The sequence below is a fragment of the Cornus florida genome, unplaced genomic scaffold (genome assembly GCF_030987335.1).
Source record: "Cornus florida cultivar Cherokee Brave unplaced genomic scaffold, ASM3098733v1 CherokeeBrave_3.0.0_Hap2_Chr09, whole genome shotgun sequence".
NCBI classification, from domain to species: Eukaryota; Viridiplantae; Streptophyta; class Magnoliopsida; order Cornales; family Cornaceae; genus Cornus; species Cornus florida.
Window position 1 is genome coordinate 70,299,132 of NW_026775579.1, and position 72,089 is coordinate 70,371,220.

The 72,089-nt window shown below is 36.6% G+C and overlaps 1 protein-coding gene and 2 pseudogenes across 1 annotated transcript; all 3 read left to right on the forward strand.

Annotated features, from left to right (window-relative positions):
* The first annotated feature begins 4,560 nt into the window (after positions 1-4,560).
* On the forward strand, positions 4,561-39,418 carry LOC132273338 (tryptophan aminotransferase-related protein 3-like; annotated as a pseudogene).
* Positions 39,419-42,371: 2,953 nt separating this feature from the next.
* LOC132274291 (tryptophan aminotransferase-related protein 4-like) lies at positions 42,372-48,581 on the forward strand. The gene is made up of 5 exons (XM_059775542.1): positions 42,372-42,717; positions 45,478-45,772; positions 45,856-46,148; positions 46,379-46,659; positions 47,954-48,581. Exons 1-5 carry the CDS (start codon positions 42,425-42,427, stop codon positions 48,166-48,168), a joined length of 1,377 nt encoding a protein of 458 aa, XP_059631525.1. The 5' UTR covers positions 42,372-42,424; the 3' UTR covers positions 48,169-48,581.
* Positions 48,582-51,777: 3,196 nt separating this feature from the next.
* LOC132273339 (tryptophan aminotransferase-related protein 3-like) lies at positions 51,778-55,174 on the forward strand (annotated as a pseudogene).
* The last annotated feature ends 16,915 nt before the right edge of the window (positions 55,175-72,089 follow it).

Here is a 72,089-nt window from a genome sequence, read left to right on the forward strand (position 1 = left end):
TGATTTCCCAGATAGGGAAATGAGACACTTAACCACCTCGTGTGAGTCTAAGTGATCACCGTCTATTCTGGTTGAGGTCATATTATACATGGTGTAGTTTTATTAGGGTGTATACATGTATAGTATACTTCCGAATATTAATGATTAATTTATTTGATTATCTAATTTGGGTCCTAGTAAAGAGGACTTGCTCGTGGGGTTAACCCATCATTGTTGATATTTCAGGACACGGTCAGTACCCGTTTCAAGGTTGAGGCTTAGTAGTGTGGGACCACCATCCGAACTCATCTACTCTTACGGTCTTGTTCAGGGTAGAAGTTTTATGTACTATTTTGATTTCAGTTTTATTTACTTCAGATGTTGAACTTTCGGGTTTGTATTGAGGAATTCTTGATATAGGATTTCCAAATATGTATAAAGGAGTATTGTATTAAATAAATGATGGATGGACGTTTTATTATTTAATTTTCCTTTCCTGTCCAAAATTTTCTATTATTATCATTTTGTATTATATGCTTGTATATTACCAATTGTTTTTGATATCTCTCATTTTTCGTGTGTAAGTCTGATCAACTTATGCGTGGAAAATGCGGGGGTATCACACATACCATCAATTTTAGTTTTTGTGCACCCTTTAGATTTCAAAATTCCAGACCCTTTTCAAGGGTTTTGTGCAATCTTGAGGTAGGGGCTTCCTAATTCACATTTTTCTTGCACCCTTGTGAGTTTTCTACTTTATATGTGATATAACATGCTTAATTGTGTTAGTTGTTGTTTTGAATGCCATGATTAGTACCAATGTGAATATGTGGAAGCTTGTTTTAATGTTGTTATATGATAAACATGTTGTACCATGAGTTTATGCATATTGTATTGTTCTTATGTTATAAATGATGTCGGAAAGCATGCTTTAGTGTGTTTTATGATAATCCCTCATTGATTTAACATTAAAGGCATGAGCTATACATGTGAATCGTGGGGTTGCATGATGGAAAGATGTTTTGAAATGGAAACGGGGAATTTTGGGGATGTGTTTTTGATGAAATGGTTTTATGCAAACCCGGTCGCTGCGGGGTTACCAACGGCCAGGAGGTTAATATAGCTTAGAGGGGACTAGGGAGTTACCCTAGTGTGGTTGGGCTAGCTGGGCCCCATAATGATGCCGTGAGGTTACCAAGGGTCAGGGACACTAGCCAATCCTCCTCTCGTGTCACTGCGGGGTCACCAAAGGGCGGGTTGTATTAACAGTTTGAAAGTAATGATCTTGAATTTGAAAATGGGGAGCGACATCGGCATGCATTTGCATCTCCATTGCATCTTGTCATTTGTGTTGAGATTGGTAACTATGTTGTATCCTTCCCCTACGTTGTATGATCCCTATCCCCATTGGTCTATTCTTTGTTTGGATTCACGGGGCTTCAAGAGGTGCGTCTTAGGCGTCACCTACTGAGCATATTTGCTCACCCTACTATTTATATTATTTTTTTCAGGTCTTGGAAATGAACCGGTGGACGACAATCCACCTCAAGCTTGAAGTTGTTAGAAGGTTGTTTGCTATTTTGTATTTTGACCATTCTATGTATACTCATAGTTGTGGAAATGTAACTAAGTTAGTATTCATGGCCTTGTAACTTAAGAACGAATTTATCTTTTGTTTGATGTAAATGAAACTAATGGAATTGTGGTATATATTTCCATGCAATTGTATCATGTAACGTTGTAAGACAGGGACTTTAGATCTTCACCATGTATTTTGGGACTGTAATTATGATAAGTTAGATTAATTGGTGTGTGGAAGTTCCACCATGAGAGGAACTATGTTGAGGTATAATGAACGGATGAATTGGTGATAAGCGCCGAATATTGTATATTCAAGCGCCCTAAATTGCATTAGTAAAGTCCGTTGTATGTTAATTTATGTAGATTATCTTCATTTCTATGTTTTTATGCATTTTCAGGTTCCTTGGCCCAAAAGGAGCAAAAATAAGGTGTTGTGGATTTTTGATCAACAATGTGCTCAAAAGCTGAATTTCAGGCAGCAGTGGAACTCAATTTTGATTTCCACTTTTGACCCAGAAAGCTCGAGATCTGGACTTCCATTATAAAATGGAATATTTAGAGCTCTGAATTAGCTTTCTAAATCTTCAAACGGTTTGTCATTCGGAGCTCGGAACAGAGAGTTATGGCCTTGTTACCAGAGGTGCGCAGAACTGCCTGGCAGCAATGAAATTCTGCCTTGATCTTCATTTTCGACCAACCAAACTTGAGAATTGGATCTCTACCAAAAATAAAGTTTTTAGAGCTCTGAATTAGATTTCAAAATCTTCAAACGTTTCATCATTCGGAGTTTGGATCGCAAAGTTATGGCCGTTTTACCAAAGTAAGTCCGGGCAGAGCAAACCAAGCATAGGGCATTCTGCCCAATTTTCGAGTGCTCGAGGCCTTATTTCGAGTGCTTGAAAATAGGGCAGATTGCTTCACAAGATCAGCCACTTGTGCTCAGATTTTACCTACTTTGGAAGCTTTCCTTTATGAGTTGGTTGGGGATGTTTTTTTTGGAGGAGAGAGAGAGCTTTTTGGGTGGATTTCTTATCTAGATAAAGAGGGGAGAGCCACACATTTTCATTATTCTTCATTTTCTACAAGATTAGAGGAGAGAGAAGAGAGCAAGAAAGGTGTTCTTGAAGCTCCAAGGAGGTTGCATGAAAATGGCCATGAAGATGGAGCTTCTTCCTTCTTCTAGCTTGGCAATGGGTAACTAACTCCCTATCTAGGGAGGTGATGAAGCCCTACTTTGTAAGCATGTCTTAGTTTTAGTTTAATCTTGGGAAATATGTATATATATGGCACTTTCATGGTCTAGAGCTTGTATTTGATGTAATGAACATAAACTCTTATAAATGATCATGTTGAATATATTATCTTCTCTTAGAGTGTATGTTCTCATGGTTGTATTGCTTTCATTTCCATAGTGACAATGGAAACAAGATTGTGAAAGTGTTTTTATTGGCATGTATTTGAGAATTTTGTTAGTCCATAGCTTAGGGTCCCCCTTTGATGGATTTATTCTTGATTCTTAGCTCCATGTGCTATCACCATAGTTATTGAGGGGTTTGATAGTCCCTAACTTAGTGAATATGTGAAGCTACAATTTCATTTAGGTAGTCAAGCATGTATAACTTTGAGGGATTATGCTTAAATCTTGATTCTATGAAATTCTTGGAGATAGTGTAGTAATTTTGTATTACTACATATCATTGCCATATATCTAATTTGTTTCCTAAGTTAACCACATACTAGCATGTTAATAGAGTAGGTAGTGGATTCATCTCCCTAGTCTTCTCTACTTGCATTTCACCTCTTTACATTCCTTGCAATCTACTAGTTTATGCATCTTTACATTTCTAGTTTAGTGACCATCAAACAAACCCTTATTACCCCCTATCATTCTAAGAACAATTCTAGACACTTAGGTTGCCATAGACTAGCGCAGTCCCAGTGGTTCGACTTACCCGACCAAAAGCCCTATTCTACAATGATTCGTGCTATTGCGAAGGTTGATGTTTAATTGACCAACCGATCAATGGGATGCTGGATTACACTATGTGTTTTGTGTATTGGGACAGGTTGTTGAAGGACCAGTTTTAGGGGAGGTTATGCTGAATTTTTTTTAAAAATTTTGGCATCAGCTAGGGTTGTGACAAATTCATTCTCAAATTTTATACAACAATTACAGAACCCATGAAAGTACAGATACATATACATATACGTATACAATATATATATATATTCCCCAACGCAGAGCTACAACTGGGTCTTTTTTTTTTTTTTTTTTAGTAATTTGTTTTTTTTCTCTTCCACAAATGGAAGAACTAGAGGAATTTGTCATTACTTCTTTGCCAATTTGTAAATTGAGCCGAAATCCATGTGATATTCACTGTGCAGATTTGTAATTACTCTTCTTCTTCATCATAATCATAATAAGGGCTTTGAACCCAAAAACATAGACCCGGGTTCCTAAAATGTTTCGTTGAAACTGAATAGAGTCAAACCCAGAAAAACACCGGCGGAAGCCAGGTTGTCAATGCACTGAATTTTCCAGCTACAACGAACGGCGAGCACGGTTGACAGCGATTTTCCAGTGGCGAAGCGCGATAAAGGAAATACTTTGACGGCGATGACAAATTTGCGATTTTGGGTTGGAGGGTAAAGAGGCAGCACCACTTATGGCGGAGGAGAGGGATGGTACATGGAGAGGACTCTGCGTGTTGGTTAGTGAGGATAAGCTAAAGCTTTAGCAAAAAAACCCGTTTGTAACGGGTTGATCCAAATACTTTCATTTTTTAATATTATACAATATTTAAACAGTTGTCAAGTTTTCATAGGGCCACATCAGATGGAGGACAAAGCTTGTTCTGATAGGGCAGAATCCAAGCATTGCTCATAAACATTTTCTGATACCTTAAGCTTTATGATATGTTTTGTTTTTATATACCTTGTGTACTTAAAAGAGAGGTTATAATTTCTAGTAATAGGGATGAAAGAGAGAGAGAGTCTAAAATGGTTAAAACCCAAAGCTCCAAAAATTGTGTGTTTCTGGTGTTTTTTGTGATTCTAAATGTGTTGTTCTTCATAAATCTATTTGTGGGTGGCAAGTGGAAGTAGCGGCTGAGTTGGAGCCAAGGAGCTGCAGCAGAAGCTGAGGCAGTGGCATCAGTGTCATGCTCAGGTCATGGAAGAGCCTACTTGGATGGCTTGGTTCTTGATGGAACGCCAGTTCGTGAGTGCAACACCTGCTATGGTGGTCCTGACTGCTCTCAATTCTCACATGGATGTCCTGCTGATGCAGACAGGTTTGCCCCTCTCTCCCTCACACACACACACACACACACACACAGACAACCCAAGACTGGGGATTCCATTTAAGAACTTTCATTTCATTTGATCCCAAAAATACGGCAAAATTGCATTGCTGAAGTGAATCCCAATTTGTGAAACTCAAGTATTGGTAATTTGCATAAAGTTTAGAGTTTTTTTTTTTTTTTTTTTTTTTTTTTTTTTTTTTTTTTTTTTTTTTTCATTTGGTAGGTAAAGATTGTGAAAGTGGGTCCAATTTAGAGGTCAGCAAGCAAGATCTGAAGGGCATTACTAGATACTTCGAATTTAGTATATATAGTTCCGAAATGCCACTAATATTTGTACTGTTGTTTGATTAAATTTTTAAAACAAACACTAAACTCGGACTTTTTTGTTCTGACTCTTAATTGACGCAAAAACACCTATATTTAAATGATATGTGTGACTTACGTGTAATTGTTATTGATAAGTATGCATAACAATAAATGTAAGCAAGCAATTTGAACCATATTGAATGGATGCATAAGTTCACACAACTGCTAAACCTAATGCACTAACTAGATCTTGAATTGTTGATTGAGTATAGGTTTTCAACTGTTAATTATTTTTGTGACATCCACTTCTATGTGTAGGACCAGCACCAACTTGCGAAATTATAATTAATTAGTCGGTCCAAAACATGGGAGATGGTGCGATTATAATTAATTAATCAGTTCAAAACCCAAGATAGGATGAAATTATAATTAATTTGTCCAGTTCAACATACGAGAGAGGGAAAAATAAAAATAAAAATAAAAATAAAAATTTGGGGTTCACTAAAAAATATTAGACCTTGAATTCCCCTAGGTGTCATTTGTACACCTGGAAAATAGTAGGTGAAGGAAACGTAAAAGCATGTTTATCTCAAGACTACTTTCCAAAACATAATTATTAGTATGGAGATCATGAATATTAAACTTTTCAAGTTTGAACCCGGGCATCATGTTTCTACCAAATCACATTGTTCGACAAATTAAAAATAAATAAATAAATAAATAAAAACAGTGATGTTTTGAACTGTTGAAGTTCAATGGTCATTTTTTGTATATATTTTTTCAACTATTAAAAATTGTCTTTGCCGAATTTTTAATGTTTTTCCGAATAACCTTGATCTCAAACAACCTAAAGTTAGACACTTGTTTTAGTCTATTTCTTTATAGTACAAGATGTCATCCCCTCTGCAAGTTTGAGTGAACAACTACTCCCTTTTGGCACTCACTTACTTTTCTCCCATTGGTATGCAACCATAATTGTATCGGGCATACAAGTGTTCTTGGAATTGGGATGAACAATTGGGACTAATCAAGAGATGAAAACAGTTTTTTCAAAGTCCGAGTAGTATGTTTAATTTAATTATCATCAGATCATTAGTAATGTCAATTTAATTAATTATCACAATTTGCTTCATTGTCACTACCAAGTGTTTTTCATATATTGTTTATCAAATGCAGCGGAGATCCATTATTCTTGGAGCCCTTCTGGATGCAACATGCAGCTAGTAGTGCACTTGTAGTTGCAGGGTGGCATCGAATGAGCTATAGATTTAGTGACAAATCTTTAATCTCACAAGAGCTCGAGAAGCATATACGCAAAGTACACGCCATAGCCAAAAATGAAGTTACTGCTGGAAGATACATTGTTTTTGGTGCTGGCTCAACCCATCTCCTTAATGCTGTAGTTCATGCCCTTTCCCCGAAAAATTCATTGTCACCAGCAAGAGTTGTTGCATCAATCCTATATTATCCAGTTAGTCCTAGTATCTAATTTTTGTTTTTTTTTTTCCTTCAAATTTATAAACAGATATAAATGTACAAGTTTGAAACTAAATTTTTCACAGGTTTACATAATGCAAACAGACTTCTTCAGATCAGTCGATTTTGAGTTTTTTTGGAGATACATCATTGTGGAAGAACACTTCACATAACCCCACAAATGTAATTGAATTCATAACTTCACCGAACAATCCTGATGGTCATTTGAAGAAGGCGGTTCTTCAAGGCACTTCTGTTAAGGCAATTCATGCTCATGCTTATTACTGGCCACATTTTACACCAATCCCGGCTCCGGCAGATGAAGATCTGATGATTTTTACAATTTCTAAGCTTACTGGTCATGCTGGCAGTAGATTCAAGTAAGAAATTTTTCATCACATGCTTATGCAATATTTGATTATCAAAACACACAATTGGTGCTATGTTTAGTTATCGATGTTCTTTGACGACGGCCGTTCCAATACGCCAAACTGAATGTAGTGAATGTGTGGTTCAAGAAAAGCCTTTTATGTCAAATTTAAATTTATAAAAACCACTACCAACACCACTACTAACGTTGGTGCGACCGAGCGTGTGCACAAAATAATGCACAACACTTTAGGTTTAGAAATAATGTCAAGTGGGCACCATATTTTAAAATTTATAAAACCACTAAACACTTATACTATGGAGTATGAAGTGAGCAGGGATCGTCCCAAGAGATCTAAACAATTATAGGTTTTCCAGAATTGAATTATACTTTAGTGCTTCTGTGATTGCCAAAAGGGTTTTGTTTGTAATTAAAACTAATTTTAAACTAAATGATTGCAATAAAGAAATAGAGTTTAAGAGATTGGAAAGAGACTTAGGGTGTAGGATTCACCACTAAGCACATTCCCTAACTCACTCACTTTCAACTAATTGGGGAAATAATACTATGTAATCTATATGTGGCTAACAAGAGTAATGAAAAGTGTAAACCATCAATTTCAAGCATGAATCAACTACCTAATGACAATTAAACTAAGTGTAGTGCAATTCACCCATTCAAAGCATGATTTATCAATCCAAGTTACAAATTTAACACACATTAATCTAGAAGATAATGCAATTGTGACAAAAAGTATGGAATTCAAACATAAGTATGGATGGTCTACTTACCTAATAATTGAATTGCAATTAAATTAATTAAACTTAAATTAAACTAATTAAACATGAATTTAAAACTAATTAAACAACAAATTAACCTAAACATGTAGTACCATCCATCAAATGTAAGCATTTTTCATCAATTTGAAACACAATTACAACTAAGCAATACCATGCATAGCCATCACAAGAATCAATTAACAAAGAATTCGTGTGTAAAATTTGTTTATCAATCAACCGCACATAAGACAATATGAGATTAATACAGATAATCAATTGGAAGAATTTAATTCATAATATTCAAGACTATACACTAATTACATAAATTAATCCCCAAAAAGTATGAAAAGAGAGAGAGAATAGGTTACATGCTTAGGGTTTATCCAACCCTAAGTAGAAGAATCAGCCACTCATGGTTGATGGAGTCGAAGATAGGACAATCCCCATCATCTGCTTCATCTTCTCTGAACTTTTCTTCCAAACCCTAGCCTGTTCTTCTTTTTCCCTTTCTTCGCGTGTTTTTCCAGAGAGAAAATACGATACTACGATACAAAAAAAAAAATAAAATAAAAATCTTTTTTTTTTTTTTTTTTTTTTTTTCTAATAATCTTTACCTAAATAAAAACTAAAACTAACCCTAATCTAATGGCTCACTGGGCCTTAAGTAACAATCTCATTAAAGCCCAACAGTTCCCAAAATGAGCCCAAAAATTAAATAAAAACTGTAATGTTGCTAAGTCCTGGGGGATCGATCCCCCACCCTGGGGATCGATCCCCCCAGAGTGGACAAATTCCTTTAAGCCTTATTCAGCTCCATTTTTGCCCTGGGCTATTTGGTTTGCTTCTCCATCTTTGGGAACATCATCAAAGGCCCGAAATTGACCGCTTTGTGCCATTGTCTGAAAATCTTTGCTTAACTCCAAAAAGGCTTAATTGGACTGTTCTTAGCTCATTTTAACTTTATTGCCCTGAAATACACATAAACATAAATTAGGACTAAAATATAAAATTAAGATAGATGCAAAGACTGAAATACCTTAGCTTAGGTGCTGAAATGTGCAACATTTAAGCACTTAACAAACGTAGCTAGAGTGAGTAGGGATCGTCCCAAGGGATTATACGTGTTGGAATTTCAACTTCGACTCTAGCGTACCAAATGATTGCAAAAGAGAGTTGGGTTGGTTGATTACTTCTAGAAAAGAATTAATTAAAATGCAATAAAAATAAAACTAAGTAGAGATAGGGATTTAAGAGATGAGAAGAGAGGACTTAGGGTGTTGGAATCACCACTAAGCTCATGTAATTAACCACTTGCTTTCCATTAATGGGGAATACATTGTTGTGAACAAAATTGGTTCGACTAGCAAAGGTGACTCAACAAGTGTATAATGTCTAAACAACATGTGAAAGGCTATAATATATCTATTGGAAGAGGAATATATTGTCTAGACAACATGTGAAGAGAACAAAATATCAAATCAAGTCATTAAACCTTTCATTAAGCTCATAGTCCAAATAATTCATAAGGATGACTTAGTTAAACATGTATTGTCTAAACATCATGTGAGAGGCCACAATTTATCTATTGGGAGAGGAATAAATTGTCTAAACACATGTGAAAGATACAACATATCATAACTAGTCATTAATCCTTCATTAAGCTCAAAATTCCATTACACCACAATATTAGAGAATAAACTATGGAACATCAAAGAACAAGCATGAATTGTCTCCCCCATCTAACACTACACTACAACTACACTACTAGCATGAAAATAAACTAAGGGAGAGGTACAATCCATCAAGGAATAAGTATGAACCATCAAGAGACATAACAAGAGCATTCCATTAAGCACTAATGTCTAGCCATCACTAGATTCTCAATTAACCACACAAAGACATGCAATTAATATAGAAAAACTAGTGTAGAGATTAATTCCCCAAATAATCACACATAAGACAACATGTAATTAAAATAGAGAATCAATGGAAGAATTAACCCATATGAATCATGTGAGACATAATTCCTAATTTAATCACACATAGACATGTAAATAAACTAGAGAATTAATAGGAAGAATTAGACCATGGAAATCATAGAAATATACCAAGATTCATGAAATTCACAAGGCTAGAACACTAATCACAACAATATATATATAAATCCCCAAAAATATAAATACAAGGGTTTAGATTACACAAGACTTAGGGCTCATCCAAGCCCTAAGTGTAGATCTAGTCAATCATGGAGGAGGTGGATGTAGTCATGGAATCAAGCTCCAAACATGGCTCCATCTTTTTCTTCCTCTTCTTCTTCTTCTTCTTTGAAGCTTTAGAGATGGAGAGATAGTGGATTTAGAAATGTGTTCTTGAGATGTGCCTCCACTTCTCTCTCTTCTTCTAACCCTAATCTCTAACTTTTCTAGAGAGAGAAATAAAAATTACAATGTAGAAAATAAAATGATAAAAAGCCTAAAGAATCCCCTCTTACAAATGGGTTACTTCCCTTTATATAGAAGGTCCTTTTCTTAGTCACTAAGTCTAGAATATATGCCCAAAAATATCTAATCCCGCAACTTTTTGGTAGGTGAACTTTTGGGCGCGCACGGAAAAAGTGACAGCTTGCTGCCAGCATGTCCAGTTCGATCGATCCAACTTATTTTCAATCGATCCAACTTTTTCTGCGATCTATCCAACTTTTCACCTTTTCAGTATCAGCTTCTTTTTGCTCCAAATCAGCCTCTTTTTGCTCCGGATCATCGCTAAAACTTAGTTTGACTCCAAAAAGGCCTTAAGAACTCATTTTTAGCCCATTTTAACATTATTGACCTGAAATAGACAAAAACACAAATAAGTACTAAAACGGGTAAATAAGATAGATAAAGGTTCTAGAATACTCAAGCTTAAGGGGTTTAAATGTGTACTTTTTAGCTCTCATCACACCCCCAAACTTAAATATTGCTAGTCCCTAGCAATGAACTACAAAATAAAGAAAAAAAATGAACAACTAAACAACTATGAACTAGAAAGCAATAAAATGATAGTGCCACTTTCGTAGGGAACACGATTGCATTTAGCATATGCAACAAGCCTTTTAAACCCCTAGGTTACCCCTAGTGGACGAGTAAAGTCTCGTGAGGGTTTCCAAAAATGGTACCCACAAACATTAAGCTCATTATTTCAAAAGAGGCACCAATATTGCAAACAAGCATTGGGAGAAAACTACCTCAAGTATGCAATTTTTCAACCGTTTCTAAGCAATCTCCCAAAATCTCAATATCAAGCAAGCAAGTATGGTCCTCCACATATCAAGAAAATGATCATGAAAATCGAAACAAGTCTAAAATCCATGTGAGAGGTTCGGCATCAAGTGTGTTGCTATCTTAGCCAACTAGAGAAGTAATCACATCCTTACCCTCAAACTAGCACACAAATCTAGTACCAATCATCAAGATAAGAGAGTGGACCTTTTATTAAAGCTTTATTGTTCTAGGTGCGCTTATTCTTTTCACTCATTTTCTTCTTCTTTTTTTTTTTTTTTTTTTTTTATTGAGAATCAAATATGGAAATATTATGCAATGTGTTGATCTCTTAAGCTTTCTAGAAGATTCATGTAGCGAGCTTTAGGTCAATGACTCCCAAACCAGATGGCTTTAGGGTATTAGGTGTTAAGACACCCCAACGGACTTACAAACTCAAATCAAATAGGCTACAAATCAAGACAACAACCATCTAATCATTTCTCACTTCTCGCCTTTTGGGAGAAGTCCTCACTTTTATTGTTTTTCCAACTTTTTTTTTTTTTTAATCAATTATTAACCTAGAGTTTGGACCCTCCACCTTTCGACGCGAGAAGTTCACTGCTTAATGAGGCAAGAATCCCGGCTACTCAATGAAAAAGGGGTTGTTATCCACCTTTATCAAGAATGAAAGCTTTCAATGCACTACTAGCCCAATTGGGATATAACCAATTCAATAATCAACAAAGCATGTACCCCATAATTGAATGCTAGCGTGCGCCGGTGCTAGTGTAGAATCCTAGAATGAATCTCAAAACAATCACAGAATCAAGATGATGTGGACCACAAATGCAAGCAAGATATCAATCTTTTGAAAAATTTACTCCTAAATAGCATCCTCAAGGCATACAAGGAGTATTGGACTCTCAAGTCAAGCAATTTTTAAATTTTAAGCAATATAGTCCTCAAAAGATCAAAATCATAGCTAACATCAATCTCAAATCTCAATCATGCATTTAAAGCTCAAATCTTAAGTAGAATGCAACAGACACCTTACCCCCAAACTTAAACCGCACATTGTCCTCAATGTGCAATAAGAACAATGAAAAAAAAAATGGAAAGAGTATACCGTGGTGGTGTAGACATGAAGCCCGGTCATGATCCAATTCGAAAGACGTCTCCCCCAAACTTGGAATTAACAACCTACTTGAATAACCACGCTAGCAAACTCACATCAAATATCAAATGGGATAAGAATAATCAAATCAAGCATTCTAAGGCAATGTAACACATGATGCAAGAGAGATATAAGATCAAGCCCTAACTAAAGCATAAAGTATGCATGACTACACATAAGGGCACAATGATGAATCTTTTTATATTTTTCATTTAATGAAAGCAAGTATATACAAAATGCAAGAAAAATAAAGAATAAAATGCATGAACAAAATATAAAAAGAAAATTAAATAAGACAAAATGTAATGAAAGAATATGTTCAATGTAAGAAATGAAAAACAAAATGTGTAATGCAAGAAATGAAAAGGAACATGTACAATGCAAAAAAAATGGAGAATATGTACAATGCAAGTATATACAAAATTTTCTTACTTTTTGTTTTTCATTCATTTTTTTTTTTAATATATATGTGAAAACATGCAAAGAAAAATAAAAAATGTAAGAAATATGCAAAATGGGTGCTAAGTTTAACGTCTCTAGCAAGATGGAATGCTTCTTTGAAAAACCGTCTTTTTTTATTATTATTTTTTTAGACAAAACAAATATGTACACAAATAAAAATAAAAATGTAAGAAAATAAGGAATGCTAAGATTTTTTTTTTTTTTTTTTTGATAAGTTAGAATAATTAAAAATTAAAGTTAAACAAAATATTTTTGGATTTTTGGAAATAAGATAAAAGGAAATAAAATAAAATAAAAGAAAAATGTTTTTGGGATTTGATTTTTTTTTATTTTTTAATTTATAATATTTGAAATAAAAATAAAAATAAAGCTTGGAAATAAAAGTAAAAATGAAAATAAAATAAAAATCTTTTTGGAATTTTTGAAAATAAAATAAAATTAACAAAAATATTTTTGTGTTTTTAACAAATTTCCAAAAACTTCGTTTTTTTTTTTAGTCAAAAGAGAGAGGTAACTAAATGAAATAAAATAAAATAAAATAAAATAAAAATAGAAATAGGAAAAAGTCAAAAAGTGAAAGGGTCAAAGGGGCAAAGTTGTGATCGATCGAAGATGAAGTTCGATCGATCGAACATAGCTGTGATCGATCCGAGATGAAATTCGATCGATCGAACATGTAAAATTTTGGAGATCCCGAGAGCATGCATTTTTGAAAAATGGATGAGGCCTGAAAATTTTTCTAAGTGTTGGGACTCATGATCGATCGAACCACATGTTGGATCGATCGAAAGGTAGTTCGATCGATCGAAATGGTTTACGATCGATCGAACTTTTAAAAATTTGGAGATCCCGAGAGCATGCATTTTGGAATTTGGATGCAGGTCCAAAATTTTTCTAAGTGTTGGGTGTAAAATGAGAGCTGGATCGATCGAGTCCATAGTTGGATCGATCGAACCAATGTTCGATCGATCGAAGGTGCTCTTGTGATCGATCGAACTGGCACCAAATGCCTAATTTTGAACTAAAAGTGCAGAAAATCCTATGCTAAGCCCCAATGATGGTAACAAGAATGAAAATTTGAAAAATAGATGGAAGAATGTACACAAGAATGAAAAATAAAAAGAAATGAGGGAGGAATAGAGTTGTGAAACTCTACGAATTCTAGTGTTTAACGTCTCTAGCAAGATGTTAGGTCAACTCACTAATCAAATGAATCAAAAACTGGATATGAAACATCCTTATTGACCCTCTTTTCACTTTTCTCATTTAATGTCCCACTTATGACAATAAAATCATCCTCCAAAAGAATGACTTGAAAAGAAATAAAAGAGATGATATTGTTCTTTTCATCCACGGTCTTGAAAACAAAATCAATCATGGTTAGGCTTGCCTCTTTGTTGTGTTCTTGAAACACATTCAAATAATCATCCACATTGATAATTGGTGAGACATTGTCTTTCAAAGACTCATTTGGATTAATAAGAAACACCCTCTCTTCATCCCTCTTCTCCTCCTCATAAATTACCATTTCCTCACCTTCTAAGTAAGCTAAGGAGTCCATTAGAGAGTTTATTTCATTTTTAGAGCTTTTAAAGTTAAAACCACAATTTTTATACATTTCCAAAAGACATTCCTCAAGAGGGTCATTAGAGATAATAGAAAGAAGGCCCTCTTCAACAAGTTCCTCCTCCTTCTCTCCTACCTCAAGTGTGGTCAACATCTCCTCACTCTTTAGAGTAGCCATGTCCGAGATAAAATCATAATCAAAACAAGGAAAGTCCTCATTAATCATGTTATGTTCTATTGGATTAGCCACTAACTCACTTGCCACTTCCTCCTCTATACAAGATAGAGTGCTAGGCATTAGCTCACTTGTTTCATTCTCCTCACTCTCATCATCCTCATCTATATACATTGAAGTTCTTGCCATTTTTTCATTTGCCTCTTCCTCCTCCTCTTGATGAGAAAGAGTACTTGCAATTTGTTCAACTTGAGCTTCTATGTTGGCTAAAGCTTGAGAATGAGAATTAATAAGTGAAGTGTGTGAAATATGCACATCAAGTAAAGCTAACACTTTTTCTTCAAATCCGGGTGAGTACTTAGAAGGTGGTGGAATTGATTCATCATAAAATGGTAGTGGAGGGCAATAGTCATAAGAAGGATTAAATGAGTGATCAAGTCCATAATAAGATGATGCATGAAATGAATTGGACTCAATCTCATAAGGATTAAAATGTGATGGAGGAGCATAAGGTGAAGGGATGTAATTCCCAACCAAACTTGGATCAAACAATTCCTCCATTCACAATTAAAACACAAATGCAAGAAAAAATTGGCCTCAACAAGGGCCTATGCTTGGACAAAAATTTAGCAATAAAATGAGCCTCAACAAGGGTTATCACAAGCATACAAAGAAGTGAAACAATTAAAATACAAGAGTGCCAAGAATTGCTCACAATGGTCCTTTAGCACTTCAACTCCAAATTTAGCTTTTAAGCTCCAATGATTGCTTTAAGTTCCAAAGTTCGCTTTCCTTGTAGTCAAGTACCGAATTGAACAAATAATAATGAGAATCAAGAGAAAAGAATATACAATGGAAAATAAAATAAAAATAGAAACAATCTAATGAACACTATTGTCTAGTTTAATTCCAACAAAACCGTTAATCCCAGGCAACGGCGCCAAAATCTTGCGACGGCCGTTCCAATACGCCAAACTGAATGTAGTGAATGTGTGGTTCAAGAAAAGCATTTTATGTCAAATTTAAATTTATAAAAACCACTACCAACACCACTACTAACGTAGCAAGAGTGAGTAGGGATCGTCCTAAGGGATTATACGTGTTGGAATTTCAACTTCGACTCTAGCGTACCAAATGATTGCAAAAGAGAGTTGGGTTGGTTGATTACTTCTAGAAAAGAATTAATTAAAATGCAATAAAAATAAAACTAAGTAGAGATAGGGATTTAAGAGATGAGAAGAGAGGACTTAGGGTGTTGGAATCACCACTAAGCTCATGTAATTAACCACTTGCTTTCCATTAATGGGGAATACATTGTTGTGAACAAAATTGGTTCAACTAGCAAAGGTGACTCAACAAGTGTATAATGTCTAAACAACATGTGAAAGGCTACAATATATCTATTGGAAGAGGAATATATTGTCTAGACAACATGTGAAGAGAACAAAATATCAAATCAAGTCATTAAACCTTTCATTAAGCTCATAGTCCAAATAATTCACAAGGATGACTTAGTTAAACATGTATTGTCTAAACATCATGTGAGAGGCCACAATTTATCTATTGGGAGAGGAATAAATTGTCTAAACACATGTGAAAGATACAACATATCATAACTAGTCATTAATCCTTCATTAAGCTCAAAATTCCATTACACCACAATATTAGAGCATATGCTTCTTGCATTCAAAAACATGGAACATCAAAGAACAAGCATGAATTGTCTCCCCCATCTAACACTACACTACAACTACACTACTAGCATGAAAATAAACTAAGGGAGAGGTACAATCCATCAAAGAATAAGTATGAACTATCAAGAGACATAACAAGAGCATTCCATTAAGCACTAATGTCTAGCCATCACTAGATTCTCAATTAACCACACAAAGACATGCAATTAATATAGAAAAACTAGTGTAGAGATTAATTCCCCAAATAATCACACATAAGACAACATGTAATTAAAATAGAGAATCAATGGAAGAATTAACCCATAGTAATCATGTGAGACATAATTCCTAATTTAATCACACATAGACATGTAAATAAACTAGAGAATTAATAGGAAGAATTAGACCATGGAAATCATAGAAATATACCAAGATTCATGAAATTCACAAGGCTAGAACACTAATCACAACAATATATATATAAATCCCCAAAAATATAAATACAAGGGTTTAGATTACACAAGACTTAGGGCTCATCCAAGCCCTAAGTGTAGATCTAGTCAATCATGGAGGAGGTGGATGTAGTCATGGAATCAAGCTCCAAACATGGCTCCATCTTTTTCTTCCTCTTCTTCTTCTTCTTCTTTGAAGCTCTAGAGATGGAGAGATAGTGGATTTAGAAATGTGTTCTTGAGATGTGCATCCACTTCTCTCTCTTCTTCTAACCCTAATCTCTAACTTTTCTAGAGAGAGAAATAAAAATTACAATGTAGAAAATAAAATGATAAAAAGCCTAAAGAATCCCCTCTTACAAATGGGTTACTTCCCTTTATATAGAAGGTCCTTTTCTTAGTCACTAAGTCTAGAATATATGCCCAAAAATATCTAATCCCGCAACTTTTTGGTAGGTGAACTTTTGGGCGCGCACGGAAAAAGTGATAGCTTGCTGCCAGCATGTCCAGTTCGATCGATCCAACTTATTTTCGATCGATCCAACTTTTTCTGCGATCCATCCAACTTTTCACCTTTTCAGTATCAGCTTCTTTTTGCTCCAAATCAGCCTCTTTTTGCTCCGGATCATCGCTAAGACTTAGTTTGACTCCAAAAAGGCCTTAAGAACTCATTTTTATCCCATTTTAACATTATTGACCTGAAATAGACAAAAACACAAATAAGTACTAAAACGGGTAAATAAGATAGATAAAGGTCCTAGAATACTCAAGCTTAAGGGGTTTAAATGTGTACTTTTCAGCTCTCATCATTCTTCAATGTGTTTAAATTTAAAATAATAATAATAATTGATGGGAACTGAAAAGTACACATTTAAACCCCTTAAGCTTGAGTATTCTAGGACCTTTATCTATCTTATTTACCCGTTTTAGTACTTATTTGTGTTTTTGTCTATTTCAGGTCAATAATGTTAAAATGGGCTAAAAATGAGTTCTTCAGGCCTTTTTGGAGTCAAACTAAGTCTTAGCGATGATCCGGAGCAAAAAGAGGCTGATTTGGAGCAAAAAGAAGCTGATACTGAAAAGCTGAAAAGTTGGATAGATCGCAGAAAAAGTTGGATCGATCGAACTTTTAGTTGGATCGATCAGAAAAGTTGGATCGATCGAAAAATAAGTTGGATCGATTGAAAAAGTTGGATCGATCGAAAATAAGTTGGATCGATCGAAAAAGTTGGATCGATCGAAAATAAGTTGGATCGATCGAAAATAAGTTGGATCGATCGAATTGGACATGCTGGCAGCAAGCTGTCACTTTTTCCGTGCGCGCCCAAAAGTTCACCTACCAAAAAGTTGCGGGATTAGATATTTTTGGGCATATATTCTAGACTTAGTGACTAATAAAAGGACCTTCTATATAAAGGGAAGCAACCCATTTGTAAAAGAGGATTCTTTAGGCTTTTTATCATTTTTATTTTCTACATTTAATTTTTATTTCTCTAGAAAAGTTAGAGATTAGGGTTAGAAGAAAAGAGAGAAGTGGAGGCACATCTCAAGAACACATCTCTAAATCCACTATCTCTCCATCTCTAGAGTTTCAAAGAAAAAGAAGAAGAAGAGGAAGAAGAAGATGGAGCCATGTTTGGAGCTTGATTCCATGACTACATCCACCTCCTCCATGATTGACTAGATCTACACTTAGGGCTTGGATGAGCCCTAAGTCTTGTGTAATCTAAACCCTTGTATTTATATTTTTGGGGATTTATATATATATTGTTGTGATTAGTGTTCTAGCCTTGTGAATTTAATGAATCTTGGTATATTTCTATGATTTCCATGGTCTAATTCTTCCTATTAATTCTCTAGTTTATTTATATGTCTATGTGTGATTAAATTAGGAATTATGTCTCACATGATTCATATGGGTTAATTCTTTCATTGATTCTCTATTTTAATTACATGTTGTCTTATGTGTGATTATTTGGGGAATTGATCTCTACACTAGTTTTTCTATATTAATTGCATGTCTATGTGTGGTTGATTGAGAATCTAGTGATGGCTAGACATTAGTGCTTAATGGAATGCTCTTGTTATGTCTTTTGATGGTTCATACTTATTCCTTGATGGATTGTACCTCTCCCTTAGTTTATTTTCATGCTAGTAGTGTAGTTGTAGTGTAGTGTTAGATGGGGGAGACAATTCATGCTTGTTCTTTGATGTTCCATGTTTTTGAATGCAAGAAGCATATGCTCTAATATTGTGGTGTAATGGAATTTTGAACTTAATGAAGGATTAATGACTTGTTATGATATATTGTATCTTTCACATGTGTTTAGACAATATATTTCTCTCCCAATAGATATATTGTGGCCTCTCACATGATGTTTAGACAATACATGTTTAACTAAGTCATCCTTGTGAATTATTTGGACTATGAGCTTAATGAAAGGTTTAATGACTTGATTTGATATTTTGTTCTCTTCACATGTTGTCTAGACAATATATTCCTCTTCCAATAGATATATTGTAGCCTTTCACATGTTGTTTAGACATTATACACTTGTTGAGTCACCTTTGCTAGTCGAACCAATTTTGTTCACAACAATGTATTCCCCATTAATGGAAAGCAAATGGTTAATTACATGAGCTTAGTGGTGATTCCAACACCCTAAGTCCTCTCTTTTCATCTCTTAAATCCCTATCTCTACTTAGTTTTATTTTTATTGCATTTTAATTAATTCTTTTCTAGAAGTAATCAACCAACCCAACTCTCTTTTGCAATCATTTGGTACGCTAGAGTCGAAGTTGAAATTCCAACACGTATAATCCCTTGGGACGATCCCTACTCACTCTTACTACGTTAGTAGTGGTGTTGGTAGTGGTTTTTATAAATTTAAATTTGACATAAAAGGCTTTTTTTGAACCACACATTCATTATATTTAGTTTGGCGTATTGGAACGGCCGTCGTCAGATTTTGGCGCCGTTGCCGGGGATTAACGGTTTTGTTGGAATTAAACTAGACAATAGTGCTCATTAGATTGCTTCTATTTTTATTTTATTTTCCATTGTATATTCTTTTCTCTTGATTCTCATTATTATTTGTTCAATTAGGTACTTGACTACAAGGAAGGCAAACTTTGGAACTTAAAGCAATCATTGGAGCTTAAAAACTAAATTTGGAGTTGAAGTGCTAGAGGACCATTGTGAGCAATTCTTGGCACTCTTGTATTTTAATTGTTTCACTTCTTTGTATGCTTGTGATAGCCCTTATTGAGGCTCATTTTATTGCTAAATTTTTGTCCAAGCATAGGCCCTTGTTGATGCCAATTTTTTTCTTGCATTTGGGTTTTAATTGTGAATGGAGGAATTGTTTGATCCAAGTTTGGGGGGGAATTACATCCCTTCACCTTATGCTCCTCCATCACATTTTAATCCTTATGAGATTGAGTCCAATTCATTTCATGCATCATCTTATTATGGACTTGATCACTCATTTAATCCTTCTTATGACTATTGCCCTCCACCACCATTTTATGATGAATCAATTCCACCACCTTCTAAGTACTCACCCAGATTTGAAGAAAAAGTGTTAGCTTTACTTGATGTGCATATTTCACACACTTCACTTATTAATTCTCATTCTCAAACTTTAGCCAACTTAGAAGCTCAAGTTGAGCAAATTGCAAGTACTCTTTTTCATCAAGAGGAGGAGGAAGAGGCAAATGAAAAAATGGCAAGAACTTCAATGTATATAGATGAGGATGATGAGAGTGAGGAGAATGAAACAAGTGAGCTAATGCCTAGCGCTCTATCTTGTATAGAGGAGGAAGTGGCAAGTGAGTTAGTGGCTAATCCAATAGAACATAACATGATTAATGAGGACTTTCCTTGTTTTGATTATGATTTTATCTCGGACATGGCCACTCTAGAGAGTGAGGAAATGTTGACCACACTTGAGGTAGGAGAGAAGGAGGAGGAACTTGTTGAAGAGGGTCTTCCTTCTAATATCTCTAATGACCCTCTTGAGGAATGTCTTTTGGAAATGTATAAAAATTGTGGTTTTGACTTTAAAAGCTCTAAAAATGAAATAAACTCTCTAATGGACTCCTTAGCTTACTTAAAAGGTGAGGAAATGGTAATTTATGAGGAGGAGAAGAGGGATGAAGAGAGGGTGTTTCTTATTAATCCAAATGAGTCTTTGAAAGACAATGCCTCACCAATTATCAATATGGATGATCATTTGAATGTGTTTCAAGAACACAATAAAGACGCAAGCTTAACCATGATTGATTTTGTTTTCGAGACCGTGGATGAAAGGAACAATATCATCTCTTTTATTTCTTTTCAAGTCGTTCTTTTGGAGGATGATTTCATTGTCATAAGTAGGACATTAAATGAGAAAAGGGAAAAGAGGGTCAATAAGGATGTTTCATATCCAGTTTTTGATTCATTTGATTAGTGAGTTGACCTAACGTCTTGCTAGAGACGTTAAACACTAGTATTCGTAGAGTTTCACAACTCTATTCCTCCCTCATTTCTTTTTATTTTCATTCTTGTGTACATTCTTCCATCTATTTTTCAAATTTTCATTCTTGTTACCATCGTTGGGGCTTAGCATAGGATTTTCTGCACTTTCAGTTCAAAATTAGGCATTTGGTGCCAGTTCGATCGATCACAAGAGCACCTTCGATCGATCGAACATTGGTTCGATCGATCCAACTATGGACTCGATCGATCCAGCTCTCATTTTGCACCCAACACTTAGAAAAATTTTGGACCTGCATCCAAATTCCAAAATGCATGCTCTCGGGATCTCCAAATTTTCAAAAGTTCGATTGATCGTAAACTATTTCGATCGATCGAACTACCTTTCGATCGATCCAACATGTGGTTCGATCGATCATGAGTCCCAACACTTAGAAAAATTTTCAGGTCTCATCAATTTTTCAAAAATGCATGCTCTCGGGATCTCCAAAATTTTACATGTTCGGTCGATCGAATTTCATCTCGGATCGATCACAGCTATGTTCGATCGATCGAACTTCGATCGATCACAACTTTGCCCCTTTGACCCTTTCACTTTTTGACTTTTTCCTATTTCTATTTCTATTTTTATTTATTTTATTTTATTTTATTTCATTTAGTTACCTCTCTCTCTTGACTAAAAAAAAAAAAAAAAAAGAAGTTTTTGGAAATTTGTTAAAAACACAAAAATATTTTTGTTAATTTTATTTTATTTTCAAAAAATCCAAAAAGATTTTTATTTTATTTTCATTTTTACTTTTATTTCCAAGCTTTATTTTTATTTTTATTTCAAATATTTAAAATTAAAAAAAAAAAATCAAATACCAAAAACATTTTTCTTTTCTTTTATTTTATTTCCTTTTATCTTATTTCCAAAAATCCAAAAATATTTTGTTTAACTTTAATTTTTAATTCTTCTAACTTATCAAAAAAAAAAAATTGCATTCTTTATTTCCTTACATTTTTACTTCTTGCATTTTTATTTTTATTTTTATTCACTTGTCATTTTATTTTTGTTTGTATACATATTTGTTTTGTCTAAAAAAAATAAAAAAATAAAAAAATGAGACGATTTTTCAAAGAAGCATTCCTTCTTGCTAGAGACGTTAAACTTAGCACCCATTTTGCATATTTTTTACATTTTTCATTTTTCTTTGCATGTTTTCACATATATATTAAAAAATATATATATATATATGAAAAACAAAAAGTAAGAAAATTTTGTATATACTTGCATTGTACATATTCTTTCCATTTGTTTTACATTGTACATATTCATTTTTCATTTCTTACATTGTACATATTCTTTCATTGCATTTTGCCTTATTTATTTTTCTTTTTGTATTTTGTTCATGTATTTTATTCTTTGTTTTTCTTACATTTTGTATATACTTGCTTTCATTAAATGAAAAATATAAAAAGATTCATCATTGTGCCCTTATGTGTAGTCATGCATACTTTATGCTTTAGTTAGGGCTTGATCTTATATCTCTCTTGCATCATGTGTTACATTGCCTTAGAATGCTTGATTTGATTATTCTTATCCCATTTGATATTTGATGTGAGTTTGCTAGCGTGGTTATTCAAGTAGGTTGTTGATTCCAAGTTTGGGGGAGACGTCTTTCGAATTGGATCATGACCGGGCTTCATGTCTACACCACCACGGTATACTCTTTCCATTTTTTTTTTCCATTGTTCTCATTGCACATTGAGGACCATGTGCGGTTTAAGTTTGGGGGTAAGGTGTCTTGTTGCATTCTACTTAAGATTTGAGCTTTAAATGCATGATTGAGATTTGAGATTGATGTTAGCTATGATTTTGATCTTTTGAGGACTATATTGCTTAAAATTTAAAAATTGCTTGACTTGAGAGTCAAATACTCCTTGTATGCCTTGAGGATGCCATTTAGGAGTAAATTTTTCAAAAGATTGATATCTTGCTTGCATTTGTGGTCCACATCATCTTGAATTTGTGATTGTTTTTAGATTCATTCTAGGATTCTACACTAGCACCGGTGCACACTAGCATTCATTTGTGGGGTACATGCTTTGTTGATTATTGAATTGATTATATCCCAATTGGGCTAGTAGTGCATTGAAAACTTTCATTCTTAATAAAGGTGGATAACAATCCCTTTTCATTGAGTAGCCGGGATTCTTGCCTCATTAAGCAGTGAACTTCTCGCGCCGAAAGGTAGAGGGCCCAAACTCTAGGTTAATAATTGAAAAAAAAAAAAAAAAAAAAGTTGCAAAAAGCAATAAAAGTGAGGACTTCTCCCAAAAGGTGAGAAGTAGGAAATGATTAGATGGTTGTTGTCTTGATTTGTAGCCTAGTTGATTTGAGTTTGTAAGTCCGTAGGGGTGTCTTAACACCTAATGCCCTAAAGCCATCTGGTTTGGGAGTCATTGACCTAAAGCTCGCTACATGAATCTTCTAGAAAGCTTAAGAGATCAACACATTGCACAATATTTCCATCTTTGATCCTCAATAAAAAATAAAAAAAAAAATAAAAAATAAAAAATAAAAAAGAAGAAGAAAAAAGAAAAAAAAATAGAGTGAAAAGAATAAGCGCACCAAGAACAATAAAGCTTTAATAAAAGGTCCACTTTTTGTCTTGATGATTGGGATTAGATTTGTGTGCTAGTTTGAGGGTAAGGATGTGATTACTTCTCTAGTTGGCTAAGATAGCAACACACTTGATGCCGGACCTCTCACATGGATTCTATACTTGTTTCGATTTTCATGATCATTTTCTTGATGTGTGGAGGACCATACTTGCTTGTTTGATGTTGAGATTTTGGGAGATTGCTTGGAAATGGTTGAAAAATTGCATACTTGAGGTAGTTTTCTCCCAATGCTTGTTTGCAATATTGGTGCCTCTTTTGAAAGAATGAGCTTAATGTTTGTGGGTACCATTTCTGGAAACCCTCACAAGACTTCACTCGTCCACTAGGGGTAACCTAGGGGTTTAAAAGGCTTGTTGCATATGCTAAATGCAATCGTGTTCCCTACGAAAGTGGCGCTATCATTTTATTGTTTTCTAGTTCATAGTTGTTTAGATGTTCATTTCTTTTCTTTACTTTATATTTCATTGCTAGGGACTAGCAATATTTAAGTTTGGGGGTGTGATGAGAGCTGAAAAGTACACATTTAAACCCCTTAAGCTTGAGTATTCTAGGACCTTTATCTATATTATTTACCCGTTTTAGTACTTATTTGTGTTTTTGTCTATTTCAGGTCAATAATGTTAAAATGGGCTAAAAATGAGTTCTTAAGGCCTTTTTGGAGTCAAACTAAGTCTTAGTGATGATCCGGAGCAAAAAGAGGCTGATTTGGAGCAAAAAGAAGCTGATACTGAAAAGCTGAAAAGTTGGATGGATCGCAGACAAAGTTGGATCGATCGAACTTTTAGTTGGATCGATCAGAAAAGTTGGATCGATCGAAAAATAAGTTGGATCGATCGAAAAAGTTGGATCGATCGAAAATAAGTTGGATCGATCGAACTGGACATGCTGGCAGCAAGCTGTCACTTTTTCCGTGCGCGCCCAAAAGTTCACCTACCAAAAAGTTACGGGATTAGATATTTTTGGGCATATATTCTAGACTTAGTGACTAATAAAAGGACCTTCTATATAAAGGGAAGTAACCCATTTGAAAAAGAGGATTCTTTAGGCTTTTTATCATTTTTATTTTCTACATTGTAATTTTTATTTCTCTAGAAAAGTTAGAGATTAGGGTTAGAAGAAAAGAGAGAAGTGGAGGCACATCTCAAGAACACATCTCTAAATCCACTATCTCTCCATCTCTAGAGTTTCAAAGAAGAAGAAGAAGAAGAGGAAGAAGAAGATGGAGCCATGTTTGGAGCTTGATTCCATGACTACATCCACCTCCTACATGATTGACTAGATCTACACTTAGGGCTTGGATGAGCCCTAAGTCTTGTGTAATCTAAACCCTTGTATTTATATTTTTGGGGATTTATATATATATATTGTTGTGATTAGTGTTCTAACCTTGTGAATTTCATGAATTTTGGTATATTTCTATGATTTCCATGGTCTAATTCTTCCTATTAATTCTCTAGTTTATTTACATGTCTATGTGTGATTAAATTAGGAATTATGTCTCACATGATTCATATGGGTTAATTCTTTCATTGATTCTCTATTTTAATTACATGTTGTCTTATGTGTAATTATTTGGGGAATTGATCTCTACACTAGTTTTTCTATATTAATTGCATGTTTATGTGTGGTTGATTGAGAATCTAGTGATGGCTAGACATTAGTGCTTAATGGAATGCTCTTGTTATGTCTTTTGATGGTTCATACTTATTCCTTGATGGATTGTACCTCTCCCTTAGTTTATTTTCATGCTAGTAGTGTAGTTGTAGTGTAGTGTTAGATGGGGGAGACAATTCATGCTTGTTCTTTGATGTTCCAAGTTTTTGAATGCAAGAAGCATATGCTCTAATATTGTGGTGTAATGGAATTTTGAGCTTAATGAAGGATTAATGACTTGTTATGATATATTGTATCTTTCACATGTGTTTAGACAATATATTCCTCTCCCAATAGATATATTGTGGCCTCTCACATGATGTTTAAACAATACATGTTTAACTAAGTCATCCTTGTGAATTATTTGGACTATGAGCTTAATGAAAGGTTTAATGACTTGATTTGATATTTTGTTCTCTTCACATGTTGTTTAGACAATATATTCCTCTTCCAATAGATATATTGTAGCCTTTCACATGTTGTTTAGACATTATACACTTGTTGAGTCACCTTTGCTAGTTGAACCAATTTTGTTCACAACAATGTATTCCCCATTAATGGAAAGCAAGTGGTTAATTACATGAGCTTAGTGGTGATTCCAACACCCTAAGTCCTCTCTTCTCATCTCTTAAATCCCTATCTCTACTTAGTTTTATTTTTATTGCATTTTAATTAATTCTTTTCTAGAAGTAATCAACCAACCCAACTCTCTTTTGCAATCATTTGGTACGCTAGAGTCGAAGTTGAAATTCCAACACGTATAATCCCTTGGGACGATCCCTACTCACTCTTGCTACGTTAGTAGTGGTGTTGGTAGTGGTTTTTATAAATTTAAATTTGACATAAAAGGCTTTTCTTGAACCACACATTCACTACATTTAGTTTGGCGTATTGGAACGGCCGTCGTCAATAATAATAATAATAATAATTCTAGTATATTTTTCAAGTAATCACATTGTTGTTCCTTCTCCAGGTGGGCATTGGTAAAGGATGAGGCTGTATACCAAAGAATGGTAACTTATATAATGATGTCGGAATTGGGCATCTCATGCGATACTCAGTTAAGAGCTTTGAAACTTTTGAAAGTAATTTTAGGAGGAGATGGACGGGAAATATTTGCTTTTGCATACAGAACAATGTGGGACAGTTGGGAAAGAATGAGCCAGACCTTATCATTGTCGAAACATTTTTCCATCCAGGATTTTGAACCTCAATACTGCAAATTTTTCCAAAAAGTCCGAAAACCTTCTCCAGGTGATTCTCATTTTATTGCTCATTCACCTCTAACTATAGTGACAAAGAAGCTATTAAAAAGTAAGATACTATTAATAGGCCAACATTTCAATGCTAACATTATTCATTTTCATTGCAGCCTATGAAAGACGGTAGCATGTTTACTGCAGAAAATCGGTATGCACGACTCAGCCTCCACAAGAGCAACGACGACTTCGACTTACTGCTACATTGGATAAACAAATTAGTCTCTGAAGAAGATGATAGAATTAAAACTTTGTGAAGGTTCTTATAATCAATCATCCATTGATTATAACTAAGATTGGCCAGTATATATGACTATGTAGTCATATTTTAGCCAGTGTAATGATTATCGACATCATAAGAAGAGTTCATGTTACATTGAACTCTCAAGAACCATATCTAATTATCCTCACCTGTAAATTTATTATACAAGCATAATGTTGCAAGTTCCTGCAAAAATCTGTCCACTTTTTATTATTATTTTTTTTTATTTTGAATTTGTGAGTCAACATTTAACTGAGTATGACAACATGTGATGCACATTTTCTTCTGATAATTGAAGCCTCTTCACGAATTCTAACGCTGCAAATGAAACGAATTGTTTATGTTTGTTTTTAATTTTCAATTCAGACTCGTTCATTAAGTAAACGAACCAAATTTAAGCTCATTTTTTAACCTCCTTTGGTAAACAAGCCAATTCCAATGTTAGGCTTGACTTGTATAAGCTCATGTCTGCGTTCATGAGCATAAGCTCAGAAACACATCCATAAACATAAGCTTGTGTAGGCTCGTATAAATTTATGAACTAGTCAAAGTCAATCTCCCTAACATCGATATGCTGATACTGATCCTCATCTCGCAGAAATTTTCGCAACATGGAAACATGGAACACGTTGTGGACGCGATCCAAATTATCCGGAAGTGCCAACCGATAAGCGACAGCTCCAACTCGATCTGTAATCATGAACGAACCGACAAACCGCGGTGACAACTTCCCTTTCTTTCTAAAGCGCATTACTCCCTTCATAGGCAACACTTTGAGTAGAACCTGATCCCCAACCTGAAACTCCAAAACACGTATGCGACGATCTGCATAACTCTTCTTCCTACTCTGGACAGTGCGCATGTGATCCCTAATAACAGTTATCTTCTCAGAAATATCCTTGATGAACTCAAGACCCAAGAATCTGCTCTCACCAACCTCCATCCAACAAACAGGCGATCGACACGGTCGACCGTATAACGCCTCAAATGGTGCCATCCCAATAGTCTTCTGGAAACTATTATTATAAGCAAACTCCACAATCGGTAAGTAATCCACCCAATGGCCCTTGAAATCAAGAACACACGACCGAAACATATCCTCCATAATCTGATTAACCTCTCAGTCTGTCCATCAATCTGAAGATGATAAGCAGTACTAAGGTGTAATTCAGTACCCAAAGCCTGCTGAAAACTCTTCCAAAATCCGGACACAAAACTCGAATCCCTGTCCGATAGAGTAGACAATGGAATTCTATACAGCTTTACAATCTCGGAAATATAAAGTATCGCCATCTGCTCCGAAGTGAAGTCAATGCGAATAAGCAAGAAATGAGCTGATTTCGTCAATCTATCCACGATGACCCAAATGGAATTGTGATCCTTGAAGGAATTTGGCAACCCTTCCACAAAATCCATAGAAATGCTCTCCCATTTCCACTCCGATATCGGCAGTGGCTGTAGAGCTCCTGGCGGCCTCTGATAATCAATCTGGACCATCTGACAAGTACTATACCAAGAGACAAAAATAGCAATGTCTTTCTTCATACCTGTCCACCAAAACTGCCGCTTCATATACTGATATATCTTGTCTCCTCCTGGATGAACAGAAAACTCAGAGTGGTAAGTCTCAGTCATCACATCCTTCTTCAACTCATCAGCAGAAGGTACCACTAACCGTCCCTTGTATCGCAAACCTTAATCAGCCCCAACACAGTAGAATGGAACCTCCCCGGAAGCTATCTCTGCAACTTTGTCAATGCACTGCTGATCTATGAGTTGTGCCTTCAAAACCTTGTGAATGATAGAAGGTGTAACCATCATGCAAGCCAAAAAAGCATTCGACAATTCATCCACCTTCTTCAATGCATTCCACTCAGTAGTGAATAGAGTGGAAAGACTACCAACAGGTCGGCGACTTAGTGCATCCGCCACCACATTCGCTTTCCCTGGATGGTACTGTATAGAAAAGTGATAGTCTTTCATAAACTTTAACCATCTGCGTTGTCTCATGTTCAGCTCCCGCTGAGTGAACAAATATTATAGGCTCTTGTGATCACTAAATAACCTAAAGGACTCACCCAACAGATAATGCCTCCAGATACGTAAAGCAAAGACCATAACTGCCAACTCCAAATCATGTGTTGGGTAATTAAGCTCATGAGGCTTAAGCTTCCGAGATCTATACGAAATCGGTCACTCCTCCTGCATCAAAACACATCCAAGACCCTGCAAAGAAGCATCCGTGTAGACAAGATACTCTATCCCGCTCTGTAGGGTAGACAAAATTGGTGCAGAAGTCAACTTAGTCTTCAGCTCATCAAAAGCTTTTTGACAATGTTCATCTCACACGAACTGTACACCCTTTTTAGTCAGATGAGTGAGTGGTTCGGCTATCTTTGAGAACCCCTGGATAAACCTCCTGTAACATCCTGCTAATCCGAGAAAACTCTGAATCTCGGTAGGTGAAGTAGGCTATCCCTACTCTACCACTGCTGACACTTTGGCTGGATCCACCGCTATTCCTCTTTCTGACACCACGTGACCCAGAAACTTCACCTCCCGCTTCCAAAATTCACATTTCTCAAACTTGGCATATAACTGGTGTTCACGCTACATCTGTAACACAATCCGTAGATGTCTAGCATGATCATCCTCTGACCTAGAATAGATTAGGATATCATCAATGAAAATAATGACAAACTGATCCAAATAGGCCCTGAAGACCCTGTTCATTAAATCCATGAAGACCGCTGGTGCATTAGTCAACCCAAACGGCATCACTCAAAACTCATAAGATCTGTATCTTGTGAGAAATGCCGTCCTCGAAACATCCTGCTCCCGAACCCGAAGTTAATGATATACAGACAGCAGATCAATCTTAGAGAAATAGGTAACTCCCTTCAACTGATCAAAAAGATCATCAACCCTGGGTAACGGATACTTGTTACGAATAGTAATCTTGTTCAACTCCCTGTAATCTATACACAGCAGAAGTGAACCGTCTTTCTTCTTTACAAACAAAACCGGTGCTCCCCAGGGTGAAGTACTCCTGCGTATAAAACCCTAGCTCAGTAGCTGCTGAATCTGATCCCTCAGCTCTCGCATCTCCACTTGTGCCATCCTATATGGTGCCCTAGCAATAGGCGTAGTGCCTGGAGCTAAGTCTATCATAAAGTCGATCTCGCGACTAGGTGGCAACTCTGAAATCTCCTGAAATACATCCGGGAAATCCTGTACAATTGGTATGTTATCTAATGGTACAGTAGTCTCCTCCTCCATATGGAACAAATAGGTGTTAGTGACCCGGCTAGAACACGGCATAGCGACGACGTACATATCCTGACCAGGTATGGTGAAAACAACAGACCTATCATAACAATCAACTTGGGCATGGTAATGCGATAACCAATCCATCCCAAGTATCACATCATAAGTGTACATGTCCAGGACCAAAAGATTGGCTAGAAATCTGAGTCTACCAATATCTAGTGTCATAGGCCCATCACTCACATGAAGAATAGCTTTATTGTCTAACGGTGTAGAAATACCCTGTGGTTTACTGCATACCCGAGTCGTCATCCCAGACAAAGCAACAAAAGATTTAGCTATAAATGAGTGTGTAGTACCCGTATCAAATAAAACACGTCCATGTAAACCATGAATAAGAAACTTACCCTCAACAGCCTGAGGTGCCTGCATATCATATGGCATGGGGTTATACACCCTGCCATAATGTAACTACTGCGGTGCCTATCCCTGAGGCTGCGGCGGTGCCTGTAAAGCTGGATACGCCTGTCCCTGAATCCGTAGAACCTGTGGAGCTGGTAAAGGCACTAGCGCCCTCTGCCCCACTGCACATGCTGTCCCTGTCCCTGTCTTGCTTTAGGACACTACCTGAAAGTATGACCATAATCTCCACAAGTGTAGCAACTACCCTGGAAAGTACCAAATGGCCTCCTCTGTCGGTTAGCCTGTGGCTGACCCTGTCCTGCCTGTGGTCCCCCATTCTGCTGTTGCTGAACAGGTGTCACATCCCTGGGAGTATCTGAACCACCCTTGTGCTTCTTCCAAGGTTGCTATCCCTGGAACTTGCCCTTGTCATTCTGTCGGTGTCCGTTCCCATTCCCTTTCTCAGCTGACTGATTAGCAGAGTCTCTGTCACCCTACTTCTCACCCTTGGCATGTCTAAAGTCCACGGTCAACTGATACTGTTGTAGAACGGTGTCTACCACCTGAGCATATGTAGTATAAGTTGGACTGCCTATAATATCTCTCTTAATAGACCACATTAGTCCCTTAACAAAACTGTTGAGCTTCTTCTCTTCTGATCCGTGAGTTGTGCCTGCAAAACCTTGTAAATGATAGAAGGTGTAACTACCATGCAAGCCATGAAAGCATCCGATAATTCATCCACTGTTCTCAAAGCATTCCACTCAGTAGTGAAGACAGTAGAAAAACTACTAATAGGTCGGCGACTGAGTGCATCTGCCACCACATTCGCTTTCCCTGGATGATACTGTATAGAAAAGTGATAGTCTTTTACAAACTCCAACCACCTACGCTGTCTCATATTCAGCTCCCACTGAGTGAACAAATACTGCAGACTCTTGTGTCGCTGAATACTCTGAAGGACTCACCCAACAGATTATGCCTCCAAATACGCAAGGCAAAAACCATAGCTGCCAACTCCAAATCATGTGTTGGATAATTAAGCTCATGCGGCTTGAGCTTCCGAGATCCATATGAAATCAGTCACTCCTCCTGCATCAAAACACATCCAAGACCCTACAAAGAAGCATCTGTGTAAATAAGATACTCGATCCTGCTCTGTGGGGTAGACAAAACTGGTGCAGAAGTCAACTTAGTCTTCAGTTCATCAAAAGCTTTTTGACAGTGTTTAACCCACACGAAACGTACACCCTTCTTAGTCAAATGAATGAGTGGCCCCACTATCTTGGAAAACCCCTGGATAAACCTCCTGTAATACCCTGCCAAACCGAGGAAACTCCGAATCTCAGAAGGTGAAGTAGGCTGTCCCCACTCAACCACCGCTGAAACCTTGGCCGAATCCACCGCTATTTTCCTTTCTAACACCACGTGACCCAGAAATTTCACCTCCTGCTGCCAAAATTCACATTTCTCGAACTTAGCATACAATTGGTGCTCACGAAGCGTCTGCAAGACTATCCGAAGATGTCTAGCATGATCGTCCTCTGACCTCGAGTAAATCAAAATGTCATTTATAAAGACAATGACAAATTGATCCAAGTAAGCCCTAAAGACCCTATTCATCAAATCCATGAAGACCGCTGGTGCATTAGTCAACCCAAACAGCATCACACGAAACTCATAAGATCTATATCTAGTGAGAAACGCTGTCCTCGGAAAATCCTGCTCCCTAACCCGAAGTTGATGATATCCAGACCGCAGATCAATCTTAGAAAAGTACGTAGCTCCCTTCAGCTGATAAAAAAGATCATCAATCCTGGGTAGTAACCTTGTTCAACTCCCTGTAATCTATACACAGCCGAAGTGTACCATCCTTCTTCTTCACAAATAAAACCAGTGCTCCCCAGGGTGAAGTACTCTTGCGAATAAAACCCTGACTGAGTAACTGCTGAATCTGATCCCTCAATTCTCGCATCTCCACCGGTACCATCCTATATGGTGCCCTAGCAATAGGCATAGTGCCTGGAGCTAAGTCAATCTCTCAACTAGGTGGCAACCCTGAAATCTCGTGAAATACATTCGGGAAATCCTGTACTATTGGTATGTTATCCAATGATACAATAGTCCCCTCCTTTGTTTCTTCCTCCATATGAAACAAATATGTGCTAGTGACCCCGCTAGAACGTGGCATATCGACGACGTACATGTCTTGACCAGGTATGGTGAATACAACTAACCTATTATAACAATCAACTTGGGTATGATAATGTGATAACCAATCCATCCCAAGTATCACATCATAAGTGTGCATGTCCAGGACCAAAAGATTGGCTAGAAATCTGAGTCTACTAATATCTAGTGTCACAGGCCCATCACTCTCATGAAGAATGGCTGTATTGCCTAACGGTGTAGAAATACCATGAGGTCTATTGCATATGTCTGTCACCAACCAATCCATAAAAATCCTATGTTTTTAAATACTCCGTAGAGCAAAACCCATAAGGTAAAACAAAAATGCTCCATAATCTTCCCATTCTTAGATTATCGTTCTATTCTGGGAATTCCTCCTTCTAAACCAAACCTACCATATCGACTTATACAAGTTCGTTTATAAACTCCTTGGTAATCGTCCTATCTCAATGCAATATACCACAAGCAAATATTTGTTTGCCTGTCCAAAACCAATCACTTCACTGTGATATATATCAATTATCGCAATATGCACATCCCAATATAGTCTAATAAAACCATATGTTTATATATCACAAAAATGCTTTCACAAAACATAATAAAGACAGCCAAAACCGCTAGTTCACTTTATTAAGAACTTTTCCAAATCATAAACTGTCAAACGAAAATATATATATATATATATATATATATATATATTTTAACATAATCCTAGTGTACGGGATTAAGTCCATACTACCCTTTTACTAATACCTCCTTTACTATTAGTAATTACAAGTACTCTTAAAAGAGCAGTCATCCTTGACCTCCGGTGCCCTCCATCTTGGATGCTCCGGGATCTCCTCCATCCTAATCTTCTTCGGGGTCTTCCTTTCCGCCTGGCTCAGCTTCGAGCACCACCGAAGTTGTGTTAAGTCCATAGTATGGTAGCCAATCTCGCACACCAAAAATTTTCCTTGACTTGTACTCCGAAGCAACACCTATTGGAACCAATTCCTTGGTCTCCAATTCAGCCTTCCTGATCGGCCTTCGCAGGGGAATCGTCGGAGTAACTTTCTTCTTCCTTGGGTCCTTCTTTGCTTTCATCGCGGACCACATCCTTTTCCTAATACCAAACATTCTGAAATTACAGAATAAACTTGACATCAGTACATTTTAAGCGAACCGTAAAGGAATACAACGAATCCTAAACTTAAACTCTAATCAAGAGAAAATGCTACGCGGAAGTCTTAATACGAAACATCCTAGAGACACTTGAACCTGGAGTACTCTGATACCAACTGTGATACCCCTCGGATCCTAGACACGGGTTGATCAGGCCCAGGCCCAAACCCGAGGGAATATCAAACAATTAATATTTAAAACGAACACAGATTATAAAATGAATTAAGAAGAAATAAATAATAACGCTGAACGAATACTAAATAATAAAATCCTCAATCGTTAATCATTAAAACCAAACTTTCCAGAACCTCCAATCCAAACAACTCGGGAATCCATCCAGTGGACTCCTTATTAAAATCCCAAACTAAAACTAAAACTATTGAAGTAAAATTTAAAACTAAACCTAGAAAACAATCCTACGTAATCGGAGGAATGAGTGTCTATATCTGCTCTGCACGTCCAAGTTCTAACCCTGGAACTGACGAACACCTGAAAAATAAGAGAGTGGGTCAGGCCCACATGTAAGTCATATCCTACTACAATCCATACAGAAATCCGATACGCAGATACATCCTAGATAGCTCAATAATATTTAGAGCAGTCTATATAAGTATATATTACACACTATAGGATACTCGCTAGTCCAATAGGTCTGTCTCAACCTGAATAGAAGGCAACATGCGAAAACGCACCCAAAGGTGGGCATGAGTACCTAGACCTACCAGGGAACAACACCTATGTCCAGTTATCCATCCTAGGCGATATACGCACCCTAACCATGGTTCTAAGACTCAAACTCATACCATGGCACCATATCATAAATATATAAAGTCCGTATACTCCTAATACAAAATATCATCCATCTAGTATAATGGTCTGATATATGTATAACAATCAATCCAGAAACCAAAGTAGGTCATTCAATTATTTTATTGACATGACACAAGTAGGAGATGGATTTAACCTTTATGGTTAATCCATACCTCAATCCAGATTTGGTAGGATTTAACTTCTTTGGTTAATCCGTCCCTAGAATGCCACCGTCCGGTGCATTAATCCATCCAGTCCAACAAATGATGCAACAAAATAATAACACATCAATTAAACCAGAAATATTACGATATAAAATTAAACCATCCAGTCCAATAAATGATGCAATATAAAAATAATACATCAATTTAATCCACAGATAATATGATACACATCATACAGATAACTATTGCATTTATTTAAGCAATACCACGGTTTAAATAGCATGCAGCTAACTTACCCTCCAAGTCACTAACATACATCTCAGATAAACAAATATAACGTTTCATAAACATTGTTTAATCCGTTTAAACATAAATTTTAATTGTCAGAGCAATTAAATTTACCCTTCCATCCGATCTAAACAACATATAAGTTATTTAATTTCCAAACCAACCACCTTCTTAGCATATATAGATATAAGATGCATTCTGGGATCTTCCTAAGTCCATTAAACCCATTTAGATTAATTAAAATATGTTTAGAAATAATTCTGGGCAATTAAAACCAAAATCCAGGTCGCGGTCCAACTGAGCAGGCTGAGTTGCCAACTTAGTCGGCTGAGTTGTCAACTTAGTCGGCTGAGTTCCCAACTTAGTCGGCTGAGTTGGTGCTGAAGTCGTCTTCTTCGTCTGTTCAGCCTTTGTAAACCCTAAAACTCCATAGTTAAGGCCTCTAAGCCTCAACCTAAGTCCTATACGTCCATACTAAACTATTTTAGATGTTTTAACATGCAAAAATTAAACTTAAACATCAATTGTGCATCAAGAATTTCCAGAATCACTTTAAAACAGGAATATGAAAACAAAATCACACACCCTCTATTTTAGTCTAACTAAGCATGCATAATTACTCAATTTTAGCATTCATTAAACCCCTGGAGTCTAGCTATGCATGCACAGAACACAGATTTAAGGGAAAGAGTAGAACAGAGACTTGCCTTTAGTTTCAAATTTTGAAACTCTAAACCACCGTCTCTGAGTTTTCCGTCAACGTCCTAGACTGCCATTCCACCCCTCCGGTGCTCTTGGTTCAACCCAGAAGCAAACATGTTCCTTTCTCCTTGAACCTCTCTGTAAATCTCTCAAGGTTCACTCTCTGTTTCTCTCTAATTTACTCTCTGTTTCTCTCTGCCTCAATACGTGAATAAGGTTTGTTTGTAACCCTTATACAGACGTATAATAACGTATTTATAGGCTTTACTTGAAAACCAAAACCAAAACCTAAACCAACTATAAGTCGGCTAAATCCCACAACGTGTTAAAACATAAAAACCTAATAATTCTTTATACAGTTAAAACCATTAATAAAACTAATTTAACCAAATAATGCATATAAACAAAATAAATAATACAATTACACCATTAAGCAAATTAAAACAATTAATTTAATTAAAGAAAATAAAAACACAATTAAATAAAATAAATCAACAAGTAATTCAAATAAAAAGACAAACAACCACATAATCAATTAAGTCCAGTAATACAAGCAATTAAACAACTAATTTATTAAAAACGCACATAAATAATTAAATTAAATTAAATTCCAGGACTGTCCTTTTAAAATTAGGGGGTATTACAATATACGCACCCTAACCAATGAGCCTGAGACTCAAGCTCATCTTGAGGTACCATAACCATATATCTAAAGTCCGTCCAAATCCACAGTATGTCATTCAATTTTTCATTAAAAAGACATACAAAACGCAGTCCAGATAGTCACTCAACTTATTCAGCTAATATGACTTAACTACAATCAACAAATCCAGGAAGTCACTCAACTTAGTCAGTTGATCTGACTTAAACACAATTTAGGATTCAATAGTTTACAATCCATTCCGTTAATCCGATAGGTTAGGTCTTACCGTTTTGAAGCTAAATCGTCCCTAGTATGCCACCGTCTCATACCGGTGCATACAAACCTCCATATCCATGTAAATTACAACAATTAAATAAAATTTTAACAACTTACAGTCCAAACCATTATCCAACTAATTGCAAAAAGATACATAATATTTTAGTAATTTAAATCCAAACACTAATCCATGTAATTGCAGAAAAAGATTTAATATTTCAACAATTAGCCTCCAAAGCATGCATAGATCAAATTCAATACATCACTGACCCTATAATGCATTTAGAACAAGTTTTATAATCATTTTGTTTCCCATTAAATTGCTAAAATTTAGTTTAAGCAATTAATCCCTTTCTTCTGGTAACAATTTAACACAATTACACAAATCAGATACTGTTTGTCCCATGTACTTAGAACTGAATTTTAATCAATTTAAGGTCTTAATGATACCTAAAACTATCTTCTTAAGTCCTCTGTGAAGTCCCAAAACCATCAGAACAGTTTAAGCCTCGCGCAGTTCAAAACAGTGCGTCAAAAAAACCATCAGAAATCAAATTTGAGAGAGAGCCTGCTCCATGACTTTGGGAGTAGGCTCTATTAAGCCTGGAGCCAGCTCCAAGGACCTTGGAGCCGGCTCTACATGTGTGGGAGCCGGCTCCCACTTCTATGGAACCGGCTCTCACCTTCTCTGAAAGCCGTCTTCAACCTCTGCAACTTCTGCGACCTTCTGCATCGTCTCCGGTCGCTCCCAACCTGTTTATTTGGTTTTAAACTGTTCCTAAGAGTCCTAACTGTGTCCAGTATAATCCCCATGGCGTGTTTACAGTAGTTGAAATCAAATACAGAGACTATAAGTTCTACAGACTAATCATGCTTTAAAAACATAACTGAAATCAGACATGCACGAACTATAATTGAACAGATTTCAACACATACAGATCATCAATATAGCATCTAATATACATGTAACACTCAGTTAATGATTAATTAAACCCTAGAGACTATCTAGGTGCACAGAACACAGGCCAACGGGAAGGAGAAAGAAAAGAACTTGCCTGTGATTTCAGTTATGAAATCTCTGCGTCGTGTCCACTGTTCCGGCAACACTGAGCTACTGTATAGCCTCCTCTTACTTGTGCTCTTCCCTCCTCCTCGGTCCGACCTTGAAGCCTCAGTCGAATCCCTCACCAAACGTGCTCTGTTCTCTCAAAACCTCACTCTGTATCTCTCTGTAGCTTTAATACGTGAATAGGGTTTTTCCAACCCTTCCTACAAACTATAACCGTGTATATATAGGCACAAATATAACCTAATTCTAATAGTAATCCAAGACAGAAATCCTAATCCAAGTTAAACCCTAATTGGCCCATAGGATAAAACCCACATTATAACCCTTGTCTGCTTCCACCTACTGGACTTCTAACAGAACTCCTAAATAATTTATTAACCTAACCTAAAACTCAATTAACTTAGTTACATTAAAATTAATAATAAATAACTTAATCCAATTAAAGAAAATACCAAAGACATTTTAAATAAAACAAAACAATTCAATTAAAGAACACAAGAAACAATTAATGCAATTTAACTTCCACAATTAAACAATTAAATCACAATTAACTCAATTCAAAAAAGTAAAACAATTAAACACTTAATCAAATAAACAAATAGGCACACAAAATACAAGAAAACAATAATTAAAATACCGAGACTATCTTTTAAAAATTAGGAGTATTACAGTAACTCTTCAGTTTCGTGGTCAAGAGAATAAAGGAATGAATTTGTTATCTTTGCTACTATTTGGATTTGGGATGGCTGTGAAATTTGCATTCCTTTTTCTTTTCTGGTTCTTTCTTTCTTTTGCAACCAAATAAGATTCAGTCGATACATGTATATATATATATATATATATATATATATATATATATATATGAGAAATTGAATACTTACTACTTGAAAGAAGCATGCTATTTATAAGCAAGCTAGTCTTTTATATGCCAAACTTCCAATTTGAACAACTTTATAGTGAAAGGCAGACAGGACTAAACAGAGGATTGGCATTGGGTTTCATAGTGACAAATTCAAAATGAAATTAGTATTAGAATGATCCAAGTAACATTCAATTCCAGTAACATATTAAAACTCAAAATAAAAAAATAAAAAAATAAATCATAAATTGAAGTTTTATAATCTCTTACTTTTCATTATCTATCCAAAAATGGAGAGGAAGTAACTTGTAATCTCACTTACATTTGGAGTTACTATTTCCTTTTTTTCATTTGGAATCAAATTATTTTAGTTTATATATAAACATAAGATAAAATGTTGAATATTTTCTATCTATCTATATATATATATAGTTATATATATGCCAAAATTTCGATTTTAACAACTTTATACTCATTGCAGCTTATGCATGGTTGAAATGTGAGAGGCCAGAGGATGAAGATTGTGCTTCAGTCCTCCGAGCAGCCGGTATAATTGGCCGCAATGGTAAGCAATATGGTGCTGAGAGTCGGTATGTGCGCCTCAGCCTCATCAAGAGACAAGATGACTTCGACTTGCTGTTGCAGCGGATCAAAGAACTAGTAATGCAGGAAGGGGGTACTAAAATTATGTGAAGATCATATAATCAACATTGTGTTGATTATATTAGTCATATACAGGAAGGTGACAACATTAAAATTATGTGAAGATCATGTAATATGATGATAATCAACATATGTTGATTATATGTTGATCATACAATTATGATTTAATTGACGTAATAAGTTGTCTGTTAACCTGGTTTATTGTAGCTACAAGGTCTCATCTCGTGTCTAATTATCTACACTTGTATATTGTTTCAGTTGGCAAATTGTTGTGTTGTGACATGTGCAAAAGAAAGCAAAACCTTGCCATAAAGGCATGTGGATGTTAATAAATTGAGATATTAGGGGTGGTCACAGATCGAATCAAATTAGGTATCAATCTTAATTCGATTAGCTCCTAACGGATTAGACGAATCTTAATCCGTTACTAATTCGTTATCCCGCGAATCGGATCGGATAGGATCCGCAGATTGAGTTTTATCTAAATTATCCATTATTATTAATATTATTTATTATTTATTTATCTTTTAACCATAACTCAATAAATAAAATTTTAATTTATTAATATTAATTCATATATTTAAATAATTATTAACTAATACATCTTGAGAGTTTATTAAATTATCATTAACTAAATAAATTAACTAATATATTCTTTGAATATATATATATACATATATATTTCACGGATTGAATCGGATGATTTTTAATCGCTCAATTCGTGAGTTACGAATTTAATTTTTTTGAATTCGTTACGAATCCGTGGGTGTAGCAAGTCAATTCATTTTTGTAGTCAAGAGAACAAAGGAATGAATTTGTAATCTTGCTACCATTTGGAGTTGGGGTGGCTTTGAAATTTGCATTCCTTTTTCTCTTCTGGTTCTTTCTTTCTTTTGAAACCAAATAAGATTTAGTTGATATATGTATGTGTGTGTGTGTATATATATGTGTGTGTGTGTTAGAGAAATTGAATACTTACTACTTGAAAGAACCATGCTATATATAATAAGCAAGCTAGTCTTTTATATGCCAAACTTCCAATTTGAACAACTTTATAGTTTATGGTGAAAGGCAGACAGGACTAAAACAGAGGATTGGCATTGGATTTCACAGTGACAAAATTCAAAATTAAATTAGTATTAGAATGATCAAGTAACATTAATTTCAGTAACATATTAAAACTCAAAAAATAAAAAATCATAAATTGAAGTTTTATAATCTCTTACTTTTCATTCTCTATCCAAAAATGAAGGAGAGGAAGTAACTTGTAATCTCACTTACATTTGGAGTTGTTATTTCCTTTTTTCATTTGGAATCAAATTATTTTAGTTTATATATAAAAATAACATAAAATGTTGAATATTTTCTATCTAGTTATTTATTTATTTATATATATGCCAAAATTTCGATTTTAACAACTTTATACTCATTGCAGCTTATGCATGGTTGAAATGTGAGAGGCCAGAGGATGAAGATTGTGCTTCAGTCCTCAGAGCAGCCGGTATAATTGGCCGCAATGGTAAGCAATATGGTGCTGAGAGTCGGTATGTGCGCCTCAGCCTCATCAAGAGACAAGATGACTTCGGCTTACTGTTGCAGCGGATCAAAGAACTAGTAATGCAGGAAGGAGGTACTAAAATTATGTGAAGATCATATAATCAACATTGTGTTGATTATATTTGTTATAGACAGGAAGGTGACAATATTAAAATTGTGTGAAGATCATGTAATATGATGATAATCAACATATGTTGATTATATGTTGATCATACAATTATGATTTAATTGATGTAATAAGTTGTTTGTTAACCTGGTTTATTGTAGCTACAAGGTCTCATCTCATGTCTAATTATCTAAACTTGTATGTTGTTTCAGTTAGCAAAATGTTGTGACGTGCAGAAGAAAGCAAAACCTTTCCATAAAGGCATGTGGATATTAATAAATTGAGATATTACACACATGTTTAGATTGCTACTAAGTGCAATTATTGACTAATCATAAGAAAATACTCTCAAGCGAGCATGTACAGAGCACACAATGGACACACGAAAAGGTTGATTATTTAACTCGTGGTGTATCAAAAGTTTGCTTTTTTAATGTACAACGTTGAGGGTTCAAGTCTACACAGGAGCAAATGGGTGTATTTCTTGTCGATGTAAAATATATACATATATACACACTCTGTGAGTTGAGTGTGTTTTACTTTAAAAGAGAAGGAAAAAAAAAAGTGTAATATAATAAAAAATGTAATTCCATGATATTATATGAAATCACATGATCTCCATGAAATTTAAGATTCTTCTCTCCATATTTCATGTTATCCATCCTCAAAATTCAATATAACAACTTTCAAATCTCCTCATGTAACAAAAAAAAAAAAAAGATGGTGTGGATATGGAAATTATTTTGAGATACTCATATGGAGGACAGGAGGAACCTATTTTCAATCATTTTCTGTATTTTTCTTGTCATTACTTTATGTCTTTGGAGAATCATCTTTCTTTATTTTTAATCATTTTATTTATTTTCCTTGTAAAGAAATCTCTAGTTTTTCTTGTTTTATGTAACATTTTCTTCTATTATGTGTCATGAATGAGCCATTGAACTTCTTCAAGGTGGGCTATCAACTAGACTTGTTCAACTCCACCAAAAAAAAAAAAAAAAAGGGCATGGACTTTATTAACATAGATAAAAGTGACCATTAATTCAAGGTGGGCTCTCAACTAAACATTGTTTAATACTGAATCCATAGCCCTTTAATATGTGGATTAAGACCTTTACAACTATCCTACCACAGCACTGATTGACCAAACAACCAGTCATTGATGTAACTGCTGACAAATTAACAAAACAAAGCAAACATCCACAAGCAAGAAAAAAATAAATAATAAAATAAAATAAAATAAAAAGGGTGCAATTCTCGCTGGCAAATCATCAAATGACACGTGTCAGTGGCAGCCAACATAAAATACATCTCCTCATACCCATTAGCCTATGCTCTGTTTTATGTATCTTCAAGTACTAAAAACAAAGGCTGTTTCTGGTAGGTAATAGAGAGAATCTAAAATGGATAAAACCCAAAGCTCCAAAAATTCTGTGTTTCTAGTGTTTTCTGTGATTCTGAATGTGTTGTTCATCACAAATCTGTATGTGGGTGGCAAGTGGAAGCAGCAGCTGAGTTGGAGCCAAGGAGCTGCAGCAGAAGCTGAGGCAGTGGCATCAGTGTCATGCTCAGGCCATGGAAGAGCCTACTTGGATGGCTTGGTTGTTGATGGAAAACCAGTTTGTGAGTGCAACACCTGCTATGGTGGTCCTGACTGCTCTGAATTCTCACATGGATGTCCTGCTGATGCAGACAGGTTTGCCTCCCTCTCTCTCTCTCTCTCACACACACACACACAATCCCAGACTAGGGATTCCATTTAAGAAAAATTGCACTGCTGAAGTCAATCCCATTTGTGAAACTCTGGAATTGGCAATTTGCATAAAGTTTAGAGCTGCTTCTTTCTGTTTTTTTTCTTTTTTTTTTTTTTTTTTTTTTTTTTTCATTGGTATGTAAAGATTGTGAGAGTGGGTCCAATTTAGAGGTCACCAAGCATGATGATGACAAAGGCATTACTAGATACTTTAAATTTAGTATATATAGTTCCCAAATGCCATTGATTTTTATATAACTGTATAATCACTATGAGTTGTCTGTGCTATTGGGGAAAGTTTTATTTTTATTTTTATTTTTTTGTCAAAATTTCAAGCAAACACACACCTTCAATATTGTCTTAGTAGGGCTCCAACATTCAACCTCCCCTTTGGTATGAGAGATGCCGATTGGTGTGCTATTAGGGAAAGTTGTTTTTATTATTGTTATGATAATATTCTATTTATTTTTTACTTGGAAAGAAACTCACACACTCATTTTATTGCTACAAAGATGACTTAACCTCGACCGTCTTCAAGAATATTTTATGAAAGTGCATCGTTGATGAATGCTCATCACATGAGATGTAGTTGTAGACCATCAATTTGCATCATATTGAATGGGTGCGTAAGTTTCACACAGAAAATTTATGAAGATGCCCCCACTAAAATTACAATTTGCTCTCACTGGATTTTATTTGTTTTACACTTTATACTTTAAAATTTTGAGAATTTAAAAAGATGACCCACTAAAATTACAAAAATAGACCCACTATATAAGTTTACCCCCACTAAAATTACAGTTCGCCCCCATTGGATTTTATTTGTTTTGCACTTTATACTTCAAAATTTTGAGAATTTATGAAGATGACCCACTAAAATTACAAAAGACCGCACTATATAAGTTTGCCCCCACAAATTAAAATGTCGTCCCCTTACGAAATTTTTTGGGTCCGTCACTGTCCACACAACTGATAAATTTAATGTACAAACTAAATCTTGATCGATAATAGATAATAGTTTTGAATATCTATCAAGTACCCACAAAAGTTCCTAGCCACACATTTATAATATTTCCAAATATGGAGCTGCCAAAGATATTTTCTTTCAGTTGGGCACCTTGTTTTTAGTATAATCTTACATCCCATTCTTGAGAATCACTATCAGAGAAAAATCCAGGATATATACCATCGACTTTTCCTTGTAGGACCAGCACCAACTTGTGAAACCATAAGTAACTACTAGTCAGTTCAAAACACAAGATAGGAAGGAAAAAAAAAAAAATTAGAGTTAACTGAAAGGTATTAGAACTTAATTTCCCAGAACAGTGTTATTTGTAGACTTGGAAAAGAGTGGGTGAAGAAAAAAAACAAGTAAGTTATCTCCAAAACTACTTTTCAAAACAACGAGATAGGAAAAAAAATTGTGGTCTTTGGAAAGGAGTGGGTGAAGGAAAAGTTAAAGAAAGTTATTTCAAGACTAATTTTTCAAGACAAAATTATTAGTATAGAGATCTTGAATATAAAGTTGTGAAGTTTGAAATTTGACATCATGCTACTACTAAATCAGATTGTTTGACAAATTTAAAGCTTACATATATTTGAATTATTGAAGGAAAAAACGAAAAACTTACATATATTTCACCAATTAACATTTAACTGTACTTGATGTTTTGAATTAAAGATGAAGATGTCTTGAATTGTCAAAGTTTAATAGTCATTTTTTTTGTTTCTTTAAAAAAAAAAATATTTCTTTCATGATTTGTAAGTTGTTTGTAGACCTGGAAAAGTAAAACTATGTTATCTCAACAAAATCATTAGAATAAATCATAAATATCAAGATTTTCAACTTTGAACTTGAACATAATGTTCCTTCCAAAACACATTGTTTGACAAATTCGAACATTATATATATTTCACCATTTAACAGTTATATTTTGAATTAAATATAAATATTCATTATTTCTTTCATGATTTTAAAATTTTATTTGCCAAATTTTCAATTCAAAACCTAATTTCAAATCAAAGGTAAACAACGAGCACTTGTTAATTAGCTTTATAAAATGTTACTCGAATAACAGTTACAAATCATCTATTCCTTCACCATAACTGTATTGAAATAATTGGCGACTATCCTAGATAGAAAAGCAGTAATTTCAATATTCGAGTAGTCTGATAGGGTTGTAGTGTCCCTCTCTCACTCAGTCTGCACACTCACACACACTTAGCCACTTGCTTGGTAAGAAAATAACACTTCACAAATGAGTTAGAGATTACACAACTTGCTTCTCACTCTAGTACCTTGTTGGATGCAAATGACACCCTCACTTTATTTATAGGCATCATATCTACACTCTCAAACTCTCTATCAACAATTCTATAAAACCTACTAATCTTCTAAAAATATCTCCACTCTCTACACAGATCTAAAACCTTTCCAACATTCTAGAATCTTATAACTCTCTGCCATACTCCACAATCTCCACATCAATCTGGAAGACTTTAGAATTTCACACTCGCCTGCGTGGCGTAGCCTCTCTGCAAATAGGTGGGACGTGACACTTGTAACTAAAATCAATCTGAAGTATAAACACATAACTCTCCTCAATCCGTACTCCATCATCAGATCATCAATAATGTCAATTTAATTATCACAATTTGCTTCATTAACACTACCAAGTGTTATATATTGTTTATCACATGCAGTGGGGATCCATTATTCTTGGAGCCCTTCTGGATGCAACATGCAGCTAGTAGTGCAATCGTAGTAGCAGGGTGGCATCGAATGAGCTATATATTTGGTGACAAATCTTTCATCTCACAAGAGCTCGAGAAGCATATACGCAAAGTACACGCCATAACCAAAAATGCAGTTACTGCTGGAAAATACATTGTTTTTGGTGCTGGCTCAACCCAACTCCTTAATGCTGCAGTTCATTCCCTTTCTTCGGAAAATTCATCCTCACCTGCAAGAGTTGTTGCTTCAATCCCTTATTACCCAGTTAGTCCTAGTACCTAGTTTTTGGTTTTTGTTCAAATTTATCTGTATCTAGAGGTAGAAGTTTGATACTAAATTTTTGACAGGTTTATAAAATGCAAACAGACTTCTTCAGATCAGTCGATTTTGAGTTTATTGGAGATACATCATTGTGGAAGAACACCTCAGATAACCACACAAATGTAATTGAATTCGTAACTTCACCGAACAATCCTGATGGTCAATTGAAGAAGGCAGTTCTTCAAGGCCCTTCTGTTAAGGCAATTCATGATCATGCTTATTACTGGCCACATTTTACACCAATCCCAGCTCCAGCAGATGAAGATCTGATGATTTTTACAATTTCTAAGCTTACCGGTCATGCTGGCAGTAGATTCGGGTAAGAAAAAATTCATCACATGCTTATGCCATATTTAACTATTCATCACATGCTTATGCCATCTTTAACTATCAAAACATAGATTTTCTAGTATATTTTTCAAGAATTCAACTTGGTGCTATGTATAGTGATTGATGTTCTTCAATGTGTTCAAATTTTAAAAAATAATAATAAATAAAATAAAATTTAAGTATTTTTTTCAAGTCATCACATTGTTGTTCCTTCTCCAGGTGGGCATTGGTAAAGGATGAGGCTGTATACCAAAGAATGATAACTTATATGATCTTCTCAGAAATGGGCGTCTCACGTGATACTCAATTAAGAGCTCTGAAACTTCTGAAAGTAATTTCATCAGGAGATGGAAGGGAAATATTTGATTTTGCATATGAAACAATGAGGGACCGTTGGGAAAGATTGGGCCAGACCTTATCAATGTCGAAACGTTTTTCCATCCAAGATCTTGCACCTCAATACTGCAACTTTTTCGAAAAAGTCAGAAAACCTTCTCCAGGTGATCCTCATTTTTAATGCTCATTCATTTCTAAATATGAAATTTATGCTTCTTTTCATGATTTGATTATGGTATTAATAGTCAATCAAGTATGGTAGCTGAATGATAGTATTGAAAAGAAAATTTGCATTATAGTTGAAATTATAGATACATAAGAAGTATAAAGAACCATCATTTGTTGATTAGTATTGACAATTTTCACCATCATCGTCATCATTGTTGATTAATTATTCCCCTGAGGAATGCTTTGGATAATCGCGACTGTCCATAGATGCTGCCTCTATTCAGTAATGTGTCTAATTTGTTTTGAACCCCTTTGGGAATGATAAAATCCCTTTACTCAAATTCCATTTATAGTTCGGTGTTTTGGTCCCATTTCTTTCTCCAAACCATCAAATCAATTCTCTTGGAACCTCAAATTGCTTCAAAGTTCTTGGAATTTGTATGAATATCTTTTCTCCTCTTCGAACTTTAGATTTCAAATATTTCAAGATTAAAATTATTCTTGCCCTCCCTCTCTGGCATATAACTAAACGTCCATTAGTAGTTTCTTCATGTCTCCATTCCTTGAATCAAAGGACTCCTTCCATCTCATCTCTTCTGGTGCACCAGATTAATTTCTCAGTATTATATATATTTCTAAAAAAAACGTACTTTCACAAAACCTTAATGCGTAGGTCATATGTTGTTCCTTCAATTTTATCACTTGAAGAAGGCATGATTTGTCCTCTTAAATTCACCTTCTTACTCTTAATTCGTTAATTTTCCGTCCTCATACCAGATATTCAAATGGTTTTATTTGTACAACTGGTAACACCTAAATGGACAATATGGTCACTATTTCAAACAACAAAGTTATAGTTATTTCAGATTACTAGATTCTTTACCTTAAATAGTATTATGAGTCTACATCACAAAATTATAAGTTGGTAGGAAGTGTGGAGGTGCTAAAACTACTAGTTTAATTGACAAGAAGCTATTGTGGGGTCTCTAATTAGCACTGGCAATGTTAAGAAGAAACATTAAGTTTTGTTATTAATGATTAATTCAAGAAAAAAATAGCTATCTACGTCAATGCTAAATGACTAAAATGCTTAATTTCTCCATTTTTAATAACTATCTGGAGTAGGAAAAAATTGTAAAATTTCAAACTTTTAATTCTTGTTATGTTTCTATTTCTAAAATTCGAACAGACTAGTAAGTTCCAAAATATAGTGACAAAGAAGCTATTAAAAAGTAAGATTCTATTCATAGGCCAAAATTTATATGCTAACATTATTCATTTTCATTGCAGCCTATGTATGGTTGAAATGTGAGCGTGAAGAAGACAAAGATTGCACTGCAGTTCTCCGAGCAGCTAACATAATTAGCCGCGAAGGTAGCATGTTTACAGCAGAAAATCGCTATGCACGTCTCAGCCTTCTCAAGAGCAATGACGACTTCGACTTATTGCTGCATTGGATAAACAAGTTAGTCTCTGAAGAAGATACTGGAATTGAAACTATGTGAAGATTATAATCAATCATCTGCTGATCATTACTAAGATGGGCATGAAGACATTCTTTATCCAATGTAATAATTGTAAACATCCTAAGAAGGGTTAATATATATTAACCTCTCAAGTAGTAAAGAACTGTCACTGGATTCATTACTTGTACCTATAAGGTCCCATGCTTAATTATCCTCAGCTGTAAACAGCTTAGGCAGCATACTGCTGGAAGTTTCTGCAAATTTGTGTAATATATATATATATTAACATAGGTCATAAAATTGAGAAAAACCATACTGTGGTATATTTGAAGGAAGAGAATAGACCAAATAATCTCATTTTATTTATTGTGATCTCAGCAATTTATTGAGAGTTGCATTCTCTCCATTTGATTATATAATATAAAGACAAGAGTATGCACTTATTTCTGTCATGGCTGCTGCTGATAAATTTCTTGAATCAATACAATTTATTTATTTGATAGGAAAGGAAAATAAAAATAAAATAAAATAAAAAGCCCTTAACTAAACTATTGTACTTGGATTTTTAATTTATAGATAAAATTAATAAATAATTCAAGGTGGGCCATTTACTAAACTATGTTTAGGACCCCTTTAATAGGTGGATTAAGGCCTTGACAACCATCCTGCCATAGCATTGTTGATGTCACTGGTGAGTGGCTGAGTGGTGACATCCCAAGGTGGAAACAATAATTATAAATTATTATATTAGTGGAATCACACCATAATAAACATGGAGCAATGCTTGGATCCTGCCTTATCAGGACAAGTTTTGTCCTCCGTCTTGATGTGGCCCTATAAAAACTTGACACCTATCTCTTCTTCAATATTGGATCAAATTGGTTACCGGGTAGAAATCCATCAGAGAAACCCATTTTCTCTCTCCTTCAGTTCTTCCTCTCTCTTCTTCGCTACTTACTTCTAAGGCCAAAAAGAGAAACATTGAAACCAAACACAACATCATGTCACTGCCGTCAAAGTATTTCCTTCATCGCGCATCGCTACTGGAAAATCGCAGTCATCCATGCTCGCTGTTGTTCAGCGTCCAACACCAAACATTAAATTGCAGGTGCCAAAAGCTCCAACTGCGGCAAAAGTACTAATATGTAAACAATAATTGCAGTGACCCCAACTTCAAACCTCACGATTCCATCAATCCAAACATACCTACAAATCCCACCAAAATTCTGTAATGTCTGTAATTTAAAAGAAAAAGAAAAAGAGAAAAGAAAAAAAAAAAAGGTGGGACCCACTAATGTTTAAGTGGTCATAAGACCACGTTTTTGAAAGCTCTGTAATCTCATTCTCTCTTCTCCCGTCTCTGTCTGTTTCTCTCTCGGCTTTTTGTTTTTTTTTTTTAGTTTACAAATTCAAGTCTTGATTAATCCCTCATCTCTTATCGGATTAAGGTGTTGTTTGAGGCAAAACGAAGCCCACGACGAGCTCTACGCATCCATACCATCAATTTCAGTTTTTGTGCACCCTTTGGATTTCGAAATTCAAGACCCATTTCAAGGGTTTTGTGCAATCTTGAGGTAGGGGCTTCCTAATTCACATTTTTCTTGCACCCTTGTGAGTTTTCTACTTTATATGTGATATAGCATGCTTAATTGTGTTAGTTGTTGTTTTGAATGCCATGATTAGTACCTATGTGAATATGTGGAAGCTTGTTTTAATGTTGTTATATGAGAAACATGTTGTACCATGAGTTTATGCGTATTGTAATGTTCTTATGCTATAAATGATGTAGGAAAGCATGCTCTAGTGTGTTTTATGATAATCCCTCATTGATTTAACATTAAAGGCATGAGCTATACATGTGATCATGGGGTTTCATGATGGAAAAATGTTTTGAAATAGAAACGGGGAATTTTGGGAATGTGTTTTTGATGAAATGGTTTTATGCAAACCCGGTCACTGCGAGGTTACCAACGAGTTGGAGGTTAATATAGCCTAGAGGGGACTAGGTAGTCGCCCTAGTGTGGTTGAGCTAGCTGGGCCCCATAATGACGCTGCGGGGTTACCAAGGGTCAGGGACACTAGCCAATCATCCTCTCGTGTCGCTGTGGGGTCACCAAAGGGTGGGCTGTATTAACAGTTTGAAAGTGATGATCTTGAATTTGAAAATAGGGAGCGACACCGACATGCATTTGCATCTCCATTGCATCTTGTCATTTGTGTTGAGATTGGTAACCATGTTGTATCCTTCCCCTACGTTGTATGATCCCTATCCCCATTGGTCTATGCTTTGTTTGGATTCACGGGGTTTCAAGAGGTGCGTCTTAGGCGTTACCTACTGAGCATATTTGCTCACCCTACTATTTATATTATTTTTTTCAGGTCTTGGAAATGAACCGGTGGACGATAATCCACCTCAAGCTTGAAAGTTGTTAGAAGGTTGTTTGCTATTTTGTATTTTGACCATTCTATGTATAGTCATAGTTGTGGAAATGTAACTAAGTTAGTATTCAAGGCCTTGTAACTTAAGAACGAATTTATCTTTTGTTTGATGTAAATGAAACTAATGGAATTGTGGTATATATTTCCATGCAATTGTATCATGTAACGTTTTAAGACGTTTTAAGACAGGGACTTTAGATCTTAACCATGTATTTTGGGACTGTAATTATGATAAGTTAGATTAATTAGTGTGTGGATGTTCCACCATGAGAGAAACTATGTTGAGGTATAATGAACGGATGAATGGGATGCTGGATTATACTATGTATTTTGTGTATTGGGACAGGTTGTTGAAGGACCAGTTTTAAGGGAGGTTATGCCGAATTTTTTTTAAAATTTTTGGCATCAGTTAGGGTCGTGACAAATTCATTCTCGATTTTTATACAACAATTACAGAACCCATGAAAAGTACAGATACGTATACATATACGTATACAATATATATATATATCCCCCAACGCAGAGCTACAACTGGGTCTTTTTTTTTTTTTTTTAGCAATTTTTTTTTTTCTCTTCCACAAATGGAAGAACTAGAGGAATTTGTCATTACTTCTTTGCCAATTTGTAAATTGAGCCGAAATCCATGTGATATGCACTGTGCAGGTCTGTAATTACTCTTCTTCTTCATCATAATCATAATAAGGGCTTTGAACCCAAAAACATAGACCCAGGTTCCTAAAATGTTTCGTTGAAGCTAAATAGAGTCAAACCCAATAAAACACTGGCGGAAGCAAGGTTGTCAGTGCACTGAATTTGCCGGCTACAACGAACGGCGAGCACGGTTGACAGCGATTTTCTGGTGGCGAAGCGCGATGAAGGAAATACTTTGACGGCGGTGACGCGATTTTGGGGTGGAGGGTGGAAAGGCAGCACCACTTGTGGCAGAGGAGAGGGATGGTACATGGAGAGGACTCTGCGTGTTGGTTAGTGAGGATAAGCCAAAGCTTTAGCAATACTTTTATTTTTTAATATTATACAATATTTAAACAGGTGTCAAGTTTTTGTAGGGTCACATCATATGGAGGACAAAGCTTGTCCTGATAGGGCAGGATCCAAGCATTGCTCGTAAACATCTCCTGATACCTTAAGCTTTATGATATGTTTTGTTTTTATATACCTTGTGTACTTAAAAGAGAGGTTATAATTTCTAGTAATAGAGATGAGAGAGAGTGTGTCTAAAATGGTTAAAACCCAAAGCTCCAAAAATTGGGTGTTTCTGGTGTTTTCTGTGATTCTGAATGTGTTGTTCATCATAAATCTGTTTGTGGGTGGCAAGTGGAAGCAGCGGCTGAGTTGGAGCCAAGGAGCTGCAGCAGAAGCTGAGGCAGTGGCATCAGTGTCATGCTCAGGTCATGGAAGAGCCTACTTGAATGGTTTGGTTCTTGATGGAACACCAGTTTGTGAGTGCAACACCTGCTATGGTGGTCCTGACTGTTCTCAATTCTCACATGGATGTCCTGCTGATGCAGATAGGTTTGCCCCCTCTCTCTCTCACACACACACACAGACAACCCAAGACTGGGGATTCCATTTAAGAACTTTCATTTCATTTGATCCCAAAAATACGGCAAAATTGCATTGCTGAAGTGAAACTCAAGTATTGGTAATTTGCATAAAGTTTAGAGGTTTTTTTTTTTTTTTTTTTCATTTGGTAGGTAAAGATTGTGAAAGTAGGTCCAATTTAGAGGTCAGCAAGCAAGATCTCAAGGGTATTACTAGATACTTCGAATTTAGTATATATAGTTCCGAAATGCCACTAATATTTGTACAGTTGTTTGATCAATTTTTTAAAACAAACACTAAACTCGGACTTTTTTGTTCTGACTCTCAATTGATGCAAAAACACCTGTATTTAAATGATATGTGTGATTTACGTGCAATTGTTATTGATAAGTATGCATAACAATAGATGTAAGCAAACAATTTGAACCATATTGAATTGATGCATAAGTTCACACAACTGCTAAACCTAATGCACTAACTAGATCTTGAATTGTTGATTGAGTATAGGTTTTCAATTGTTAATTATTTATGTGACATCCACTTCTATGTGCAGGACTAGCACAAACTTGCGAAATTATAATTAATTAGTCGGTCCAAAACATGGGAGATGGTGCGATTATTATTAATTAATCAGTTAAAAACACAAGATAGGATGAAATTATAATTAATTTGTCTAGTTCAACACACGAGAGAGGGAAAAATAAAAATAAAAATAAAAATTTGGGGTTCACTAAAAATATTAGAACTTGAATTCTCCGAGGTGTCATTTGTAGACCTGGAAAATAGTAGGTGAAGGAAACGTAAAAGCATGTTGATCTCAAGACTACTTTCCAAAACATAATTATTAGTATGGAGATCATGAATATTAAACTTTTCAAGTTTGAACCCGGGCATCATGTTTCTACCAAATCACATTGTTCGACAAATTAAAAATAAATAAATAAATAAAAACAGTGATGTTTTGAACTGTCGAAGTTCAATGGTCATTTTTTGTATATATTTTTTCGACTATTAAAAATTGTCTTTGCCGAATTTTTAATGTTTTTCCGAATAACCTTGATCTCAAACAACCTAAAGTTAGACACTTGTTTTAATCTATTTCTACATAGTACAAGATGTCATCCCCTCTGCAAGTTTGAGTAAACAACTACTCCCTTTTGGCACTCAATTACTTTTCTCCCATTGGTATGCAACCATAATTCTATCGGGCATACAAGTGTTCTTGGAATTGGGATGAACAATTGGGACTAATCAAGAGATGAAAACAGTTTTTTCAAAGTCCGAGTAGTATGTTTAATTTAATTATCATCAGATCATCAGTAATGTCAACTTAATTAATTATCACAATTTGCTTCATTGTCACTACCAAGTGTTATTCATATATTGTTTATCAAATGCAGTGGTGATCCATTATTCTTAGAGCCTTTCTGGATGCAACATGCAGCTAGTAGTGCACTCGTAGTTGCAGGGTGGCATCGAATGAGCTATAGATTTAGTGACAAATCTTTAATCTCACAAGAGCTCGAGAAGCATTTACGCAAAGTACACGCCATAGCCAAAAATGCAGTTACTGCTGGAAGATACATTGTTTTTGGTGCTGGCTTAACCCATTTCCTTAATGCTGCAGTTCATGCCCTTTCCCTGGAAAATTCATCGTCACCTGCAAGAGTTGTTGCATCAATCCCGTATTATCCAGCTAGTCCTAGTATCTAATTTTTGTTTTTTTTCTTCAAATTTATAATCAGATATAAATGTACAAGTTTGAAACTAAATTTTTCACAGGTTTACAAAATGCAAACAGACTTCTTCAGATCAGTCGATTTTGAGTTTTTTGGAGATACATCATTATGGAAGAACACTTCACATAACCCCACAAATGTAATTGAATTCATAACTTCACTGAACAATCCTGATGGTCATTTGAAGAAGGCGGTTCTTCAAGGCCCTTCTGCTAAGGCAATTCATGATCATGCTTATTACTGGCCACATTTTACACCAATCCCGGCTCCGGCAGATGAAGATTTGATGATTTTTACAATTTCTAAGCTTACCGGTCATGCTGGCAGTAGATTCGGGTAAGAAATTTTTCATCACATGCTTATGCAATATTTGATTATCAAAACACACAGTTGGTGCTATGTTTAGTTATTGATGTTCTTCAATGTGTTCAAATTTTAAAAAAATAATAATAATAATAATAATTCTAGTATATTTTTCAAGTCATCACATTGTTGTTCCTTCTCCAAGTGGGCATTGGTAAAGGATGAGGTTGTATACCAAAGAATGGTAACTTATATAATGATTTCAGAATTGGGCATCTCACGCGATACTCAGTTAAGAGCTCTGAAACTTCTGAAAGTAATTTTAGGAGGAGATGGACAGGAAATATTTGATTTTGCATACGAAACAATGTAGGACCGTTGGGAAAGATTGAGCCAGACCTTATCAATGTCGAAACGTTTTTCCATCCAGGATCTTGAACCTCAATACTGCAAATTTTTCCAAAAAGTCCGAAAACCTTCTCCAAGTGATTCTCATTTTATTGCTCATTCACTTCTAACTATAGTGACAAAGAAGCTATTAAAAAGTAAGATACTATTTATAGGCCAACATTTCAATGCTAACATTATTCATTTTCATTGCAGCCTATGTATGGTTGAAATGTGAGCGTGAAGAAGATAAAGATTGCACTGCAGTTCTCCGAGCAGCTAACATAATTAGCCGCGAATGTAGCATGTTTACTGCAGAAAATTGGTATGCACGACTCAGCCTCCTCAAGAGCAACGACGAATTCGACTTACTGCTGCATTGGATAAACAAATTAGTCTCTGAAGAAGATGATGGAATTGAAACTATGTGAAGGTTGTTATAATCAATCATCTATTGATTATAACTAAGATTGGCCGGTATATATAACTATGTAGTCATATTTTAGCCAATGATTATCGACATCATAAGAAGAGTTCATGTTACATTTTAACTCTCAAAAACCATATCTAATTATCCTCACCTGTAAATTTTTTATACAAGCATAATGTTGCAAGTTTCTCCAAAAATCTATTCACTTTTTTATTTTTATTTATTTATTTTGAATTTGTGAGTTAGCATTTAACTGAGTTTGACAACATGTGATGCACATTTTCTTCTGATAATTGAAGCCTCTTCACGAATTCTAACGCTGCAAATGAAACGAATTGTTTATGTTTTTTTTTTAATTTTCAATTCAGACTCGTTCATTAAGTAAACGAACCAAATTTAAGCTCATTTTTTAACCTTCTTTGGTAAATAAGCCAATTCCAATGTTAGGGTTGACTTGTATAAGCTCATGTCTGCGTTCATGAGCATAAGCTCAGAAACACATCCATAAACATAAGCTTGTGTAGGCTTGTATAAATTTATGAACTAGTCAAAGTCAATCTTCCCAACATCGATATACTGATACTGATCCTCATGTTGCCGAAATTTCTGCAACATGGAAACATGGAACATGTTGTGGACGCGATCCAAATTATCCGAAAGTGCTAACCGATAAGCGACAGCTCCAACTCGATCCGTAATCATGAACGGAACCGACAAACCGCGGTGACAACTTCTATTTCTTTCCAAAGCGCATTACTCCCTTCATAGGTGACACTTTGAGTAGAACCTGATCCCCAACCTGAAACTCCAAAGCACGTGTGCGACGATCCGTATAACTTTTCTGCCTACTCTGGGCAGTCTCATGCGATCCCTAATAAGAGCTATCTTCTCAGAAATATCTTTGATAAACTCAGGACCCAAGAATCTGCTCTCACTAACCTCCATCCAACAAACAGGTGATCGACACAGTCGGCCGTATAACGCCTCAAATGGTGCCATCCCAATAGTCTTCTGGAAACTATTGTTACAAGCAAACTTCACAAGCGGTAGGTAATCCTCCTAGTGGCCCTTGAAATCAAGAACACAGGACCGAAACATATCCTCCATAATCTGATTAACCTTCTCAATCTGCCCATCAGTCTGAGGATGATAAGCAGTACTAAGGTGTAATTCAGTACCCAAAGCCTGCTAAAAACTCTTCCAGAATCCGGACACAAAACTTGAATCCCTGTCCGATAGAATAGATAATGAAATTCTATGCAGCTTTACAATCTCGGAAATATAAAGTCTCGCCAATTGCTCCGAAGTGAAGTCAGTGCGAATAGGCAAGAAATGAGCTAATTTCGTCAATCTGTCCACGATGACCCAATTGGAATTGTGATCTTTGAAGGAATTTGGAAACCCTTCCACAAAATCCATAGAAATGCTCTCCCATTTCCACTCCGGTATCGGCAGTAGCTGTAGAGCTCCTGGCGGCCTCTGATGATCAATCTTGACCATCTGATAAGTACTACACCGAGAGACAAAAATAGCAATGTCTTTCTTCATACCTGCTTACCAAAACTGCCGCTTCATATCCTGATACATCTTATCTCCTCTTGGATGGACAGAAAACTCAGAGTGGTGAGTCTCAGTCATCACATCCTTCCTCAACTCATCAGCAGAAGGTACCACTAACCGTCCCTTGTACCGCAAACCTTCATCAGCCGCAACATAGTAGAATGGAACCTCCCCGGAAGCTATCTCTGCAACTTTGTCAATGCACTGTTGATCTGTGAGTTATGCCTTCAAAACCTTGTGAATGATATAAGGTGTAACCACCATGCAAGCCATGAAAGCATCCGACAATTCATCCACCTTCTTCATAGCATTCCACTCAGTAGTGAATAGAGCGGAAAGACTACCAACAGGTCGGTGACTCAGTGCATCCGCCACCACATTCGCTTTCCCTGGATGGTACTGTATAGAAAAATGATAGTTTTTCACAAACTCCAACCATTTGCGCTGTCTCATGTTCAGCTCCCACTGAGTGAACAAATATTGTAGGCTCTTGTGATCGCTAAATAACCTAAGGACTCACCCAACAGATAATGCCTCCAGGTACGTAAAGCAAAAACCATAGCTGCCAACTCCAAATCATGTGTTGGGTAATTAAGCTCATGAGGCTTAAGCTTCCGAGATCCATACGAAATCGGTCGCTCCTCCTGCATCAAAACACATCCATGACCCTGCAAAGAAGCATCCATGTAGACAAGATACTTTATCCTGCTCTATGGGGTAGAAAAAACCGGTGTAGAAGTCAACTTAGTCTTCAGCTCATCAAAAGTTTTCTGACAATGTTTATCCCACACGAACCGTACACCCTTTTTAGTCAGATGAGTGAGTGGTCCCGCTATCTTTCAGAACCTCTGGATAAACCTCCTATAATATCCTGCCAATCTGAGAAAACTCCGAATCTCGATAGGTGAAGTAGGCTATCCTCACTCAACCACTGTTGACACTTTGGCTGGATCCACCACTATTCCTCTTTCTAACACAATGTGACCCAGAAACTTCTCCTCCTGTTGCCAAAATTCACATTTCTCAAACTTGGCATATAACTAGTGGTCACGCCACGTCTGTAACACAATCCGTAGATGTCTAGCATGATCATCCTCTGACCTAGAATAGATTAGGATATCATCAATGAAAATAATGACAAACTGATCCAAATAGGCCCTGAAGACCCTGTTCAATAAATCCATAAAGACTTCTGGTGCATTAGTCAACCCAAACGGCATCACTCGAAACTCATAAGATCCGTATCTTGTGAGAAACATCGTCTTCAAAACATCCTGCTCCCAAACCCGAAGTTGATGATATCCAGACCGCAGATCAATCTTAGAGAAATAGGTAGCTCCCTTCAACTGATCATCAATCATGGGTAACGGATACTTGTTACAAATAGTAACTTTGTTCAACTCCCTGTAATCTATACATAGCTGAAGTGAATCGTCCTTCTTCTTTACAAACAAAATCGGTGCTCCCCAGGGTGAAGTACTCCTGCATATAAAACCCTGGCTCTATAGCTGCTGAATCTGATCCCTCAGCTCTCGCATCTCCACTGGTGCCATCCTATATGATGCCCTAGCAATAGGCGTAGTGCTTGAAGCTAAGTCTATCACAAAGTCGATCTCGCGACTAGGTGGCAACCCTGGAATCTCCTGAAATATATCCGGGAAATCTTGTACAATTGGTATGTTATCTAATGCTACAGTAGTCCCCTCCTCCATTTCCTCCTCCACATGGAACAAATAGGTGCTAGTGACCCCGCTAGAACACGGCATAGCGACGACGTATATATCCTGACCAGGTATGGTGAAAATAACAGACCTATCATAACAACCAATTTGGGCATGGTAATGCGATAACCAATCCATCCCAAATATCACATTATAAGTGTGCATGTCCAGGACCAAAAAATTGGCTAGAAATTTGAGTCTACCAATATCTAGTGTCACAGGCCCATCACTCTCATGAAGAATGGCTATATTACCTAACGGTGTAGAAATACCCTGTGGTCTACTGCATACCTGAGTCATTATCCCAGACAAAGTAACAAAAGATCTAGCTACAAATGAGTGTGTAGCAACCATATCAAAAAAACGTGTCCATGTAAACCATGAATAGGAAACTTACCCTCAACAGCCTGAGGTGCATGCATATCCTGTGGCATGGGGTTGTACACCCTGCCATAATGTAACTACTGCGGTGCCTGTCCCTGAGGCTGCGTCGGTGCCGGTAAAGCTGGATACGCCTGTCCCTGAATTCGTGGAACCTGTGGAGCTGGTAAATGCACTGGCGCCCTCTGCCCCTGCTGCACATGCTGTCCCTGTCTTGCTTTAGGACACTGCCTGAAAGTATGACTATACTCTCCACAAGTGTAACAACTACCCTGGAAAGTACCAAATGGCCTCCTCTGTCGGTTAGCCTGTAGCTGACCCTGTCCTGCCTGTGGTCCCCAATTCTGCTGTCGTTGAATAGGTGCCACATCCCTAGGAGCATCTGAACCACCCTTGTGCTTCTTCCAAGGCTGCTATCCCTTGAACTTGCCCTTGTCATTCTGTCGGTGTCCGTTCTCATTCCCTTTCTCAGCTGACTGATTAGCAGTGTCTCTGTCACCCCGCTTCTCACCCTTGGCCTGTCTGAAGTCCACGGTCAATTGATATTGCTGTAGAGCAGCGTCTACCACCTGAGCATATGTAATATAAGCTGGACTGTCTGTAATAGCTCTCTTGATAGACCACATCAGTCCCTTAACGAAACTGTTGCGCTTCTTCTCTTTTGTATCCACCTCCTCCGGTGCAAAAAGAGCTAAGCGCGTGAACTGCTGCTTATGACTGCATAAGGAAAGTATTTCTCTTTAAAGCGTGCACTGAACTGATTATAAGTCAATGCCATCCTCTCCTCTGTGGTGGTAACTGACTCTCACCATTGTAGTGCATCCCCAACTAGCTTGAAGGTAGCAAGCATCTGCTTCTGAACCTCCGTGCAATGAACTAAGCGAAGATGTCGCTCGATGTCCTGTTTCCACTGATGAGCTGCTTTCGCATCGGTGGAGCCGGTGAACTCAGGTGGGCTCCCCTTTGTGAAAGAACTCCTTGCCTTCTCCCAAGTATCAGTCTGAACAACCGGTGCTGGTAATGGTGTTGGCTATACCTGAGGCTGATTCTGAAGTGCAGTTGTTACCTCTGCTTCTATAGCCCGAGCAATGAGGTCGTTGATGTGAGGAGGATACTCTAGATCTCCTCCATAATCCCGAGTCTGCTGAACGTCCTCATGCTCTTCATGGAACTGACCATCATCCTGAAACTCTGGCAAATGATGCTCTTCCTGACGCCACAGGCGTTCTTGTTACCCACGTGCCACTCTCCTCTGTCGAATGTTCATCTGTCCTCTTCTAGCGTTAACTATGCTGTTAACAAAGAAAGACAGATATCAGTACGAGTTTAAAAGAACTGTAAAAGAATACAATGAATCCTAAACTTAAGCTCTAATAAAGAGAAAACGCTACGCGGAAGTCTGAATACGAAACATCCTAGAGACACTTGAACCTGGAGTGCTCTGATACCAACTGTGATACCCCTCGGATCCGAAACACAGGTTGATCAGGCCTAGGCCCAAACCCGAGGGAAATATCAAACAATTAAAGTATTTTAAAGCGAACACAAAGTATTAAATGAAATAAGGAATAGAATAAAGCTATCAACAATATCCATTATCAAATCCTTTAAAAGCATCATGAATAAAGCGAATCCACATCTCCAAAACCTCCAAGAGTACAACTCGGGAATCCATCTAATGGACCCCTATAAATCCCAACTGAACTGAAATAATTGAAAGTAAATTAAATTAAAACATCGAGAGAAGTCCTACGTAACCTGATAAATGGGAAATTGTCCTCGAACAGCACGATTAAGCTCTAAGGCTGGAACCGTCCTATACCTATAACTGTAATCTATACAGTGACCCGATACGCAGATACACCCTAGATACCTCACAATATCTATTTAGTCCATACATATATATATCCACACTAAGGACATTCACTGGACTGTAATAGGGGTCTCAACTTGAATAAAAGACAACATGCGAAAACGCACCCAAAGGTGGGCATGAGTACCTAGACCTAACAGGGTACACCTACCTACTATATCCAACTACGCAACACTACATATACGCACCCTAACCAACGAGCCTGAGACTCAAGCTCATCTCGAGGTATCATAACCATATATCTAAAGTCCGTCCAAATCCAGAGTATGTCATTCAATTTTTCATTAAGGAGACATACAAAATGCAGTCCAGATAGTCACTCAACTTATTCAGCTGATATGACTTAACTACAACCAACAAATCCAGGAAGTCACTCAACTTAGTCAGTTTATCTGACTTAAACACAATTTAGGATTCAATAGTTTACAATCCATTCCGTTAATCTGATAGGTTAGGTCTTAGCGTTTTGAAGCTAAACCGTCCCTAGTATGCCACCGTCCCATACCGGTGCATACAAACCTCCATATCCATGTAAATTACAACAATTAAATAAAATTTTAGCAACTTACAGTCTAAACCATTATCCAACTAATTGCAAAACAATATATAATATTCTAGCAATTTAAATCCAAACACTAATCCATGTAATTGTAGAAAAAGATTTAATATTTCAACAATTAGCCTCCAAGCATGCATAGATCAAATTCAATACATCACTGACCCAATAATGCACTTGGAACAAGTTTTATAATCATGTTGTTTCCCATTAAATTGCTAAAATTTAGTTTAAGCAATTAATCCCTTTCTTCCGGTAACAGTTTAACACAATTACACAAATCAGATACTGTTTGTCCCATGTACTTAGAATTCAATTTTAATCAATTTAAGCTCTTAATGATACCTAAAACCATCTTCTTAAGTCCTCTGTAAAGTCCCAAAACCATTAGAACAGTTTAAGCCTCGCACAGTTCAAAACAGTGCGTCAAAAAAACCATCAGAAATCAAATTTGAGAGAGAGCCTGCTCCATGACTTTGGGAGCAAGCTCTATTAAGCCTGGAGCCGGCTCTAAGGACTTTGGAGCTGGCTCTATATGTATGGGAGCCAGCTCCCACTTCTATGGCGTCGGCTCTAATCTCCTCTGAGAGCCGTCTTCAAGCTCTGTAACTTTTGCGACCTTCTGGTTCTTCTTCGGTCGCTCCCAACCTGTTTATTTGGTTTTAAATTGTTCCTAAGAGTCCTAACTGTGTCCAGTATAATCCTCATGGTGTATTTACAGCAGTTGAAATCAAATACAGAGACTACAAGTTCTACAAACTAATCATGCTTTAAGAACACTACTGAAATCAGACATGCACGAACTATAATTGAACAGATTTCAACACATACAGATCATCAATATAGCATCTAATATACATATAACACTCAGTTAATGATTAATTAAACCCTAGAGACTATCTAGGTGCACAGAACACAGGCCAACGGAAAGGAGGAAGAAAAGAACTTGCCTCTGATTTCAGTTATGAAATCTCGGCGTCGTGTCCACTGTTTCGGCAACACTGAGCTACTGTTTAGCCTCCTCTTACTTGTGCTCTTCCCTTTTCCTTGGTCCGACCTTGAAGCCTCAGTCGAATCTGTAATAGTTATGCTTATATATATGTATATGTATATATATTAAAGTTAAGATTTTTTTTCAAAAGTAGGTGGGCCCCACCAATAACTTAAAAACATGACTAAAGGCCATAAGGCCATTATGCAGACATATATTTCTCTCTCTCTCTCTGCTTCCGGCCTTCTCTCGGCATCTTTTTTCTTTTTCTCTTTTTGTAATTTTAAGCTCTGATCTCATATTCACCAATTGGATTTTGGTAGAACATTGTGAAGCAAAGTTATTGAGCTCGTTGAGCCCGTTAATTTGATAGGAGCCAATCATCATTTGGTGCACTCTGGGGAGTTCAAAATTCTAGAGTTCTTGGGCTCAAATTGGGGGTTTTCATCAATTTGAGGTAGGGGTGTTCTAATCTACAACTTCTTAGCTCTTTTTGTGAATTTTACCCCTTAAATTTGATCCTAAGCATGCTAATTTTGATTATCTAGTTTGTGGTTGAAGCATATTTATCTAAAATGCTAAATGTGTTCCATGTATTATTTGAATTCATATATATGACTAGATTTATTACGGTGATTGAGCATGTTTGGTGTTGACATGTTGTATGTCCTAAGATTATGTATTTATTTATTTATTTATTGCTTTGAAAGAAAATGATGCTATGGTCAATAAATAAAAGAAATGAATGCTTATAAATTTCTATTAAATTGTGATGATGATGTAAATGGAATGTATGAAAGCCTATGGTTGAATTGATTAATTGAAGCATGCGCATTCATGCATTCATTGGGAAAGAGAAAGGGGGAAAAAAAAATGTTTTTTTTGAACAAACGAAATTATTTTGGGGAAAATATTTTTTTAAAGGAGTTTGCGAAAACCGGACGCCTAGGAGGCGCCTAGTGGTCCGTGGTGTTAGTGTAGTCTAGAAGGGATCATGGTTGAGCTAACTAGGCCAGATGCGACGCCTTGGAGGTGCCTTGTGGTCGTGGATAGTTAGTCAACCCTCCATTCGTGACGCCTTGGAGGTGCCTTGGGTCGGATTACACTAACGGTTTTGGAAGTTGAAACGGAAATGTTTCGGAAAATGGGGAGTAACATTTGCATATTGCACTTCATGACATTGTGGTAAACTTGTGATTGGGTGGTATTTGTTACATACTTGTTATTGTATTTGGGAGTGTGTGTTTCCTTATAGCATGATCCCTTTCACTTTTTTATCTATTCATTGTATGGATTCATGGGGATATAAGAAGTGTGTCTTAGACACTTCCTATTAAGCTTATGCTCACCCCATTATTTCTAACATTTTTCAGGACATGGAAAAGAGGTGGCGGACGACGATCCACCACGATTTTAGACGAGCACGGAGACCTATTTTTTTTTTTTGCTATCTTTTGTATTAAAACTCTCTAATATTTTGTAAATGTAATATTAACTAACTCGTAAAACTTTAGTTTAATTAGTATAATGTTGTAAGCCATGGACTTTTAAATTCTAACCACGCTTTTTGGACTGTAACTTGATGTAATCAAAGTATGTTCCTTGTTGGATGAGATGGAGGAATGGGATTTTGTATGTATGTAGTCACTTTGGAGATGTGATATAATATATGTATATTGCGTTGGGACAGGATATGTTAGATTTAAGGCCCAGTGAGGCCATTGTATTTATTTTTTGTATTTCAACAGGTTGTTTAGAGACATTTTCTGCGGAGGTCATGCCGAAATTTTTATAGATTTTTATTATTATTTTGGTATCCATTTGGGTCGTTACAAATTTGGTATCAGAGCCATGGTTCGAATACCATTAGGACGACGGGTAGAGGCTTACCTAGGATTGCATGGGGAGTTGAGTTATTTGCTTACTTGCTTAATTGTTTACGTGATGGCATGCTTATATGCTTATGTGTTAAGGTGTTTAATTATTTGAAAGACGTGCTTATTTGTTTAACTGCTTATATGACTACGTGCTAAGTGTTTAATGTTGTTGTATATGATTAGCATGATCATGTTTATCATTAGTTGGGTATTCTGGGACTATGAAAGGTGCTTATGTGTTTCCATTCTTGTCCAGTCATTCGTGTGAGGACTTCGTTCTCGTGCGTATTTTAGTGTCATCGTTTTTGATCTGTTTCGTTTTTCTTATAGCGTCATGGCAACACGAAGGGATCCCGGGGAAAGCTCTAGCTCCAATCCCGTGGAAAGGGATCAGGAGCAAGTTGAGGAAGATATCTTATTTCGTGATTTGGTCCCACCAAGAGGGGGACAAGCGAGGGGGACTGTTGATCCACCTTTTCAGATGAATAGGGAACAAATTAGGTTAGCCATTCAAGAGGCTATTTTTGATGTATATCGACCAATAGGTGCGTCATCGTCACAGTTTGTGCCACCACCGGCTCCACCACCACCACCTTCGAAGACAAATGAGCTAGATGATACTCTTTCTCACATTGCCAGGTTTGTGAAGTTGATGCCAACCTTGTTTGAGGGTGGTCCAGATCCGCTTGTTGCGGACGGTTTCCTGGATAGGGTGGAGAAGCATATTAATGCTATGAATTTGGCAACGGACAAGTTGAAGATCACATTGGCGACTTACAATTTTGTGGGCGATGCTGAGATTTGGTGGAAGACCGTTTCTCACACCTATAATCTGGATACTATGACATATGCTACATTCAAGAAGTTGTATTATGAGAAGTACTTTCCAGCGCCTAAGCGGAGGGAACTAAAGAAGGAGTTTGATGGGTTAAAGCAAGGAAGTATGACAGTTACAGAGTATGAAAACAAGTTTACATCACTTTTGAGGTTTGCACCGGGAATTGCTAATGATGAAGAAGGAAAGATAGTGAAATTTGTTGATGGCCTTGATCTTACCATTAGGCCAATTGTAGCTGCTTCAGAACCGACAGAGTATGCAAAAGCAGTGCGAAAGGCTTTAGTGGTTGAGGCTGAGAGTAAGGACAACAAGGCTATCAGGGAGTCCTATAAGCATAACACGGGTATGAGTACTTTCTCCGAAGGTCAATCAAGTAAGAAGCAGAAGCATGAGCAGTCAGGGTTCAGGGGACGGCAGCCAGTTAGATCTGCACCCACAGCTTCAGTGTCCATGGGGTCTTCTAGACCGAATGTTACTTGTTTCAGATGCGGGCAGTTGGGACATTACAAGTCCCAATGCACTCAGACACAGGTAGCTCGGATGATTTGTTTCAAGTGTGGGCAGCCAGGGTATCACAAGTCCCAGTGTACTCAGATTCAGGTGGCGTCTGGTGGATGTTTCGGGTGTGGCCAGCAGGGCCATAGGGTGAAAGATTGTCCACAGCGGGGCAGTGGTTTGGGCAGAGATGGAGGTTCACAGTAGAGGCAGATGCAGTCTGCCACAGTTCAGTCAGGGTTTCGACCACTACCACCACCTCAGCCGTCTCAACCAGCTATGTCAGCCCAGAGTTCTCGACCTGGTAGGGGAGCTTCTTCGAGTGCACCTACTCAGCAGTCTGGCTATCAGGCAGGTAGTTCCCAGGGGCAGAGGACCCAGGGTCGCATGTTTGCACTCACTCCAGTCGAGTCACCATTCAGTCCTTCAGTTGTTAGGGGTATGTTTCTTGTGTCCCATTCTTGAGCTCGTGTATTATTTGATTCTGGTGCTTCTTATTCATTCATTGCTTCATCATTTGCACGGGCATTGGGTTTAGAGGTCAGTCAGTTAGACAGACCGCTTTGTGTTGACACGCTTATCGGGGGTTCAGTTGCTCTTAGTAGAGTTTGTAGGAGTTGTTCCATCACAATTGCTGGACGTGTTCTTGAGTTCGATCTCATCCTTCTCGAGATGACGGGATTTGATGTCATTCTTGGGATAGACTGGTTGTCATCCTTCAGAGCTGTCATTGATTGTTTCAGGGGCAGAGTTTCAGTGTGTACCCCGGATGGGGATTGTTTCTATTTTGTGGGAGATCGGTGTGATCCTCTCACTCATTCATTTTATGGTGTTAGGGGTCGAGATCGGCAGACATTCTTCTTGGCTAGTCTTTTCGCCGATGATAATGTTGAGTTTTATGGGGTTGATTATCCAGCAGTTGTGCGTGATTTTCTGGATGTGTTTCCGTAGGACTTGACTGAGTTGCCTCCACACCGAGAGGTGGAATTTGCTATTGATTTGATGCCTGGTACCGCACCAATCTCTATGGCACCGTATCGTATGGCACCGATTGAATTAGAAGAATTGAAGAAGCAACTTGATGATTTGAGGATGAAAGGCTTTATCCGACCGAGTGTGTCACCGTGGGGTGCACCGGTCTTGTTCGCTAAGAAGAAAGATGGTTCTTTGAGGTTGTGCATTAATTACCGAAAGTTGAATCATGCCACCATCAAGAACAAGTATCATTTACCAAGGATAGATGATTTATTTGATTAAGTGAAGGTAGCCAGTTGTTTTTCGAAGATTGACTTGAGGTTAGGCTATTATCAGTTACGGGTTAGAGAGGAGGATATTCCAAAGACCGCGTTTCGTACGCTGTATGGACATTACGAGTTTCTTGTTATGCCTTTTGGTTTAACCAATGCGCCGGCGATATTCATGGATTTAATGAACCGTGTCTTCCACGATTACTTGGATCAGTTTGTGGTAGTTTTTGTGGATGATATTCTTGTGTATTCACGGACTCGGGAAGAGCACGAGGTCCATTTGGGTATAGTGTTGCAGATTCTACGGGAGCACCGTTTGTACGCCAAGTATGAAAAGTGTGAGTTTTGGCTACAAGAGGTGAAATTTTTGGGACATGTTGTCTCGGAAGGTGGGGTTTCATTTGATCCTTCAAAAATAGAGGCAGTTTTGAGTTGGGAGCAACCCAAGAATGTCTTTGAGATCCGGAGTTTCCTTGGCCTAGTGGGTTATTATCGGAGATTTGTGAAGGATTTTTCCCGTTTGGCAGCTCCTATGACCAGATTGACCAGGAAAGGGATCAAGTTTGCATGGAATGAGGCCTGTGAGTCATCCTTTCAAGAGTTAAAAATAAGGTTGACTACGGCTCCGGTGTTGGTGATACCTGAGCGTGGCTTGGGTTATGTGATCTATTGTGACGCCTCACGTGATGGTTTGGGTTGTGTACTGATGCAAGATGATAGAGTAGTGGCTTATGGGTTTCGACAGTTGAAGACTCATGAGCTTAACTACCCTACTCATGACTTAGAGTTAGTGGCAGTTGTATTTGCTTTGAAGTGTTGGAGACACTATTTGTATGGTGAGAGATTTGAGGTGTTCTTGGACCACAAGAGTCTCAAGTACCTTTTCTCCCAAAAGGACTTGAACAACAGACAGAGGTGATGGGTTGAATTCTTAGAAGACTATAACTTTGATTTGCAGTATCATCTTGGCAAGGCAAATGTGGTAGCTGATGCTTTAAGCCGGAAATCTCGTGGGACTTTGGCTAGTTTAGCCATCTGGAAATGGAAAATGCTGGAAAATTTGGCTGAAATGGGATTGTATTGTTTTGATGATGATGATGATGGCAGTGAGTCAGCATTCTTGTTTAGTCTCGTGGCTTAACCCACTCTTGTTAGATGGGTGATTGAGTCACAGAGACAGGATTCAGATTTGGATGCCGTTTACACTTTGATCTCCAGTGGCGAGATCGTGAAGGATTGGACCTTACATGCAGATGGAGGTCTACGGTTTAGGGGTTTGTTGGTTGTTCCTACAGTTTGTCGTGAGGACGTCTTACGGGAGTTTCATACTTCCCGCTTTGCAGTTCATCCGGGTGGTACCAAAATGTATCACAATCTAAGACGTCAGTATTGGTGGAGTGGAATGAAGAAGGATGTTGCACAATTTGTGGCTAAGTGCCTTACCTGTCAGCAGGTGAAGGCCGAGCACCAAAGACCAGCTGGTTTATTGCAACCATTGCCGGTAGCGCAGTGGAAATGGGAGGAGATTGCCATGGATTTTGTGACAGGTCTTCCTAGGTCACGGAGGGGAAATGAAGCCGTATGGGTCATTATTGATAGGTTGACCAAGACTGCTCACTTTTTTCCTATTAAGGCAACAAATGATGTAGAGGCACTTGGTGTACTTTATGTGAAGGAGATTGTGAGATTGCACGGAGTTCCAGTGACTATTGTGTCGGATAGAGATGCTAAGTTCACCTCGAAGTTCTGGGAAGGACTTCAAGCAGCGTTTGGCTCAGCGTTGCACCTTAGCACTGCATTCCATCCACAGACAGACGGCCAGTCGGAGCGTACTATCCAGATCTTGGAGGATATGCTTCGGGCCTGTGTACTTAACTTGGGTGGTAGTTGGGAGGATCACCTTCCACTTATTGAGTTTGCCTACAACAACAGTTATCAGGCAAGTATTCAGATGGCTCCATTTGAGGTGTTGTATGGTAGACCTTGTAAGTCTCTTGTCTGTTGGACTGAGGTGGGCGAGACAGCCGCCTTAGGACCCGACATTGTACTCGAGACTACCGAGAAAATTAAGTTGATTAGACAGAGGCTGCGCACGGCTCAGAGCCGACAGAAGAGCTATGCAGATAGGCGGAGGTGACCGTTATCCTTCGAGGTGGGAGATCATGTTTTTCTTCGGGTTTCTCCACGGAAAGGGTTGATAAGGTTCGAAAAGAGTGGCAAGTTGTCGCCACGATTCATTGGGCCTTTTGAGATCTTGGACCGTGTAGGAGAGGTTGCCTACAGACTTGATTTGCCACCGCAGATGGACAAAGTTCATAATGTCTTTCATGTATCAATGCTACGGAAGTACGAGCCTGATCTGTCTCACATTTTGAGTTGGGTTGATGTAGACATTGATGAGGATGTTTCTTATGAGGAGGGACCAGTTCAGATCCTTGACACACAGCAGAAGGTGTTGAGGAAAAAGACGATACCATTGATAAAGGGTCTTTGGAGGCATCATGGAGTTGAGGAGGCTACTTGGGAGCTTGAACAAGAGGTTCGCTCCAAGTATCCAGAATTGTTTTCTTCCTCAGGTATGACTTGATTTCGGGGACGAAATCTTTTAAAGTTAGGGAGAATGTAATAGTTATGCTTATATATATGTATATGTATATATATTAAAGTTAAGATTTTTTTTCAAAAGTAGGTGGGCCCTACCAATAACTTAAAAACATGACTAAAGGCCATAAGGCCATTATGCAGACATATATTTCTCTCTCTTTCTCTCTGCTTCCGGCCTTCTCTCGGCATCTCTTTTCTTTTTCACTTTTTATAATTTTAAGCTTTGATCTCATCTTCACCAATTGGATTTTGGTAGAACATTGTGAAGCAAAGTTGTTGACCTCGTCGAGCCTGTTAATTTGATAGGAGCCAATCATCATTTGGTGCACTCTGGGGAGTTCAAAATTCTAGGGTTCTTGGGCTCAAATTGGGGGTTTTCATCAATTTGAGGTAGGGGTGTTCTAATCTACAACTTCTTAGCTCTTTTTGTGAATTTTGCCCCTTAAATTTGATCCTAAGCATGCTAATTTTGATTATCTAGTTTGTGGTTGAAGTATGTTTATCTAAAATGCTAAATGTGTTCCATGTATTATTTGAATTCATATATATGACTAGATTTATTACGGTGATTGAGCATGTTTGGTGTTGACATGTTGTATGTCCTAAGATTATATATTTATTTATTTATTTATTACTTTGAAAGAAAATGATCCTATGGTCAATAAATAAAAGAAATGAATGCTTATAAATTTCTATTAAATTGTGATGATGATGTAAATGGAATGTATGAAAGCCTATGGTTGAATTGATTAATTGAAGCATGCGCATTCATGCATTCATTGGGAAAGAGAAAGGGGGAAAAAAAATGTTTTTTTTGAACAAACGAAATTATTTTGGGGAAAATATTTTTTTAAAGGAGTTTGCGAAAACCGGACGCCTAGGAGGCGCTTAGTGGTCCTTGGTGTTAGTGTAGTCTAGAAGGGATCATAGTTGAGCTAACTAGGCCGGATGCGACGCCTTGGAGGTGCCTTGTGGTCGTGGATAGTTAGTCAACCCTCCATTCGTGACGCCTTGGAGGTGCCTTGGGTCGGATTACACTAACAGTTTTGGAAGTTGAAACGGAAATGTTTCGGAAAATGGGGAGTAACATTTGCATATTGCACTTCATGGCATTGTGGTAAACTTGTGATTGGGTGGTATTTGTTACATACTTGTTATTGTATTTGAGAGTGTGTGTTTCCTTATAGCATGATCCCTTTCACTTTTTTATCTATTCATTGTATGGATTCACGGGGATATAAGAAGTGTGTCTTAGACACTTCCTACTGAGTTTATGTTCACCCCATTATTTCTAACATTTTTCAGGATATGGAAAAGAGGTGGCGGACGACGATCCACCACGATTTTAGACGAGCACGGAGACCTATTTTATTTTATTTTTTGCTATCTTTTGTATTAAAACTCTCTAATATTTTGTAAATGTAATATTAATTAACTCGTAAAACTTTAGTTTAATTAGTATAATGTTGTAAGCCATGGACTTGTAAATTCTAACCACGCTTTTTGGACTGTAACTTGATGTAACCAAAGTATGTTCCTTGTTCGATGAGATGGAGGAATGGGATTTTGTATGTATGTAGTCACTTTGGAGATGTGATATAATATATGTATATTGCGTTGGGACAGGATATGTTGGATTTAAGGCCCAGTGAGGCCATTGTATTTATTTTTTGTATTTCAACAGGTTGTTTAGAAACATTTTCTGCGGAGGTCATGTCGAAATTTTTATAGATTTTTATTATTATTTTGGTATCCATTTGGGTCGTTACAGAATCCCTCACTGAACATGCTCTATTCTCTCAAAACCTCACTCTGTATCTCTCTGTAGCTTTGATACGTGAATAGGGTTTTTCCAACCCTTCCTACAGACTATAACCGTGTATATATAAGCACAAATATAACCTAATTTTAATGGTAATCCAAGACAGAAATCCTAATCCAAGTTAAATCCTAATCGGCCCATAATATAAAACCCACATTATAACCCTTGTCTGCTAAGTGGACTTCTAACAGAAATCCTAAATAATTTATTAACGTAACCTAAAACTCAATTAACTTAGTTACATTAAAATTAATAATAAATAACTTAATCCAATTAAAGAAAATACCAAAGACATTTTAAATAAAACAAAACAATTCAATTAAAGAACACAAGAAACAATTAATGCAATTTAATTTCCACAATTAAACAATTAAATCACAATTAACTCAATTAAAAAAGTAAAACAATTAAACACTTAATCAAATAAACAAATAGGCACACAAAATACAAGAAAACAATAATTAAAATATCGAGACTATCTTTTGAAAATTAGGAGTATTACAGTAACTCTTCAGTTTCGTGGTCAAGAGAATAAAGGAATGAATTTGTTATCTTGCTACTATTTGGATTTGGGATGGCTGTGAAATTTGCATTCCTCTTTCTTTTCTGGTTCTTTCTTTCTTTTGCAACCAAATAAGATTTAGTTGATACATGTATATATATATATATATATGAGAAATTGAATACTTACTGCTTGAAAGAAGCATGCTATTTATAAGCAAGCTAGTCTTTTATATGCCAAACTTCCAATTTGAACAACTTTATAGTGAAAGGCAGACAAAACTAAAACAGAGGATTGGCATTGGGTTTCGTAGTCACAAATTCAAAATGAAATTAGTATTAGAATGATCCAAGTAACATTCAATTTCAGTAACATATTAAAACTCGAAATAAAAAAATTAAAAAAAAATCATAAATTGAAGTTTTATAATCTCTTGCTTTTCATTATCTATCCAAAAATGGAGAGGAAGTAACTTGTAATCTCACTTACATTTGGAGTTATTATTTCCTTTTTTCATTTGGAATCAAATTATTTTAGTTTATATATAAACATAAGATAAAATGTTGAATATTTTCTATCTATCTATATATATATATATTTATATATATGCCAAAATTTCGATTTTAACCACT

What these genes read in the sequence shown, in the direction of transcription:
- LOC132274291 (XM_059775542.1), top strand. Translation starts at nt 42,425, where the DNA reads ATGGATAAAACCCAAAGCTCCAAAAATTCTGTGTTTCTAGTGTTTTCT. An exon ending in TGTCCTGCTGATGCAGACAG is followed by an intron (nt 42,718 to 45,477) that starts GTTTGCCTCCCT and finishes TATCACATGCAG; the next exon opens with TGGGGATCCATTATTCTTGG. An exon ending in CTTCAATCCCTTATTACCCA is followed by an intron (nt 45,773 to 45,855) that starts GTTAGTCCTAGT and finishes AATTTTTGACAG; the next exon opens with GTTTATAAAATGCAAACAGA.